The following is a 72,089-nucleotide window of genomic DNA, read 5'->3' as shown; positions in this document are numbered from 1 at the left end:
CAATGGAGTAGGGAAGAAAATAAAGGACGGAGCTATGCAACTTGTCACTTGTAGCTTTAAATCACGACCTTCACATTCCAATATATATATATATTGATTAATACAAGTTATAATAATAAGCACAGGTTATTATAATAATCCCACCACAAAAGACAAAGAAAGAACAGTTAGGCAGAGGGGGGAAATTAAATAAACAATTGTTTAAGGTCACCATCGACTTTTTATTGGAAAAAAAGATACACTTTACATTGTAGGCAGCCATCTCTCTCAACAAGTTAAGGTCAATTTTGCCCCTCCAGGCCCCTCGGATTTAGGTAGACCTAGGCCTAGCCATGTTTGCCAAAACTCCACTATTTTCTTTAAGAAAGTTAAATAAATAGTTCCATATGATCTCTAGGAAAATATTTGTTCAATTGTGTATTATTGTTCTGACTTTATTTTGATTTTTAGACATGATAATAAATGTGCACACTCTTCTTAAATGAAATAGACAAATGGGATTGTCAAATCATTGCCAAAATCAAAAGGCTTTGATAATAAATCAACAAATCTCATTATTATTGTTAAATAGTTGTGCTTGAATCATTGTTAATATATATGTAGCATTTAATAAATCTAATGAAATAATGTGAAGCAAAATAAAATATACATAAGTATATATGTGTTGTGATGTGTTGTCAAAAGCAGATAAGAGAAAAGAAAAAGAACGAAATGAACCAATGGCAGAAAAAAGAAAACATCATTAAAAGGATTAAAAACCAATCATTGGATTGAATCAATCTAAAATAATAATGTTACATTCTTTTGCATCTTCGTTATATTATTTGTTGATAAATAAAATGCTCCTCATTTTTGCAGGTAACAATAGAGCACACGAGATAGAAAAATTCAAATACAAAAATTGAAAAATTGAAAGAGAAAAAGGCATTCATCAACAAATACATATATATTATTGATCATCAAATACAATAAGATGATGACTTGATCAAAAAATTAATTTAGCGCACAACATTAATTTGTAAACATGGTTATGTATGTGTTATATAAGTGATTTTTATAGAGAAGATTAAAACTCACCTCATCACCTCTGTTTGTCAAGCGTTGAGAATCATAAGGAAGGACCTCTTCTGTATTAGAGTGCGGCAGAAACAATAACGTTAATAATAAACCTGAAATTAAAGAAGAAAAGAAAGAAGAAGAGAAGATGGTGATGAGAATCGACAGGTAAAATAAACAACTTGATATACAGGATACAGCTATTATTATAATTTGTAAAATTTGTTAGGACAAAAAAATAAAAAAGGTAAAACAAAAACCACCTTCGAAAAAAAAGAAGACCACTGGTGAGAGGCTTTAAGTATTTATATGTTCCAGCATAAGAAGTCATGCCTATTAAGATAGTTTAATATTCACATTATAATCTCTTATACCATGATTCTCATATAATAATTTATTCTACTATTAAATTATATTCATTAGGTATCTTTTCTTTCTATTATTATTTACAAAAGTCCAATATAATTATGAATTTTGAGACAATTATGATTTATGATATTCCAAAATATTATATTTACAACAAAATGACTAAATTAATTAGTATGTATTTATATATATATACGTTAATTAATTTATTTTTAATATATATTTATATTGTAATATATATTTTATACAAATAATTAATTTAATAATTATTTTTTTATATTTACATAATATTATTAGTATTTTGTCTCCGAATATTTTTTTTATTTTTTATTTTTTATTGATAACATTATAATGTCTTTTCTTTCTTACCACTAAATGTCATGATTATTAGTTATGTATATGTAATAAGATAATTATTAATTATTAATTTATATAAAAAACATCAGTAATGAATTTTTATCATGTAATAACTATATTTTATTTTTAAGCTGAAAAAAAAAATACTAATGAATATCAGACACACATTTTTATCATTATTTTAGAAAACAAGGAACTAGACCACGTGATTAGAATTAACATAATATAAATTACATAAATAAACTTATGAGCGGTTAAAATATTTTTACAAAAAAGTTTAAAGTTTAAACTATTTTTTTTTTTAAATGGTGCACGTTGCATAGAATGATAGGGATGGAAGATATGAAATTAAATATGTAGGTACATTTAATGAATTTGAGCTACTTGAGTAGTAAGTTAATTTGTTTATTTAAATAGGAATTAAAAATTTAAATTTTATTTTATACATACAATAATTTATTAATTAATAACGGATTTTTAAATAAAATTTAAATATATATGACAAATTAATCATTCATTTGTTAGAGGGAGATGAAAAAAAATGCAAGTATATTTGAAAGGAATATATAGTTTTGACGTAAGAAAATAAAATAAAATGGCGATGATGAGACGAAAAAGAAGAGGTAGTATGATAACACGTGTAATGAGAGTTACGAAGAGGGTGATGTGTCAGAATGAGCCCAGAAGGAGCAACACATATTGGGCTAGAGTCACTTTCTATAAGAGCTGGCATTCGTCGGTGCCCAACCAAATTGTCTCTGCTCTCTGCCTCTCTGCCCCTGTTTTGTTCATCGCTTTGCACACACTGACACGGATCCATCATGCTATGGCCGAACCATACATACACACACAAATTCTTTGTATCTCCGATCATTATTGAGTTTACTCATGTAAACTTGTCTTTATATGGAAAAAAATAAATAAAAACTATTAAATAAATATGTCAAATTATTTATCTAATTATTTTTATTTATCATTTTTTATATACAAACACAATTTTATATAAGTGATTGCCTTCGTTTAATTTGCTTTTTCTCTTGAGTTTAGTTGATATATATGTGCTTTAATTTTAAGATACATGATAAATTTATTATTAATAAAAAATTTAAAATTTTTATTTAATAAATATAAAATAAATATATTAAAATTTAAATTTTTATATTTTTAATAAAAATTTTCTCAATTTATAATCTTAATCTATATCTATGGAGTACATGATAGATAAATTCTTCTCTTAGTTATTCTTACCTTAGTATCTCTTTGTTTTTCCTTCATTATGTGCCTATCCATCACTTCTTTCTTTCAAATGTTGCTGTCTCTTGAAAGAAATTATGGTAATAAACGAAAACAAAGAATTCGATTAGCTCGTCTAGCTGATTTTAGTATATATAAAATAATTTTGAAAAAGAAAATTGTATTAGCCAAAATCGTGATAATCTACCAACATGTCAGAGAATTATTTATCTAGATAAATTTATATAAATAATTACATTTAACAAAGTAGAAACATTTAAGTGTAAAATTATATATAATTATTTTTATATAAAATTAATAATTTTATATAAAAATCAATGCAATTGAGTTACTCAACATTTTTATTTATTCTGTATGTCAAGAATCCCTTAACAAATTATGAACAATAGAAGTCTAGAACTCCGAGGATCTCCTGCGTGGTGTCACGTGGCCTATCATTCCAGCTGACAAAGGAATGGGCCTCACGAGCATGAGTTTGGAATAGAGGTGGCAAAATTTTTCGAGACGCGAGAATTTCTACGAGGACTGTTTCGAATGGAAATTCGATTGTGGAGAATTTTTTTCGTGAGGATGGAGATGTGGGATAAAATTCTCCCGAGACAAGCGCGGGAACCCGAGTGGAGATCCCCGCCCCATCCCCGCTAATCTCCGAAATTCATAAATTTATTGAATTGTCTTTAATAGTTTATTTCTCGTATATGATTTTTAGTCATTTCACACACACACACATATATATATATAGAAACCCAAAACTCCTAATCCTCATTTGCATAACCCTTCTTCAATTTAGAAATCCCTAACGCTATCCATACTCCATCCAACCTCTTTGCAGCCACCCTCTCGCCACTCTCCCTTCTCACCGCATCGTCACATCTCACCGTGCCATGATCCTCACTGCGTCGTGCTCTCTATTTGCGGCATTCCTTTCCGTAACTCTGTCGTCGTGTCCATTCTCCTCTCTGTTGCTGCGTCTCCCACCTTGTCCACTTCTCTGTCTTCTGGCTCGCCGTTGACTGTGTCATTTCGAAAGAAGTCACCATCTTGTCGTTTAGATTTTTTGTATAAAATCTTGTTGGTTTTGTATAGAATGAATGATTACACCTCTATTCATATGGAAATTAACAATTAGTTAGAACTATTAGATAGATGGAGAATAGGGTCCCTGCGAAAAAATGGGGTCCTGTGGAGAATGGAGATGGAGAACAATATTCTCTCATGACAAAAAACGAGGACGGAAAATAAATCTGGAGGTGAAGATGAGGATTGAGGAGTAAGGAGGTATTTTCCGCCCCCGCCTACTCCATTGACATTCCTAGTTTGGAATAGAAAAAAATATGATTATTTTATATTTAATTTAATATGAAATATCAGTTAGATAATTAGATTAATGACTATATACGAAAAATATTGAAAAAGTAATAGATGTTTTGATGGTCTAGTACAGAAAAATCTAGAATTAGATCTAAGATTTTATTTTGGAACATTTCTCATATAGAGATTTTTAGTATATTAACTGATAATGAATAAAGAATTTTTTTATTCCGTTTAATTTATATTTAATTTCTTCTGAATTTTTTAGCCTCATTTCAATAAAAAAAATTGTACGTACAGACATTTTAGTTGAGTAGTTGTATTTTGGATTTTTTTACTTATATAAATAAAAAATTATTATTTAAAAAATTAAAAAACATTATTTATTAAAATATATTTTTGGTAATTCGTTAAATGAATAGATAAACCGTGTTAGTTTGGTTCCTCAATCATGTTGTTTGCCGAGTACGCACTTAATTATTACGCAAATTATATGATTAAGGAACGAATCACTTAATCATAGTATGAATGTCTATTCTTTTGATGGGTTATTATATGTAATGTCCCAAAAAAATTATATCTTAATAAATAATATTTTTTATTTATATAAAAAAATCATTGCATTTAGGTATATTTCAAATACTATACTCATCAAATAAGTATGTTTTTTTGTTTAATTATATTTTAATAAAAATAATATTTTTAGATATATTTAGACAAACCTAAATATAATTACGCATTTGTGTCTATATTTTTTTTCTTAAATTATATGTGTTGGTATACTATAAAAGCACTTGTTCACCAAATATTTTTGTTTTCGGCTTTCACTAATAGTAAATTGAGTTAAATAGTTTCATAAGAAATAAACTTTTAAGTCAAATTAATTGCTCAATAGACTAAATGGAATAAAATGAAAAAATTAGTACCTAATAAGCTAATATAATCAGTCAATATTTAAAATTTTGTGAATGCTATATGATCCGTTACCCAAATTTTGTCCCACAAATAACAATTTTGGAACCCAGTATAGCTAACAAAGATAACGCCTCTGAGTTAACTGCTCCACTCAAGCTACCACTATCCCAATAAACTCGGATAGCAGTCGGCATGGACTCCGTCAAACCAATAACAAACTTGATACGAATAACAGAATAAGCAACAAACAATCAAATATATATACTAGCACGTAACTAGTAAAAAGGTACGCTATTCACTCTAATCTTATTCTGAACTCTCTCACACTCATACTCACTTGAGCGTTGGAGTCCCTTTTCAGGTACCCAACGCCGCCTCTCCAGAAGAAGACGACGTTCCACTTCCCCCGCTCCAAGGAAAGCCAGTTCGAGCACTAGCAGACCGAGTTATACCTCGGAGCTCACTTTCACACAGGAATATTTAGCGCCCACCGTGCGGCCCGAAATTAATCTAACCCACCTTTTCTTTATTTTGTATATCTCTCTATTTCCTTTTGTAGGACATAAGAGATGGCAGACGAGCACAGTCACGCTCCCTCCATCAATCAGGCGGAGATTTTGGCAATCAATGAGGCCCTCAGGACCGAGAATCAAAGAATGGCTGAGCTTCTGCGACAGATGGGGCACGACCGAAGTAAAGGAGAACACAAAAGTGCCGAAAACAAGGACAATGATGATGAGCACAGCTCAGAAACCAAACACACCATCCCCAAAACCACCAAAACGAATACCAAAAAAAAAAAACCAACCCCTTCGCCAAAGAAGTCATGAGTTTCGAAATGCCCCAAAATTTCACCCTACCATCAACCTTAAAACCTTACAATGGAATAGGAGATCCCAATGTCCACGTCACCAAATTCTAGGCTATGATGTTCATGAATAAGGACTCCGACCCGATCTTATGCCGCACTTTCCCAACTTTCCTAGATGGAGTTGCCCTGATTTGGTTTTCCAACCTCTCTGAAGGATCCATTTCTAACTTCGACGAACTAGCAGACCAGTTCGTCAACCACTTCGCCGCATCCAAAATATACGTCCATAACTCTGATTACCTAAGTACCATCAAACAGGGACCGAACGAAAGCCTAAAAGACTACATGACCAGGTTTGCCGAAGTAACCAACGAAATACCTAATCTAAACCCCGAAGTCCATCTCCATGCCATGAAGAGCGGCCTCCGACCAGGGAAATTCCAAGAATCCATAGTCATTGCAAAACCGAAAACCCTGGCCAAGTTCCGCAAAAAAGCAACTACCCAGATCCAGGTGGAAGAATTTCGGGCATTACGAAGAGCAGATAAACCTACCCTAAGCAGAGATGAGGAAAGGCAAAACAGACAATCAAACAACAGAATGGATACGAGAACGTTCAGGCTAACACCCAAATTCGACAACTACACCCCTTCAATGCAAAAAGGGAGGACATCATAAAGGATATATTGCACTCAAAACTTATCAAACCCCCAAACAGGGCCGGTACATATCAAGACCATCGCCATGTGGACAGATCAAAGTATTGTGCCTTCTACCAGAAGTACGGCCACACCACCGACCACTGCGTAATAGCCAAGGACGTCCTCGAAAAGCTCGCCCGCCAAGGACTACTGGACAAATATATTGACAGCCAAGGAAGGAAGCGAAGCACAGATGATCTCGGCCAACAATCCAAACCGACCGACAACTCCCGAGATAAAGGGAAAAAGGTAGATAACGATATCAATCCACCGCGCAGAATAATAAACTGCATTTCTGGTGGTTTTGCAGGTGGCGGATGTACAAATTCGACACGAAAAAGGTCGTACCGAGCTATGATGACGATGACAGAATCCACCACATCCCAACCGGTCGATAAGGACAGATTGGAAATCTCATTCATCCCCAAAGACTATAAAGCAAATGATCGAAACTAGGTGTGCACATGACCCGGTCCGGCCCGAAGGTCCGGTCCGGTCCCGAACACTTTAGGGGCAAATTTGGTGTGATTTCATCGGGTTTAGGGTCGGGTAAGGGTCTCAAAAATAGACCCGATCATTATTTCGGGTCGGGTCCGGGCCATAGCTCGGGTCACCCGAAGTCAACCCGGTGGTTCGGTCATCATACACAATTAATATTTTGTGTTATTAGTGATGGATCATGACTATTCTTATGTGGAATTTAAGTATTGTAAACCTTAATATTTTGTGTTATTAGTCATTATAAGACTATAAGTTAATGTTTTATGTTTAGAATGCATAAGACTTTAGACTAATACATAATATTGTGTTATTTGTATTGATTTAAATATTTGGTATTATTATACAATATTAGTATTGATTGTGGTTATGCTTTAGTATTGATTGTGGTTATGCTTTAATTTTGAAAAAGGGTTGGTTCTTGTTATATTTTTCTAAGTGAATTTTACCATGTTAAATAATGGTTGGAGTCTTGGAAATTTGGATATTTTTACATGCTAGTTTACAAGAAGGTATCAACGTAATGTAATGTTAACGGCCCGGTTTTCACCCAGTATAATTGTGGTCCGAAAGTGTATTGATTTCATCGGGTCTAGGGCCGGGTTCGGGTCTAATAAATAGACCCGGTGTATATTTCGGGCTGGGTCTGGGTCACATTAAACCTGGCTTCACCCGGCCCATGTGCACCCCTAATCACAGCACAAGTCGGGGAACCATTAGTAAAGAAGATCCTGATGGACCCAGGAAGCAGCGCCGATGTACTTTTCTACTCAACTTTCCAAAAGATGAAACTCAGCGACAAGAATCTCCAACCATCTTCCGGAGAACTGGTAGGTTTCTCATGTGAGCGTGTCTCCATCGGAGGTTATATTTGGTTACAAACCACCTTTGGGGAATATCCCAACAGTAAGACAATAGATATACAGTATCTTGTTGTAGACTGCAGAAGTCCATATAACATCTTTTTAGGCAGACCATCCTTGAACGCATTCAATGCTATTGTTTCTACTATGCATTTGTATGTTAAGTTTCTTTCACAGGACAACAAAGTCATCACTATCCATGGAGACCAGAAAGAGGTCAGACAGTGCTATAACGCCAGTTTGAAAGACGAACTGCCAAAACAATCCGAACAGCAATACGTTCAAGCAGTATATAACTCGGATCAACTGCCTGCCCTGGCCGACCTGGACCCCAGAACCAACCATCAAGAGCGGCCAATGCCAACAGACGATCTAACCAAGATCCAATTAACCAAGAACGATGACTCCAAGTATACATACCTCGGCAACGCACTTAAGGAAGAAGAACGGGACCAGCTAACCGAGCTATTGAGACGCAATGTTGACCTATTTGCATGGACCCCGACAGACATGCCAGGAATAGATCCTAACGTCATTTGTCATAAGTTGGCCATCAATCCAACAGTCTGACCTATAGCCCAAAAGAAACGACACCTCGGCACTAACAAGAGAGCAGCCTCCTTGGAAGAGACTCAAAAACTACTCAACGCCGGCTTCATCAAAGAACTCAGATATTCCACTTGGTTAGCCAATGTGGTAATGGTAAAAAAGAACAACGGTAAGTGGAGGATGTGTGTGGACTATACAGACCTTAACAAGGCCTGTCCAAAGGACGCATACCCCCTCTCGTGCATTGATAAACTTGTTGATAATTCTTCTGGTTTCCAATGCTTAAGTTTCATGGATGCCTATTATGGCTATAATCAAATCCTTATGCATAAAGCTGACCAGGATAAAACTGCCTTTATTACTGACAATGAAAATTTCTGTTATAAGGTTATGCCATTTGGGCTAAAAAATGCAGGTGCTACCTACCAACGACTCATGGAAAAAATTTTCACAAGCCAAATCGGACGAAACATAGAAGTCTTTGTCGATGATATGGTGGCAAAATCAACACAAACGGCAAACCATGTTAAAGACCTAACAAAGATATTCCAACAACTCCGAAGGTACAATATGAAGCTTAATCTTGAAAAATGTGCTTTCGGAGTACAAAGCGGCAAATTCCTCGGCTTCATGCTCACTTGCCAAGGTATTGAAGCAAATCCAGAAAAGTGCCAGGCAATCTTAAACATGCGAAGTCCAAAGACAGTCAAGGAGGTCCAACAACTAACCGGCCGACTCGCAGCCTTAGCCAGGTTTCTGCCTCGAGTAGCCCACAGATCACACCATTTTTTCAAAAATCTACGGAAACAAGAGGAGTTTCACTGGACCGAGGAATGCGAAACAGCTTTCACCGAGCTAAAGGCCATACTTCCCCTGAAACCATGCAGAGCCCTCTGACTATCAGCAAAACGCTTCACCTGTTCTAAATCGACGACTTTCTCACCAAGGACATCCTCGGTCCCATCAGTTTCTTTCTCTTTCTTCTCCACCTTTTTCCTCTTGCAGTTAACCTTCTTCACCGGGGAACCCTGGTTCACCTCGGCCCCCACTTCAACAGCAACCTGACTACTTGAGCCCTGCCTCTCAACATTCTTCGACCGAAAGAGTGCACGCAAACTCGTAGAGGTAACCTTAGGTGCCTTTTCCACTGCAACAATACAAAAAATCAAGAAACCAGGAAACAACAAAATAACAACACAGACAAGAAAACAAACAATTATTTACGTATATACTCAGACAAAGCATCCCTATCAAACTCAAGATCAAGCATATCCACAACAGAGAGCAGAGAAGAGGACGATACATGATTCACTAAAAACTCAACGAACATCTCATTTTCATACTCCATCACCTCCATACCTAGAATCTGCCTAGGCCTCGGAACCCAGAACAAGGGAAATTTGTCTAACAAGCAGTGATCAATATACCAGGGAAAGTCATTTTCAACCACACCAATTTTCAAAAACAAGGATTTGAAACCCTTATATGAGGAACGATAGAGGCTAAAAATTGCCCGTCCGGGAGCACTAGCAAGATTTAACCAACACCCCCTCTTTACACCTTTGCATTGAAACAGAGCAAAAAACACTTCCAAGGATGGTTCCATCTCCAAAATGCCCATCAAAATCTCAAAAGCCCTAACAAACGCCCAGGAGTTTGGGTGCAATTGTGATGGAGCACACTTCAACTGCATTAAAACTCCACACTCAAACTCAGAAAATGGAAACCTAACCCCTAACTCCACAAACACAGCACTATACATATAAAAGTATTCAAAACCCTCCCCCGATGAAAAACCCGATCACCGGCACTGCATGGCATAAACCTAAGGTTTATTTCACTACCCTCCCTTACCCAGGACGACGGAGAACCTAACTGAGACACGCTAAACTCATTATCAAAACTCGAAGCCCAACCCTTCACTGAGTCCGCAACCCACCCGTATGGATTCGCAGGATCGCAAACAAAAACCTCTTCCACAATTTTATCAACAGTTTCGACAAGCTCCTTTTTTCTCTTACCCTTAACCCTCTTATCAACCATTACACCATTTCCCTTATCCATCAGTAAGTTCAGGACAGAATTCGAAGAAGAGAAACGTAAACGAAAAGCAAACAGTAACTAACCTTTTTTGCTCATTCCGAAAACCACGCAGAGAAGACATAGATGAAAACTAGCAAGCCAAAAGTCCAAAAATTTTACCAGCCTACTAAGCCACACCTCCAGATAAAAAATCCAAACCCCAAACAAATTCCAACCATTGATCACGATTACCAACTCCAATACCAACGGCCATGATACGTAACCTTTCCCATTCCCAACACACAATTATAACGCACGTCCCCCAACAATCCCTCTCCTGTAAAAATTAATCAATTTACCGCCCAAAATTTCAATCTTACCAAGTTTTTCAAAAAACCTCATGCGAGCAAACAAGTCGACCTTGGAGGCTACCACTATACTCGGTTCCGAGCTATAAGTAAGCTCGACCTGTTATAGCTCAGCCTCAAAAAACAGGTCAAGATTGGGGGCTATGATCCGTTACCCAAACCCTGACCCACAAATAACAATCTCGGAACCCAATATAGCTAACAAAGATAACACCTCTGAGTTAACCGCTCCACTTAAGCTACCACTATCCCAATAAACTCGGATAGCAGTCAGCATGGACTTCGTCAAACCAATAACAAACTTGATACGAATAACAGAATAAGCAACAAACAATCAAATATATATACTAGCACGTAACTAGTAAAAAGGTACGCTATTCACTCCAATCTTATTCTGAACTCTCTCACACTCATACTCACTTGAGCGTTGGAGTCCCTTTTCAGGTACCCAACGTCGCCTCTCCAAAAGAAGACAACGTTCCGCTTCCCCCGCTCCAAGAAAAGCCAGTTCGAGCGCTAGCAGACCGAATTATACCTCGGAGCTCACTTTCGCACAGGAACACTATAAATTTTCAGTAGACGTGTAGCATGCAAAAGCTTGCAACGAGTTGGGATTTTGAAAGCTGCTTTTAAAAGTATTATTCTTATAGCCGATCAATTTTGTCTTTTATGTTTACTAGGTCGGTAGTATTGCAATTTATAGTATATTTAATTTAATTTGCATTTCTATTTTCTTTCTTTATTTTTAATATTTTTTTATTTTTTAAATTTTATAAAAAGTAAAAATAATAAAAACAATAAATTAATTCTATTTTTTTTATTTTCATCTCCTAACTATTTTTTTAATTTAAAAAATAAAAAATACTAAAAATAAAAATAAAAAATAAAAATACAAATCAAACGCATTCTACCTTAAAAAATTTTTAGTCAAGTTTATTGTTTAATATACAATTGGCCAATCCGAGACTTGGAGAAATTCATCAAGTTTTCAGGTTATTTTTGGTTCCTGAAGAATCAAGTTTATGGCCTTTAATTTGTTGACATACTCATCATTTTCACGTGCTAGCCTTTGTGCTACATGTATAATCTCTTGAGGATCGTGCTCACTTGTACCTGATCTGAACACACGTTGGGATTTCTCTTTCAATTAAGGAATATAATAATTTTTTTTACTAACACAAAGTAAACAGGAAACAAACGCCAACGTACGCCTGCCATATCTTCGGGGTGTAAAATAATCTAGAATCCAATATATCATTTCATGGAGAGAGGTTAATAACTATAAATGGAAAGGGCCATAAAGATACCTAGATATACGATGATGGCGTACAAAACCACCCAACAAGTAAACATATATGTTATAACTGAATTTATAAACGTGGTGTCATTCTCTTGTATGCAGGGATTAAAATAGTAAAATATATTTGATCATATTTAATCTATAACTATTAATTTATTATCATATAAAATAATGTTGCTACATGTGTATAACCAGAAAATAACTAATAATGGATAAAACATCAAAAGCATATTCCAAGATATTCACGCCGGAAGAGAGGAGGTAGGAGATTGATGTGAAAACTCATGCTCTGAGTGTAGAATTTGTGAAGGTGAGTGAAAAGAATTGAGAGAGAGTATTTAGAACATACAGAATAAAAAATGAGAAAATAAAATTAATGTGAATCATGTCCAATTCAATTGGACAATGGAGTTTATATACATAACTAAAAATGTAACTAACTTTTAACTATAGCTAATAAATTCAGATTAATATCTAACTCTAGTTAAGTTATTCAGTACTTAAATAGCAGTTACAACATAACTGTTTCTGTATATGTACATCAGTGAATTATGTAGTGTATTATTCTATCTCTTCTATTGCTGGTGAATGAGTTCTATTGTCCACAATTGAAATGAGAGTTACTACTGCAAAGTTGTTGCAGCAAAAGTTTGAGTCGCCCCAATCTCCGAACGAAGTAGATAAGGATGAGAGAGGGTGGATTCATCTTTATGGTCTGGTCACAGATTAAGAGGAGACATAGGAATTCAAAGAACGGGTCTACTACTGAGAGGAGGAAATGGGTGGAATCTTACTGGAGTGCGATGAGTGTGGAAATGAAGAAAGAGTTGCTTAGGGTTAGGATTTCGGATCTTAGGTCGCACTTTGGGTCTTATTGTCCAGCGTGGCAAAAAGATGGCTACATCAGCATTACGGTAGTTGATTCAGCGCTGAAAATGACAAAGGGACTATTATGGTGTCCGAAGCTCTATCTGGAGGATCATTATAGGGAGATTTGGATCTCGGAGAGCATTTCAGGTAATTGCGTGAATCTCAAGGACCATTATAAAAATTTGCTCGCTATATGCTTCTAATCTACTTCCTCAACTTGAAGACTCCGCCGCCTCCCACTGCTGCTTTCTGCTCATCGTAATGGAGAATGAAGAATTGCGCCATGCCATTCGCTGCCGTAGCATGTCTCGCTGCCGCTTGTTGAACGACTCTCGTTGATCCCCCTGTTACGCGCTCGATAGTCCTATTTTCTAGGAGTGGCAATGGGGTGGGTTTTTGCCCTACTTGACCCCGGCCTACAATAATCCGTATAAAACCCGCCCTGCTCTTACCGCGAGTAGTAAAAAGTTAAACCCTAACCTACCCCTGCGGGTACCTGTCCCGCCTCTATAATTATTAAAATCCAATAAATAAAATTAAATCTTAAAATTTATATCACCATAATCACATATTTAACATAAATTAAAGTAAAAAATTAAATATGATACAATATTATTAATCATTTTACTAATTATTTTATATATATACAATTCCGCTAAGTAACCAACAAGGGGTCTAGCCAACTCCTGCCAACTCCCATTGGACGAGATCCCCCAATTACCCTCATTTACCCTAATTACATTTTACATATCCCAATTTACCTTAATTACATTACCACCACCATTCTTCGCTTCTCCATCTCTATCCCGTCGCTCAAACTGCAGCAAACAGCGGCGCGTTGTCATCTTCGTCTCCCAACTAGACAATGGCACCACCTCATTTGAGGACGCCATCGTGGTCAACAATGCTTCTCATCCCTTCCGCCATTGGTTTGGACTTGGGTCAACCTTGCCGGCGCAGACTCATCATCTTTCTAAGCTTGCAACGTTGTGAACACCCACCTCCAAGCTTCGACTGGCTGCATCCGCCACTGCCTCCACGCAACGCTGCCACATCTACTCCTCCACCGTTGCACACTGCTACTCGTCATTCACCCCATTGGTCTCCAACAGGTTAGTATATGGTTAGAGTTTTATTAAAGAGAGGATGTATCTGATCTTTTCTAGGGTTCAGATACTAGGATTGGTGTTCATATGAAATGTTCTTTGATTTTTCTGAATTATTGGATGTTTTTGTTAAGTAATTTTAGACGTTTGAGTGTATGATTTGAACTTAATTTTTTATGTTATTGGTTCTGTGTGCTTTGCTGGATTTGTCTTGTATACGCTACCAAATGTTCTTCTTTGTGGATTGGGAGTTTCAAAAAAAAAAGTTAGTTATAAATAAGTTTATTTCTTTTCAAATTGAACTTGGGTTCGAAAATTGAAGATGAGCGGTGGAGTGAGCAGGGAAGAGACTTTGACGGTGAAACACGGTGAGGCAGCCGATAATGTCGACGGAAGAGATAAGGGGGAGAGCGGGGGAGGGATTGCATCAGGGGAAAATGAGGATCATATTTCGGGAGGGGTTTCAAAGCCTTTGAAGGTTTCTTTCAGGGACAAAGTTGTGGGTTCCAAGATTGCTAAAGCTTTTTCACTTGTTGAAATTTTATCGGGAGATAACATTGCGGTAGTTTCTAGGAAGCAAGGAGATCTCTTGCCACCGAGTGTCACGTTTACCCAAGAAGCTAAGAATTACTTGGCAGAACCTTATAAGGATGCTATAGTGATTAAGGTGCTAGGTAAACATTATAGCTACACTGCATTGTCTCATAAACTCCGAATGGTGTGGAGGATTAAGAGAGGTTTTGATTTATATGACATGGGATTTGACTACTTTCTTGTGAAGTTTGATATAGCTGAGGAGTGAGAAAAGGTTTTCTTAGGAGGTCCATGGATGATCGAGGGAAATTATGTGGTTGTGAAACCTTAGGATCAAGAGTTTAGATCAAGTGAAAACTGTTTTGGAGCAACTTTAGTGTGGATTAGAATTTCCGGATTACCAATTTGGTGCTACCAAGAAGATGCAATGCTCCGTGTTGCGGCTGCAGTTGGCATTCCTGTTAAGGTTGATTTGGCAACAAAATTAGCTGAAAGAGGACGATATGCTCGAGCCTGTGTTCAGATAGATTTAGGATTGCCAGTGACTAAGAAGATTCTTGTTGAAGGTGTTAAATATGAGGTTGAATATGAAAGTCTTCACCTTATTTGTGGCTCCTGTCTCAAGTTTGGTCATGATATGAAGGTGTGCAAGACTGACAGCAATGCGGGAGGAGGAACTAATGCCAAGGTGGTCAGTGATGTAGCAAAGCAGCCAGAAAGCTCAAATTCAAAAAATCCAGTACATGTGGAAAAGGCAAGTTTTCATTTTGGCAAGAATCTTGGAGATGAGACTGTAAATGTTACTGTCCCGGATTTGGTGGAGAGTGATTTGCATGCTGTTCATGTAGACCATGCACAACATGAGAATTTGGAAGGCTGGACTCAAGTGATTAGGAAAGGAAAGTATAAAATGGGTCAAAAACCTTTTCCTAGCACCCATCAGGTCCAACCAAAAGTAAAGAAGACTCCTAACAAGGCTACCAATACTTGGACAAGGCCTAATCACCAACGTACAACACATGATACTGGATCCAAAGTAAAATTAAGCAGGGGCATCAATATTGGAAAACCGGTTAGTGTGGCTTCTTCGGGGACCCAGCACAATGTTCATTATCAGCAGCAAGGTGAGACAACAAATGGCACTGTGCGAAAGCGTCCTCACCCAAACTCTTTGCAGAATTCACCAGTAGATAAGGATGGAGCATCGACGGCAGGTATGGTGCAAGTTTCGACGGAGAAAATTGGGCTGCAACTTGAGAGTCCATTAAAGGTAGGATAGTCGAAGACAGGGACATCATGTTGAGTCTCAGGTTTGTTATTGGAGCTCCCTTTTTACTGTTTTTATGGATAGTTTCAATATCATAGCCTGGAATGTGAGGGGTGCGTCTAACAAGATGGCCCGTGTGCATTGCAAAAATTTGGTGAGAATATATAAACCATCTTTCTTCTTTCTCTTTAAGACACATACCATGTTTAATAATTTGAAGAATTTTTGGGATAAGTTGGATTTTCATTGTGTTGGTATTGAGGAAGCAGTAGGACACAGGGGTGGCATTTGGTTTCTATCTTCTATTGCTAATGCTTCTTGTGTGGTTATTGATCAAATTGACCAATGTATCACAGTGAAAGTGAGTGTGGGTAACTTAGTTTGGCTTTGTAGTGCAGTATATGGGAATCCTCAATTCGAAAAAAGATGTATGCTTTGGGATCATTTGCGTTCTATTAATTCAGGCCATAATAGACCGTGGATGGCCGTTGGTGATTTTAATGAGATTGTGGCACCAGATGAGAGTACATGTGCTTATTTTTCTTCTCACAGAGCTAGTCTATTAGCTACTACTCTAGATGACTGTGAGCTCTTTGATCTCAAAGTGACTGGTAGGAGATATACTTGGTATAGAGCAGTTCAGGCTGGCAGGAACTTGGCTAAAGGGTTGGAAAGAGCTCTAGTTAATGAGGCGTGGATGACAATGTTTCCTGAGGGTTATTCTGAAATTCTTAGCAGGCTTCATTCTGATCATTGTCCTATTTTAGTTCGTTGTCATGGTAGCCCCAGAGTGAAAGGTTCTTGTCCTTCTAGGTTCCAAGCTGCATGGACAACACATCCTTCTTATAAACATGTTATTAGTAAGGCTTAGAATCAAGAGTTTGGAGGCGTTACTGAAAGGCTTAAGATGGTTCAACAGGCTTCTTTGGACTTCAACTCAAAGATTTTTGGAAATATTTTTATGCGAAAAAATAAGTTGGAATATCAGATTGATCAGATTCAACGACGTTTGGAGGTTACTGATGTGTTATCTCTAAGAATTAAAGAAGCTGAATTGAGGGAAGATTACAATAGGCTTTTATTGCAAGAGGAACTTTTTTAGTACCAGAAATCTAGAGAGCAGTGGGTCAAGTATGGGGATAGAAACACTAAATTCTTTCATCTTCAGACTTTGGTGCGTAGAAACCATAATATAGTACATGGATTATATGTTAGAGATGGGTCTTGGTCTACTGATCCAGATATTCTCCAGGAAGAAGCCCTCTCTTTTTACAAGAATCTCTTTGGTATAACGGAAGAGGTTGAGGTTGATTGTTTAGGGGATGTTCCGATGCCCACTCTAAGCACTGAGGCTTGTGCTAGGTTAATTGACCCTGTCTCTTTTGCGGAAGTCAAGTCAGCAGTATTCAGTATGAGCCCTTCTAAGGCTCCTGGTCCAGATGGCTTTCAAGCTTATTTTTTTAAAGAATATTGGGAGATAGTAGGCACTGAGATTTGGAATATTGTCCGGAGCACTTTTTTGGGAGAGTTCTAAAATCCTAGCATCATGGAAACTCTGATTGTGCTTATTCCTAAAATTGATAACCCTACCTTTATGAAGGATTTCAGGCCTATTAGCTTGTGTAATGTTGTTTATAAAATTATCACCAAAGTATTGACTAACCGACTTCGGCCTTTTCTTCCAGATATTGTTAGTCCTTTACAAGGAGGTTTTATTCCGGGTCGTGGTGCTCCTGATAATATTATTGTAGCCCAAAAAATTCTGAATTTCATGAAGCACACAAAATCCAAGAAAGGTACTCTTGCTTTTAAAATTGATCTTGAAAAAGCTTATGATAGGGTGGATTGGAGATTTTTGGAGAGTACTCTCATTGCTTTTGGTTTTCCTATCATCACTGTTAATTTGATTATGAATTGTGTCCATGCATCATCTCTTTCTATTATGTGGAATGGGAATAGATTGGATAGTTTTGCTCCTAGAAGGGGGCTTAGACAAGGCGATCCAATGTCTCCTTACTTATTTGTACTTTGTACGGAAAGACTTGCTTGCTATATATCTCATAAGGTGGTCGAGGGTGTGTGGAAACCATTTTCTGTCACTAGGGGTGACCCAAAATTTTCTCATTTGATGTTTGCAGATGATCTCTTACTCTTCTGTCAGGCTACAAAGAGTCAGGTCCAAATGGTCATGCATTCTCTTAACATTTTTTGCAAGGCATCTGACATGAAAGTGAATCTTGAAAAGTCTAAAGCTTTTTATTCTAAAAATGTGACTGCTCGTAGAAGAGATATTTTTACTAATGTTTCTTCAATACATTTTGCTTTGGACTTAGGAAGATATCTTGGAGTTAACCTTAATCATTCCCGTACCAGTAGGGCTTCTTTTTATTCGGTGATTGAAAAAGTGAGGGAAATATTGGCTAATTGGAAAGGAAGGCTTCTAAATAAAGCAGGGAGACTTTGCCTGATCAATTCTGTTGCAGCATCCATTCCTGTCTATCATATGCAGGTATCTTTTTTTCCAAATTGGGTTTGAGATAAATTGTCTTCTATGATGAGACAGTTCCTTTAGAAGGGTCAAGTTGATGGTAGAGGTCTTTCTCTTGTTAATTGGAGGACCGTGATCACTCCAAAGAAATTTGGTGGCCTAGGTGTTAGAGATCCTGCGTGTGTTAATATATCTTTACTTGGTAAATTGGTGTGGCAACTTTTTCATTTTCAAGACAAGCCTTGGGTTGCTCTATTGAGGGCGAAGTATCTGAGGAATGGGGGAGTTTTAGATGGCCCTGTCCCTTGCAATGCTTCTCATGTTTGGAAGAGTATCTCAAAGGCTTTTGGTGCTCTTAAGGATGCCTTCTCTTGGTGCGTTGGGTCACTTGATCAATCTTTTTGGTTTGACAATTGGAGTATTGAGGGTCCAATTACTCAAGATGTTACTTTTGTACATATATCTGACTCGTTTGGAAAGATGGTCAATGGAATCTCCATGATATTTTCTCTATCATTCCAGAAGATGTCAAACAGCGTTTGAATGCTTATAATCCGGATTTGAATGCCGGAGAGAGTTCGAGTTGGTCGTGGGGTGTGACATCTTCTAGACTATACTCAGCTAGGAGTGGGTACAGTTGGCTAGCCAAAAGAAAGTTTGACTGGAATGAGCATGATAATTGGTTGTGGGTATGGCGACTGCATATTCCTGAGAAGTACAAGTTCTTGATTTGGCTCAGTCTTCATAATGCTATTCCTACGACAGAGTTTTGTTTGAGTCGTGGTTTAGCTTTATCTAGTACCTGTCATCGGTATCAGAATGGTTCTGAATCCATTTTTCATTGTCTTCGGGAGTGCCCTAGTGCCAAGGAGGTCTGGAACCTTTTAGGCTTGTATTCAGATAACTCGAATTTACATGATTGGCTCTACAGAGGTGCAAGGAATGGAGATATTTTTCTTTTCTTTTCGAGCATCTGGTGGATTTGGAGAAGCAGGAATCATGACTTATTTAATATAGATGATTCATGGAGTGTTAGTAAAGTGGTGAGTTTGATTCGTAATTCAGTAAGGGAGTTTCACACTATTTTTGCTATGCATCAATCTCTGTCTCCTCCTTCACTTTGTTTGCATTGGGTTCCACCTCCAGTTCATTCTGTTAAATTGAATTGTGATGCTAGTTGGTTTGCTCCTTTTGGCTATGCTGGTTTTGGTTGTATCATTCGCAATCCTGATGGATGTTGGTTGAAAGGTTGCATTGGGAAAGTCGAAGTGTGCAGTGTTCTTTTTGCTGAATTGTATGTAATTTGGAGAGGTTTATTTCTTTCTTGGGAGAGTGGATTTCATGAGGTTATTTGTGAAACAGACTATTTAGAAGCTCTTTTCTTGGTAAACCAAAGAATGCTTGGTAAGGATATTCCGGAATGGGATTTGGCAAAGCATATACAGGAGGTTATGAATTGGAATTGGAGAGTCTCTATTCTTTTAATTCAGAGGACTGCAAATAGTGTTGCAGACTGTATGGCTAAAGCAGTTGCTTCTGTCGTGGACATTCACTCGAATTGGAGCCAACCATGGAGTGAGCTTCAACATCTAATAGATTTAGATATGACCCTAGCCAATTAATTTGGTTTTGTCTCTTTTTTTTTTCTTTTCTATTTAGTCACCAAAAAAAAAATTGAACTTGGGTTTGAATGTGGTCATTTAAAATTGTAGCATCAAAAAGTGATTTTTTAGACAGATTTATTGGAGTTTTGACTCAATCTATTGGTAACTATGAGATGATTATCTAGTTGGACAATTGTATGGTTCTTTCATTAGAGATTGGATATTTTTTTATTATAGATTGAATGATTTTTTCAGTTATATGATAAATCTCTCCCATTCAAAAAGTTTATATTATTGGTCTTTTGTTTGATTTGCTGAATTCTACTTGCACATGCTACATTAGTTTCTTTTTTACGTGGTTTGAGAGTTAAGAAAAAATTAGATTAAATATAGTTTAATTTTATTTGAATTGAAATTGGTATTGAGTTAAATTATTTAAACATGATGCACAAGTGAAATTTTTCTATATATCATGTGAAATCAGGGACTAATGAAAAACCATGAATTTTTCTAAGGATACATATGATTATATAGTTTAAGATGCTCTTCTTGCATTTGTTACAAAAGCATTGAAAAATTCATGATTATATCCTAACATCTAGTTTGGTTTTCTGATTTTATTTGATGTGCTTTTCTTTTTGGTTCAAGGATTCTTTTTACTGGATGTTTTTGATAGTTTTTCGGATTTATATTTTGTTAAAAAAAATTGTTTGACTTATGTGAGTGAATTAATAATAACTAATTTAGTGAAATCAATGAATGAATAAAAAAAAAAAACTAGAAAGAAAGTTTTGGTTGTTTATATTAGATTTTCATGTTAAATGCTTTTACAACTAGAAGCTTTAACTGATTTTTTGAATGTTTTTGAATAATTTTTTATTGATTTTTTTGGATGTTTCTTTTAGAATAAATGTTAGGTGTTGATTACTCTATCTATGGAGACCACTAGCAATAAGTAAACTGAAGAAACAATGTACAACTGCAGAAGTAGCTCTTCTCACAATCTACAGTAATAGCTCATGCTTGAATGAGAAAACTTAACTCTTAATTTGTAACTTGCTTGATCTGTGGAAAATTTTAATAAGAATCTCCTCCTAATTGTGTAATAGAGTTAATAGCTTTTTTTTCCTAATAAATTAAATATCTGATTTCACAACTATTCGAATCTTACATACCATTTATTTTAGTCTTTTCTATGAAACTAAATGTTTTTTTTATTGGAATTCATGATTTCATGTGCATATTGGGTATGTTAAATATCCTTTGAAATATGCAGCGTAATGAATTATTTACATATTTTTTTTAAACACAAAGTAGGAGCTATTTTATTTTTTGTTTATTTACACACTTTTTCAAAGTGTTATACGAAAAAAAAAATACTAATTATTGATTAGATAATTCTACAAGAGAATAAGAGATACCTTTTAACAAATTACAAACCTATAAACAAGAATTAGAATTTTGAAAACCTACTATATACATAAATAATATACTTTCAAGATGCAGCATTTGAAGTCTCTGCATACACTAAAAATAAGTTGACACTTTCCAAAAATTCCATTACTTCCCGTGACTATTTGTTGGATTTTTTATTTAAATTAAATAAATATATAAATTACCAAAATGTATAAATGATGAGATATTTATAAAAATGTATTATGGGACACATCTTGGATGCTGAGGAGTTAACCCAAAATTGATTATATCTCGAGATCTGAGACCTCGTGCTGTTATTGGGCGACACTGAGACATAACCTAAGTGCACCCGAGATATGTGTTAGGGGAGAGATCGGGTACTGAGTACCTGAGATATGCGAAAAATCAGAATGGGGTCTCAATACCCGAAATAAACACAATTTCAGCATCCAAGATATAGTCAAGGCTGTAATTTAGGTCTCAACACATGAGATATGTGTATTCTAGTTTAGGTGTCTCTACACCCAAGATATGTTGGAGAATAACTCTATCTATAGAGCCCATCCCACAACCACCCCTCACAATTCACAAACCAATCTTTTTTTCTCTTCTTTCTGTTTTGGTCTAATGGAGAATAATCAATTTTTTGTTGTTGTGGTTTATCCCAATGAGATAGTCAAACATGGTGATGAAAGAGTAATTTTTAAGTCTGATAAGACTGTCATGTTGTGCACTAATCAGATTGATACCTTACATGCACTAAAGACGGTTATGCTGAGCAATATGGGGGAATAGGTACCAAGGAAGTTGGGCAGGTTGCATATAGATTTTTGCATGCGCTTCCGAATGGTGGATTTACCAACCGGTTATTTTGGATTGAAAAGGATCAGTATGTCAGAGTAATGTTCGACGTACATGCACGGCTAATGCCACAATATGTAATGGAGTTGTATGCTGCGGTCTGTGACTTGGTTGTTGGTGGTGGACTATCTCGTTCGAGTCCTGAAGTTGTCCCGCTCGAGGCCACACTGATCCACTACTCCTAGCCTCATGATAGTACTAACGAGAACGACAGTGAGGGAGATTCAACTTATGTTGCTGGGTCCGGGTCTTCTAACGATATAGCTTCTGTTGATGAGTATGTGCCAGAGACTCCCACCGATGTTGGTAGGTTTCTTTTGCCTCTCCTTTTGGCCATTCTTCGATTGTCGGATGTTCCTAGTCATTATCAGACTTTGAATTTGGACCAAATGTAGCCGGACGATCTCTTGAATGCCAGTGACGGGGATGATTACAATACGGATGGTGGGGTAGAATTCCAAGTTGGCTATAGGTTCAGAAATCGTAAAGCAGTTCTAATGACAGTGAAGAAATACAGTATTCGATGGAATGCAAAGTACAAAGTTTTGGAGTCTGATAGGCTTAAATACCACTGTCATTGCAAGCAATTTACCAATGGTTGTCCATGGAGTCTTCGTGTGGCACTACGCTAGAACTTGAATTACTGGTAGCAGACTTGTTCGTGAACAGAACCCTCCCAATAAGCATCATCAAGTAGCACCGGGTGTACTGACAGAGTGTATCCAGAGCTGTCCTTGCTGGAATGTGTGCAACCCTGTCCCTCAGCCAGGTCATCCTCACCCCAAAAACTTGCTTCCCTCCCTCTGGCTGTGGAGGTGGCTTGGCGCCAAGTAAATTCTCAGTCCACTCCCACGTGGAGGGTCCATGCCATTGCTGAAAGTCTCAGGTACAACTCCCGATCGGCTCTCCATCAGTGCGCTTACCAATGTGGTAGGCAACATCCTGGAGCATATGCTGACCTCACCCCATGGAAGGTGGAACGTGTGGGTTTCGAGCCTCCACCGCTCGATAAATACAGAGATCAAAGAATTGTCAAATATGAAATCTCTCAACTCTACTGCATGCCCAAATCCAGCTTCCCTTATATAAGGCAATAGGATGTCCAGCGAGGGGAGCTCAGGATCACACGGCATAGTAACAGTAATCGTGGTTTGTACAATTCCCATAACATTTACTCTCGCATATTAATTCTATTTAAACCATTAATTGTGTTTAACCATTACTAAAAATTATAAACCAAGTAGATAAACGTATATATTAAATACAACAGATATAATACAAACATAATTTCTATTGCTAATATTCATAGTACTGACTAAAGATAAATAATAGGGATGTTGCAATAAAGATAAATCATACAAGACTATCAAGTAATACGTAAAAAAATATATCATACAGAATTATCAAGCAATATGTAAAAAAAAAATAAATTCATTCATGTTGAACTATTCTAACCTCACTATCACATTGGGCATGACTTCAATTAGTTACCTATTAATTAGACTAACATCTTAATTGACAGTTACTTATTTTATTTATTTAACTTAACTTATAATTAGTTACCTATTTTATTTATTTAACTTAAGTAACAATTACTTACAATCAATTATAAAAAATAGGGTTAATTATCAAAAACGTCTTCGAATTATTCAAACGCTGACAAAAATGCATCCGAATTTTACTATCGACAAAAATACCTTTAAATAATTTAAAAATACAACAACAATACCCAACAGTAAATATATATTTTCAAAAAATACCTTAGAGATTGAATTTTGATGTGATTATTTACAAGAATAATTAAAAAAATGAGATATTATTATTCTTAAAAGTGGTAATGACCAAATCAGTACCCGAAAGATTGAAACGCTGACATTGCGGTACCTGACTATTGTAATCGACAAAATGGTACCTGGTTAATTTTAAAAACTGACAAACGTATCCATAACCTTGTCGGACCAAAGCTCCGGTGAGGACAATGCTTACCTGGACACCGGATTATGCTGACAAATCATGTTTTAATTGAGTTATAATTTCTAATTAATTAATTTGCTAGCCTAGGTAGAAATTAGATCAATTGGAATTCAATTTGCCCCCAAATCATAACTCTTTGCCCTAATCCCAAATCAACAAGTGTTGTTACTGCTGGGTGACTTACTGTGACTTAGTGTTTCACTAAGAGTAAAACTGAAAGGTCACGTAAAGAGGGAGAGACGTTGCCCTGGTTACTTGGCGCGAAGAAGAACGAAGAGGAGTTGAGAGACATTGTCGAAGTCGTAGCGTCAACAGCGAGGGGTTGGTAGTGGCATCATCGCAACCCCAGTCTTCGCTAGGAAGAACGCTACGAAGAGGTAAGTTCGCCTTCACTCCATCCTCTCATTTACGTGTCTTCTGTCGACAGCATTATGATCATTTTGATTGTTTTATTCATTGTATCTTCCCTTTACAATTTTTTAGATGGATTGTCTAGTTACCTTTGTTTATCATCACATGGGTGCCTTGAAAAGGGGTGTTGACGGTAATGTGATATACGACGGGGGTTTAGTAACTGAGATACACAGGGTGAATATGGAGACATGTAATTTATTCTTTGTTGAGGGTTTATTTCTAGACTTGGGTTACCCTAGATACAATGAGGTGTACTGGCTAGAACCTGGTTTAGACTTAGGTAAGGGTCTTAGAGTGCTTAGGACAGATGCTGAAGTCATGAGAATGTGTGAGAGTGCGATGAAGAATGACAACACTGTCCACCTATATTTTGATCACCCCATTGATGCAAACCCTGAAATCATTGATGAAGAATTTGTGTCTGATGGTAGTAGTGATAGTGTGGTTGAAGTCAATCCAGGTGGTGATAATATCAACGAGGTTGAAGTTACTAATAAGGTTGACGGTCAGGCTAATGAAAAGGAGAATGAAGGTGTGAATGAGACCAGTGGTGAGGTTAATGAATTGGATATGGTGTTGAGTGTGGTTGTGAAGGAGAATGTGAATGAGGTTGTAAATGAGGCCACTGTTGATGTTAACGAGTCGAACAAAGGTGAGAGTGGTGCAGGGGAAAAAGCTGCGAATGACAGGAATGAGGAGAAAGACACTGAAGGAGCATCAGCTCCGGAGAAATCTGCTAAGAAGGTTAGAAAGAGACATCCAAGACCAGCCCCTAGTGGTTTACCCCGAGAAAGAAGAGCTGCCGAGAATGAGGTTCCTGAGAGTAACCCTCGAGAAGCTGAAGCTGGGAATGAACCCACAGAGGAGATCAATGCTGATGATGTTGCTGATCTGAATGAAGGTTCTGAATTTCGAGAACCTTTCGTGGATGAGCAAAGGGCAGAGGACCCTGTTACAGAAAACCCAATAGGTAAATTAGATTTTTTTTTTTTTTAGTTAGAGGATATGTGAATAAAAATTGCATCAATTCTCATGTATCTCAAATAACTCTGCAACAGATAATATAACACAAACAAGTGAGAGGAACAATGCAAGGAGAAATCATCCAAGGCCTCAACCGTCTGGGCAAAGAATTGTACCTGGAAAGGAGGATGAAGCACCAAGGGTAGAGGTGCCTAACCCGAATAGAGAAGATGGTGATAGTGAACCTGAGATGTACCAATATGAATCTGAAGAACTCTGTAGTCCGCCTGCATCTGATGACGAAGACGAACCTGTATTTCCTCAATATAATCCCAACACGCCATATGGAAAAATAACTCTGGAGTTGAATATGGAGTTCGAGACCATGGACCAGTTCAAAGCAGCAGTACAGAAGTACAACATACAAATTGGGAGACAGGTATTCTACTTTAGGAATGAGAAGAAGAGGTGTAGGGTGATCTGCTATGATCCAGACCGCCCTTGGTTGTGCTACTGTGCCAGGACCAACTACCCAGCATCCTTTCAGATAAAGACATTTGTGGATGAGCATACGTGCCCCAGGAGCAACAAGAGTAAATCAATTCCATGTGCTTGGGTTGCTGAGGAACTGGTCCCAAAGCTGAGGATCCATCCCAACATGCTGCAGAGAGAGGCACATGAGTGGTTTAAAGTGGAGTATGACATCTCAGTCAACGAGAGGATGATGTATAGGGCTATGGACAAAGCCAAAGAAGTTATTGAGGGAACAGAGAAAGATCAATACCTAAGGCTTAGAGACTACCTTAACGAAATCATGAAGGCTAATCCTGGTTCAAGAGCCAACATGGAGACTACTTCACAGCCAGAGGGGTTGCCTAGGTTTAGAAACTTGTACATCTATTTGGCTGCTTGCAAAAATGGCTTTAAAGCAGGGTGTATGCCATTTATTGTTTTGGATGAAACGTTTCTGAAAGGGTACTTTGGAGGGCAATTACTAACAGCAGTTGGTCAGGACGCGAACAATCAGCTGTTTCCAATAGCCTATGGGGTTGTTGATGCAAAAACAAGAGAAAATTGGAGATTCTTTCTGGAGGAGTTGCACACTGACATTGGGGACTTCAATGAGAATGGTTGGGTTTTTATGTCAGACCAGCAAAAGGTGATGTGGATTATGTTCATGTTTTTTGAGTTCTTGTATGTTTATATAAATTAGTTTTCAAATGTCTCCTAATTAATTGTGGTTACCATTCAATGCAGGGACTAATCCCAGCATTACAGGACGTGATGCCAGGGGTGAAGCACAGATTCTGTTGTATGCATATGTGGAGAAATCTGAACAAGAGATGGAAGGATAAGGAACTTAAGGCAACATTTTGGCAATGTGCAAAAGCAACTACTGATCAAGAATTTAATGATGCAATGGGAGCTATGAAACGGATCAACAAACAGGCCTGGGAGTATTTGTCAAAATTTGAACAAGAACAGTGGTCGAGATCAAGGTTTTTAGACTGGCCAAAGGTAGACAGTTTGACAAGCAACGACTGTGAGTCATTTAACTCAACAATCGTGGGTCTTCGGGGGAAGAGCATATTGACAATGCTTGAGGAGCTTAGGTTCTACATCATAAAGACAATGGCAACTCACAAAGACTCACTGATAGCTTATACTGGACAAATAGCCCCTGTACAAGTTAGCAGGTTAGAGAAAGAAAAAAGACAAGCCAATTACTGGGAAGCACAATGGTGTGGTGATGATGAGCACAACCAGTTTGAAGTAACAAAGTGGCAACATAGAATGAGAGTCAATACACGAGAGAGGACATGCTCATATAGAAAATGGCAGCTCACTGGACTACCATGCTGTCATGGGATTGTAGCAATCCAAAGAAAGAATGAGAAGCCTGAAGACTATGTCCATCACAAGCTCACCATTGAGGCTTATAATAGGACTTATATGTTTCACATTAACAGCATACCGAGTCAGGAGTACTGGGAGCATCACGAAGGGCTGCCATGTCTGCTCCCTCCATACAAGAGGCCTATTGGCAGACCTACAAAGAAGAGGAGAAAGGATAGCACTGAGCAAAATTCTGGCAGCCAATACAAGGCCAAGAGAAGATACGGACAGATAACATGCCAAACCTGCAAAAGGGTGAGCAAAACTAAAACCATTAGTAATATGTATTTACTTTACCTTTTATGTCCTATCTGCAACTTTATTAATGCTGATTTTTCTTACTCATGTACTTTTTGTAAGGCTGGACATAATAGCAGAACTTGTCCTGACAAAGGAACTGGAACAGCAGCTGAAGAACCAGATCTTGATGAGGATGAAGCTAGGGAGCAAGAAGCTAACTGGGAGGAGACTATGGAGGCTGCACACGCTGCACATGTTGCAGATGAGGAAGACCTCACTCAAAACCATCCACAAAGTCAGCCTGATCAGGTAAAGAATGTGATTTATTTTACCTTCTTGTTCTAAACTGTTGGATCTGTCTCCATAGAAGATTTATTTTCATGAATGCACAAACTGATGCAGAATAACATCAATGATGGCAACACTACAACAAATACTTCAACAGCTAGTTCAGAACCATCACCAGCACCAAAGAGGAGAGGCAGACCATCTTTTGAAAGGGACAACCCAGTTCCACCAAGGGAAAGAGGCAGCACCACTCGAAGAGGACTGGCAGCCACTACAACACCTCCAACTCCAGCACAAAATGCAGCAGCTGCACCACCACCCCCTGCTCAACCTAGTCTTGTCAGCCCTGATGTTAGGTCTAGATCCCAAATTCCTACATCTCCATCCAATGTTGGGCCTAAGCCTCAAGGTCCATTACTTAGGCCCACTCTTCAGGCCCAACCTACAGCACCATTTAGGCCCCAACTGTGACTAGGAAGACCATGGCAGTAGCAAGCCCAGCCACACAGAGTAGGTTCACAGGCTTCATGCCCACCCCATCCTTGAAGAAGAAAAAGCCATCCGGACCACCACCATCAAAGCCATCAACAAATGACAAGAAATGAGCTTAGATTGTTGGGTTTTTTAGTTTGTTGTTATTTGCATTTTGGACATGATTTACTTAAAATGCACCCAACTGCCATTATGGCATGTAAATGCTAACCTAGTGTTTCTGTGTTTTGTTACTGTCATATTGGGTCTGTAGCAGTTACTATGAACATGTGTCATTTTGGTAATCTTATTTGGGGCCTGAACTTTGTTATTCTGAATAGTTAATGGTTATAACTTGATGTTATTTTGGTGTTTTATTCAGATTCTGTTCACAAAACTATTTGACATGGCTTACATATACTCCCTATATCTTGCTCAAATAACAACAACAACAACTCAATCAAAGCACAAGAAGAACACAGCATACATTAATTCATCTCAATTACATTGAGGACAAGATTACAAAATTTCAATTTCTCACTGTTATACTATTATAATGTACAATGTCTACCTACTTAGCCACCCTAAACATAATCAAAGCCACATTTAACCCAATCAAAATACACATAAAAATTAGGCACAACTCAACCCTCTTCAGATTCTCCTTCATGTCATTCACCACAGATAGTACCATCATCATCCTTTGAATTTCCTGGCCATCCCCACAGTCGACATTGATTCTGCCTTTCTTTTTGGGTTCTGATTTGCCCAGCATATTACTGTTCTCTGAAGAAACTTCTCCTTCCACACATTCCGCTTGTATTTCATCCAACCATTGGAAATACCCGCAACGCATTTGTGTGTTCTGGCACAACACGAAGAGTTCAAAGATCAGAGAACAATCGAAAACTAAAACTGAATAAGAACAGACGATAAACCAAGAAGGGATATTATTCTACTTCCTCACATATTCATCACAATTCCAATCTTACCTTCCACATAGGGTAGCGTAGAAACCATCTATCAGGGTTGCTACTTGTCTTCGACTTCAACGGAACCACTGGAAAGGGACAAAAGCAACAGCCATCATAACTTTTACTTACAATGCCCGAAGCACCATCCACGTCGCAGGCTTGCATCGAGGACTGCCTTCTCAGCGTTGTAGCTTTTCCATGAGCCCTTGCAGTATGCATCTTCCAATCTTGGATCCCTACTGCGAATGAACGAACAGAGAGCGTTGTTGATTTGGGATTAGGGCAAAGAGTTATGATTTGGGGGCAAATTGAATTCCAATTGATCTAATTTCCACCTAGGCTAGCAAATTAATTAATTATAAATTACAACTCAATTAAAACATGATTTGTCAGCATAATCCGGTGTCCAGGTAAGCATTGTCCTCACCGGAGCTTTGGTCCGGCAAGGTTATGGATACGTTTGTCAGTTTTTAAAATTAACCAGGTACCATTTTGTCGATTACAATAGTCAGATACCGCAATGTCAGCGTTTCAATCTTTCGGGTTCTGATTTGGTCATTACCTCTTCTTAAAATTTAGTAATTTTTTTCTAAGTATATTTTTTTAATGATTTTTTAAAAGTATTATTAGTTGTTAACAAAAAATTACAAAAAAATATATAATCAACGAAAAATAACCAAATTTTAAGGATAATAATATCTTATTTTTTTAATTATGTTTGCAAAAAATTATATCAAAATTCAATCTCTAATGTATTTTTTGAAAAATACATATTTAATGTTAGATAATCTTGCAAAAAAACTAACATTAAATATGTATTTCTCAAAAAATACATTAGAGATTGAATTTTGATGTAATTTTTTGCAAACATGATTATAAAAATGAGATATTATTATTCTTAAAATTTAGTAATTTTTTGTTATGTATATATTGTTTTGTGATTTTTTAAAAGTATTATTGGTTGTTAACAAAAAAAATTATAAAAAAATATATACTTACCGAAAATCACCAATTTTTATTTATAATAATATCTTATTTTTATAATCATACTCGCAAAAAATTACATCAAAATTCAATCTCTAAGATATTTTTTGAAAATATATATTTACTGTTAGGTATTGTTGTTGTGTTTTTAAATTATTTGAAGGCATTTTTGTCGATAGTAAAATTTGGGTGCATTTTTGTCAGTGTTTGAATAATTCGGGGACATTTTTGGTGGTTAACCCTAAAAAATATGAAACCATATTGGGTATACTAAGGAAATTAATATAGATCTTTTAACTTAGTCTACTCACTATACCTACTCCATTAACTAAGTTGCTAAAGACTAAACATCTAAATTTAGTATTCACTAAAAATAAAACAAGAAAAAACTACTAACCTCAAAATCTAAAGCTCCACCTACGTGCCAAGTAGCATTCAGTCTGTTGATATCTCCATCACAGACATATTCTCGGAGGGCCATATTTCGTGAAAGAATTCAACCTTAACCGTTTAGAAGGTCACAAAGTTTAAAAAATGATGGTTATGCACAACAATCTCAAATGTTGTGACCTTATATATGCATCCGAGTGTATCTCGGATGCTGAGACTCCAATTGCGGTTCTTGTATATATCTCGGGTACTGAGACTCCATTCTGATTTTTCGCATATCTCAGGTGCTCAGTACCCGATCTCTCCTCTAACACATATCCTAGGTGCACCCAGGATATGTTTCGGCGTCGTTCGATCACAGTACGGGATCTCAAACACCGAGATATATTCAATTTTGGGTTAACCTTTCAACATCCAAAATGTGTCATATAATGCATTTTTGTAAATACTTCACCATTTATATATTTTAGTAATTTATATATTTATTTAATTTAAATTTAAAAAAGCCCTATTTATTTCTTCAATTTATTTGTTGTTAGTGGCTTTTATAGATAAAGTAAACAATATAAACAGTAACATATATGATTGGTTAGTTAAAATTTTCTTTGAAAAAAGAAGAGTAAACAATATAGGCAGCAACATATATCATTGGTTAGTTGGAATTTCTTTGGAAAAAGAAGAATAAACAACATTTCATTAATTGATTTCTAAAAGTTAATACAATTTCGCTAGGTAACATAAAAATCTAATAAAATGTACCAACACATTTATCTACAATACAAAGAAATATCTATCTAATAAAAAGAAACATTCATCAAACGTAAAGAAACATTTGTAAAATTTAAACTAAGAAACATCTATGTACAACAAAAAAATATCCACCTATAGATTCCAGACAAGATTTCTATTTCACATCACCAAAATCCTATATTTCATAACGTATATAATTGTCCTTAAGAAATTGAAAGTTGGAGTAAGATAGAAATACATAATAATAATAATAATAATAATAATAATAATAATAATAATAATAATAATAATAATAATAATAATAATACATGCCACTATTATTGGAATCAGTAGTATAGTTTTAAGCAGCTGAATATCCTAATAATAATACCCTCTCAAAATATTATTAAACTCTTTAATTATAATCATATATAAATTTTGGAATTATTAAGATCAATGGCAAAGTTAACCACAGATCTAAGATCATCCCAATTCTCATTTGCAAACAAGTAATATTCTGCATGGTGCTGATTCTATGATTAGTTGGAATCCTTTTAAATATTCTGCATAATATCCATATTTACTGTAAAATCCGCCTAAATAAAGAACATATAAGTGGTTGCTAAAAAATTTTACTAATAACAAAATTTTGTATTCATGTTAAATTTTTGTAAATATAATCTACAATATAAAAAAACATCCATCTAATAAACATCCACATAAGAGCAAAAAAATATCCATAATCTTATTATAATCATAGTATAATTCACAATTTAATCTTGTAGGGGCACATATAAGTAGACATTAAACTTCACAAGAATAGAAAATAATTCTGCAACTAAGTTCATCATGCTGTAAAAGTCAATCATATATCATTCTACAACAATCTTTTTTTTTCAATAGCTCAAAAATTGTATAAGTCACATGCAAATTATAAACATAAAAGAGAAACAGTGCAAATCAATAACAGAAAAACTAATGGGGCAAATAAAAAAAACCCAACCTTTTCAAACTCATCTCATTCCCAAGATTATCAAAAAGCAACACCAATAATCAAAAGTAAACCTTTTCCTTTCCCTGGACTTGAATATATTCTTTAACAGGAAAGATTTGCACAAAATATCCATCTTTATGAAGAATTCGAACGTGAAGCAGCAAAACACAAAAGATTTACAAGAACAAAAAACAGAAGGAAAACCACCCTCATCATTACTAAAACTTGCAACAAAATTCTATAGAAATTGAAATTTCTTTGTCCACAAAGCCAAAAGGTCTTAGTGGTGGGTTCCTCCATCACTCATTGAGTTTCCTTCCTCAATTCCATCTACATAATCTGCATAATATTGGTTGTTTTCTACTTTTGTTTCACTATCTTGATTATTTAAAAAGGGAAAAGAAAAAAAATAATTATTTAAAACAAATGATCAAAAAATCCATTCTACTAGTTCTAGATGGAAGTAAAGATCTTAATCATTCACAAAAACATCAATTTAACTATTGAAACAAACATCCAATTTCATAAAATTCAAAAAGGGGGGGGGGGGAGAAACAACCACCTTGTTTCGTTTGAACACAGTGGTGATCGACGAAGATGCAATTGCAAAGGGAGGAGGGTTGCGGCAGTGATCTGTGTATTGTTAGGGGAGGAGGGGCTTCGGCGGTATTATGCGAATTGCGAGGAGAATGGTTACGGCGGTGGTGACGGTGCTGCGAATCGCGACGAGAACGGTGATGCAGTGGTGGCAGGGCTACGAATCGCGACGAGGAGGGTGCTGTGGTGGTCCGCGATGGCTTGACGTCTTCCTCCGCTTGCGATGCATGCTTGGATGCAGTTGGAGATGCGGATGGCGGTACACACTGCGACGTGGCTGGTCTTCGCGCAGACACGATGGTGCCGATAGCAACCAGATGGACGACGACGGCGTCCACAGCTCGAGGGATGACAACAGAGATAAATGTGGAGGTCACCTTGCTTTTCTCATCTTTTCAGTCCCATTCTTCTCTTCGTTTCTTGTTTTTCCAACTGAACTGAACGAAACTAGTGTGCTAAGCTTGCTTTGGATATTTATTATCTACAGGTTGCTAGATTCACTAAACTTCATCCTAATCATGCCTCTCACCGTTACTGCAACTTATCCCATTTCAACCCCTCACAATCACAGGTACTCTTCTCGCTCATCAACAATTTGTTCCCTAACTCTTAAATACTTGTACAAAATAATGCATTTTTCGTAGGCTATTTCTAATCCCCCTCCCCAACAAAAACCTACACATACAGATGCACCAAATCATTATATTGGCCACAACATTTTTAAGAAGGATAAGAACAAGTATCTTCTCTCTACTATAAGTATCTATCATCATGCCCAGTCAAGTTCGTCTTTTTCGTTTCTCGAATTGCTTGTTTAAATACCAAATAATGCGATGCGACACAGCTTCTTGATCTGAACGACACGAAGGAAGCGACTTATGGTGCCCTTAATACATGGCTTGCGTGGGAGTAGAACTTCCCTATTGCCTCTTTGAAACTCATATTGAACGCTCTCAAGAAGCAACAGAAATGACATAGGATTGTTCAGGTATCCTATTAGGCGATCACTGGTTGCTTTCTTTCTCATCTCTGTTAACTTCAACTAGATAGATAGGGGAATCTAGGAATTTCAATATTCCAAAATGACTAGCTATTCTTTTTATTTATTAAAGTTCCTCATACTTTAGATTTATATGTAAAAGCTTATCAATCTTGTAGTGTTCCTTCTTTTGCTTATTAAATTACATGATATCATGATTTGTTGCCAGTTTTGAGCAACTAAGATATTCGTAATTAAATGGAATTTAGCTTAACCTCACTTTTATTTAATAAATTACTCGGTTTCTTTAGGTGATTAAATGGATGATGAGCAAGGGGCAGGGGAACACAATGGAAACATATGGTCAATTGATTCGAGCTTTAGATATGGACCATAGAGTGGAAGAAGCGCACAAATTCTGGCAGACCAAAATTGCCACTAATTTGCATTCAGTTCCCTGGCAGTTGTGTCATCTCATGATAGCTGTATATTATCGAAACAAAATGCTGGATGATCTTGTTCAGGTATATTTTCCAAACTAACCATATACTATAGTTTTATTGTCTTCTACTGATGCTCATTTGATCGTTATGGACAATTTGCACAAATATTCGATTACAATGTGTTGATCAAAAATATTTTATTTTGAGAAATACCGAGCTCAAAATGTAATGGATTTCTATTTCGAAGAATGAAGGTTGTATCGTGAAAGATTTGTTGAGGAACGAGAAATAGGATCCAGTCGATGTACTCAATCGAGGAATGAAGGTTATTTGAAGTTATTTTTTGCGGTTACACACGATTGTATAGAAAGAGCGGGAACGATTACTCGAAGACTAGTACGCATGGAAGTTATTCTTGAATCTGATTAGTCAAAGACTTTTATAAATAGATAAAAGATTGATGAAGAAAAGGTTAGAACTTTGCTTTAGAAAATACTCAAGTACACTCATATCCTTACAACTTTCTGAGTCTGCGTTCGAGTTACTTTTCGTAGGGTTCCTTCCACATCTTTAAATTCCATTTATGTTTCTTGTAATCTTTATTTTTTCTGCAAATTTACTTTTCAACCAAACTTTTATCTTTCTTGTTTAATTTTAAGTTTCAGTATCTTACTTTCAACTTCAAAAGTCCTGTAATCTAATCGAAGGCATTTTACCGTTTCATTTAAATTCAATTCAATTCATTTCAATTCCAGTCAATTTATTTTCAAAGTTTATTTTGTTTATCTTTCCTATTTCTTTTATTTTTTTCGATCGAAAGAACCTTTGATGCACTTTAGAAAACTAGTACTCACAGAGGAGTATGTTTCGCTCCCAGACTATTAGATATCGGATCACCCTCAATTTGCTAAAAATTGATAAAATAAATTGGCACGCACGGTGGGACAGTTTGAAAGGTTAAGTGTGTCAAATGATTGTGTGTTGCCATAGTGTATGCAATTAAGAAGTGGAAGAATTTTACACATGGCAGACAAAGTTTTGAATGTGAATGGTGGTTCATCTGCAAGTGACAGTGTGCCTGTAGTTGCACAATCCTCGGTGGATGTGACTTCACGTCCGAAAGGAAGTGTGTTGAACAAAAGTGTGGTGGTTACTATTTCTCAAACAAGGAATAATGGGCGTAGTATCCTCCCACGTGGTAATACATCATAAACTCAACCCCCAGTGACCGTCGGTTGGCCACCTTATGGCCTTCCTCCAGGTTACACACCGCCAATAGGTAGTTTTTTTTCCTCTAATTTGATTTGGAAGTACAATCAGGGAAAATAATGTTCAGCCATTGCAACAACATCCTGAGTATTCTCGAGATTATTATGTGGGTTCTACATCGAATGCTTCTAATTCGATGGCAGCTTTTCGACAAAACGTCGATGAAAGTCATCATGATTTGGTTAACTTGTTAACCCAACAAATTACTACAATTTTGAACCCTATGATGACAGATCATGAGACCAAGTTTAGACGTCTTGCTAAGAAAGTAGAGCAAATCGCTCGAATTGTTGATTATGATGAGGGTGATAGGCAAATTATGGAAGGAAACTATGGAGGCATTGAAAATTTGGTTAAAAATGAAAATGATGATGCACTCCTAGGCAGAGAAAATTCTCGAACGGTTCGTCGTGGCCAAAATGCTGATGATATTTTGGCTCAATTGAGAGTCAATCAAGGTGGTGAACGTTATCAAATCACGAGAATTGTTGAGGATGTGCTCAAAAGGGTTGGATTCAATGTGGGTTTTATGAGTCGACCTTATTTCATCTCTGCTTTTCCAGCTGTTGTTCAAATGGCAGAGGTGCCTTGGAGAGTAAAAAATCCTAAAATAGTTATAAAATTTGCTGGAGAGGTTGGTGAATTGACTATTGTTATTGCTCGATATTTGGTTGAGATAGGCAATTTGGCCAATGATGAGAATTTAAAAATGAAATTTTTCCTTGTTCATTGACGAAGAATGCATTTACTTGATTTTCAAATCTTAAGCCTAATTCGATGGTGACTTGGGCACAGTTGGAGAGTGCTTTCCACTCACAATTTTATAGAGGGGAGTTGAACATAACAGTTACCGACCTGGTGGCTTTAAAAAGTGATTTAGGGTTTAGGGTTTAGGGTTTAGGGTTTAGGTTGGTGAATTGACTATTGTTATTGCTCGATATTTGGTTGAGATAGGCAATTTGGCCAATGATGAGAATTTAAAAATGAAATTTTTCCTTGTTCATTGACGAAGAATGCATTTACTTGATTTTCAAATCTTAAGCCTAATTCGATGGTGACTTGGGCACAGTTGGAGAGTGCTTTCCACTCACAATTTTATAGAGGGGAGTTGAACATAACAGTTACCGACCTGGTGGCTTTAAAAAGTGATAATGGAGAAACAATTGACGATTATATGATCCATTTCAAAAATGCTCGGAGTCGATGTTATGTATCTCTCCCAAAGAGTGAGGTGGTAAAAATAGCAATTATGGGGCTAGGTTTTTACATGCATCGAAAGTTGCTTCATGTTCATATACCTGATTTGGCCCATTTGGCTGAAAGGCTGCGCTAGGTTGAAATTCTCCAAAAAGAAAAAGAGAAGTATAAAAATGAGAGAAAACTGAAAAATAAATCTTTTTCTCAAAAGGAGAAAGTATCATATGTTGCAATGAATTCTTCGAGTGAAGAATCTGATTTTGAAACAGAGGTTGATTTGGCTAAATTAAAGAAATGGTCATCTTATGTTTGTTCTTTACTTAAGAAAATCTCGAATGTTGATAAATTAAGTGATTCGAAACATAAGAGTGAGAAAAAATATAGTTTTGATATTTCGAAATCTGATCAAATATTTGATGTGTTGCTTAAAGATAAACAATTAATCTTGCTAGAGGATAAGACACTGATTTCCATAAAAGATTTAAAGGGAAAATCCTATTGTAAGTTTCATCAAGCAACTAGCCATTCGACTAATAATTGTATCCATTTCAAGGACTTGATACAAGAAGCAATCATGGAAGGGAGGTTAAAATTTGATGATGGTAAGAAAGAAATGAAGGTTGATTTCGATCCATTCGATGCTGGAGCTAGTTTTGCAGAACCATGTTTCAGTGTTAATATGGTTGGCTTCTCTTATGACTTCGATACTGCTCTAGGAGACTTCGAGACCAATGTTTGAGCGGTATATCCCAGAGTTGGTGATGGGATCTTGGAGTTTTTTAATGCAACAAAAGTTGAAAGATCGGGATGTATCTCTGTGTCCTTGATGTAATGCAGTTTTTGATGCTGAAGCTGCAGCAATTTTTGAGAAAGAAAGAATGAAGAAAGATTTTGCTCATAAAAAAGAACAAGTTCGACAGAGGCAACCAACTCGAAGAATGGAGGGACAGAGTTCTGGTGTCCCTCAAAGGAATCTTTCTTCCTCACTGAGATGTTCGCAGGCTTTAGGTGCACAATGGATACAAAATTGCCAAGAATTTCGTAATAGAGATGCTCAATACAGGCGTAACCCACAATGGGGCCATCAAGGTTTCCATCGTGGCCGTTATCCTTATTTTTGGGGTCGAGCCAGGGGAAGCCAAAGAGGAAGAGGTGCACGTCAGATACCAAGGCCATCTTTGAATGATAAAGCCAAATGGACAACCCCTTCTATTCATTCTCGAGTGGTATTCCCAGCTGATCGGGAAACGGTCCGGAAAGAGATTCCATCTCCTACTAAATTTGAAAAAGGGAAGAAATATTTCAAGGAATGTAATGATGAGATGGTAAGTACCATTTCGATTATTCCTATTGAGTACCTCGGAGAGTATGAAGGAAATCCACATGAGGATTATGATGTAAAAGACGAGGAAGTATTCTCATTCATTTGAACTGAGGATGAAGTGGGTTACTTCCAAAGGCCTACTAAGAAACAGAAGTCCCATCTTCGCGCACTGCATATTATAGCCTATATGAGTAGGATTAGTGTGAACAAAGTTCTAACCGATGGGGGTGCAACAATCAGTTTGTTGCCAGAGAGAATGCTAATGAAAGTGGGGAAGCATCCTAGTGGTCTGATTCCCACTAATATTTCTGTAACTGATCACAGTGGAGTATCTACTCCTGCAAAAGGATTGGTAACTCTTGGTATGCAAGTTGGATCTTCTGATCGAAATAATGTCTTCGTGGTCATATCTTCGAAGGCCAGTTACAATGTGTTATTGGGATGCGATTGGATTCATGGTGTTGGGGCTGTACCTTTGACTGTGTATCGAAGTGTCCTTTTGTGGAGAGATGAAGGAAAACATGAAATGATCAAGGCAGATTTGAATTTATATGTTGAACAGCTGCATGCCGATTTCAGAGTGTATAATGGTAAGCTGAAGCCTTTAAATGTCGACAGGGTGCTCAACTCCTTCAACTGCGAAGATTGTTTCTTGACTTCAAAAGGTTTAAACGTGAAACTCTGTAATCCAGAGCTTGAGGCCCCTCCAACTGGTTGGGAGTGATAGTTTGCATAGGTGGTGGTTCGAAGACATCTCTCCATGGCTACTGAACAAGATGTCTCGAATTACCTAGTAACTTTAAATAATTATATAGGTAATTTCCATTCTGTTGAAAATAAAGATGATTCCACATATGAAGTCGAATCATGTAGGAATTTCAATTTAGATATTTCAGTAAGTAGGACAGATTCGATTCCTTTAATCGAATTTAGGCATGGTTTGGGTTCTTATTATTTTTCTGTTTCTCGTAATGTTATCAGTCAGGCTTCTATTGATATAGCTAAAGCTCATTGTACTGAAAATGATTCAATTGATGATCTGGTTGATAATAAAGTTTGTTTCATTTTAAATGAGCCTATTGATTTATCTTTTGATTGCATTTATGATTTGGAGCCTTTGGGTTTCAAGAAATATTTAGTAAATGATGATGACGTGATGAGAGATTTCGAGTCACAAGATCCTCTCAAAGAAGTTAATTTGGAAACTAATGATGATGTTCTAATTACTTATGTTTGTAAGAATCTTGATGAGCCGTTTCAAACAAAGTTGTTGAGTCTTTTACTTGAATACAAAGACTATTTTGCTTAGGATTATCCTAAGATGCCGGGTCTCAATCGCTCCCTTGTGAAACATCGATTAGCATTGAAACCATTTGCTAGGCTAGTAAAGTAAACACCATGACGTTTTGTTCCTGAGATCAATCAGAAAATTAAAGAAGAGATTGAACGATTGATTAAAGCAAAATTTATTCGAACCGCTAGTAATAAAAAAGAATGGAAAGCTGTGAGTATGTATTAATTCTCGAGATTTAAACAATGCTACTAAAAAAGATGAATGCTTTATGCCCATAGCAGATATGTTGATCGATTCTACAGCAGGCAATGAAATCTTAAGTTTTATGGACGGTTATTCGGGATATAACCAAATCTTTATCATTGAAGACGATGTATCAAAAACTGCCTTTCGATGTCGTGGGCACTAGGGACATATGAATGGATAGTAACTCCTTTTGGTTTAAAAAATGCTGGTGGAACATACCAACGCGCCATGAATACCATATTTCATGAATTTATCGGGTTGTTCATGGAAGTTTATATTGATGATGTTATAGTCAAATCGAATTCGATAAACCAACATCTCAATCATTTAAGGCAGGCATTTAATACAATGCGTAAAAAAGGGTTAAAGATTAATCCTTTGAAGTGTGCATTTGGTGTGTTTGAAAGAAATTTCTTGGGATTTATTGTTCATAAGAAAGGAATTGCTATTGATCAAAATAAAGCTAAAGCAATTCTAGATTTGCCTCCTCCTAAGTCAAAAAAGGAAGTACAATCTTACCTTCGGAACGTTAATTACCTTCGACAATTCATATCGAACCTTTCTGGCCAAACTCAAATCTTTGCATCTTTAGTTAAGCTTAATGATGAATCACAATATGAATGGACAGAAGAACATCAAAAAGCGTTTGAATAAGTCAAAGCTTACTTGTCTAAAGCACCAGTGATGGCGACGGTCCATTCCTATGAGCCTTTGAAATTGTATATTGCAACATCTATGAATACTATTGGATGCATGTTAGCTTAGGATGATGAAGAAGGACATGAGAGAGCCATTTATTATCTAAGTAGAGTGCTAACCGATATCGAGACAAGATATTCTCCTATCGAAAAGTTGTGTTTGTCTTTGTACTATGCTTGTACAAATTTGAAATGTTATATGGTTGCAAAAACTGTGAAAGTAATTGCACAGACAGATTTGATAAAAATACATGTTATCTTATCATATGTTAAGAGGTCGGTTAGGGAATTGGATGCTTGCCTTAACGGAACAATCTCAATGACCAAGGGGCAAATATAGTTGATATAGTTTTCGATTATTGAAAAATGTATTTTGACGGTTCGAAACACAAATATGGTGCTGGAGTTGGGATTTTGATCATTTCTCCGGAAGGCGCTCCATTAGAAAATTTTTTTTTGAGTTAAAATACCGTTGTTTGAATAATGTCGCTGGGTATGAAGCCTTGATATTAGGATTGGAAATTTTGATTGGTAAAGGGGCATTAGATGTTCAAATCCTTGGGGATTCTCAATTGGTATTGAAACAGTTATCGAAAGTGTTTAAGTGTAATAACGAGTAGTTACAAAAGTATTTATCGTTAGCATGGGTGTTGTTAGTGTCTTTTCGAATAGTATCTTTGGTTCATATTCCAAGGATTCATAATGAGATTACTAATGAGTTGGCCCAAATTGCATCGAGATATAGAATACTCCCTGAAACTTTGGAGAAATTGGTACCTATTGAAGAAAGAGAGGCTTTGATTCTGGATGAATGGGATGATGATGATTGGAGAAAAATAATTGCAGAATATTTAAAAAATCAGAATATTCAGGTGGATCGAAAAGTTAAGTTAAAAGCAATGAATTTTATATTGATGGCTGATGAATTGTACAAAAAAGGCGTCGATGGTAGCCTTTTCAGGTGTTTGGGTCAATCGTATAAAGATATTGCCCTTGGAAAAGTTCATAAAGGTATATGTAGTGCTCATCAAGCCGGAATGAAAATGAAATGGGTACTTCGAAGAGATCGAGTGTATTGGCCTTCTATGATTAAAGACTGCATCGATTATGCAAAAGCATGTCAGGAGTGTCGACGACACGGAGTGATACAATAGATTCCAGCCTCCGAATTACATTCAATTATTAAACCATGGTCATTTCGAGGATGGGCTTTGGATTTGATTGGAATAATACACTCACCTTCATCGAAGAATCATAAATTTATCCTAGTGGCAATCGATTATTTTACAAAGTGGGTTGATGCCGTTCCTTTAATAGAGGCCGGTCAAAATGAAATTATTGACTTCATAGAGGAATATATAATTCATTGATTTGGGATTCCTCAAACTTTGAGTACTGATCAGGGGACTATGTTTACTGGTTAACGCATTAAAAATTTTGCAGCCTCGAGGAACATTACTATGGTACCTTCGACTCCATATTATGCACAAGCAAATGGTCAAGTTGAGGCAACAAATAAAATTTTGATCAATTTGATTAAGAAACAAATCAGTCGTAAACCTCAAACTTGGCATGAGACTTTAAGCCAAGTGTTGTAGACTTATCGAAATTCACCTAGAGGATCAACAAATACATCTTCTTATAAATTGGTGTATGGCCATGATACGGTGCTGCCATTAGAAATTAATCTTAATACTTTAAGAGTGATGAAGCAAGATGATTTACCGATTGAAGATTATTAGAACGCAATGGATGATGAATTGAATGATTTAGATAAGGAATTCATTTTAGCACTCGAAAATTTAATTCATCAAAAGAATAGTATTGCTCGGAGTTATAACCGTCAAATGAAAGGGAAGTGCTTTAGCGTGGGAGAGTTGGATTTAAAAGTTATTTTACCAACGGAAAAGAAATCGAAAATTTTTGGTAAATTATCCCATAATTGGCAAGGACCTTTTCAGGTAATCGATTTGTATTCTGGGAACGCATATCTCATTAAAGATATTGATTCTGGCAATATAGTCAAGTCGATAAATGGAAAGTACTTGAAGCAATATCGATATATAGAAAGTAGTGTTTGAATAAAAAGAGTGAAAATGAAATAAAAAAGGGATTTCAGAGCAAACAATACATAAGATTTTGGGCAAGTGAGGGGCTAAAAGTTCCTCGAGTTCCATACGAAGTTGAGCTCTATCGCTGTTGTGGGTGTAACAATCTGAATTTTTGTAAAATTAAATAATGAATTATTTATGATTTATTATATTTGTTGAAGATTTTATTTTAAGAAAATTATTTTACTAAAAATAATTAAATAGAATAAGAGATAAGTTAATTTTAAATTAATTAAGATTCTTATGTAATTTTATTATAATTGAATATTTTGCATAACACAGATTAAAATTTAGTAATAGAAGAATTATATAATTTAATTTAAGTAACTTCTATTATGAATAAATTATTATTTAATTTGAATTTTTTATTTTTAGAAAATAATCTATTAAGAATGATTAAGTTGATTTTATAAATATTTAGAATTTAAGTTAATTAATATTCTTGTAAAATTTTATTGAAATTGGTTATTTTATATAATTTGAAATTAAGTTTTGGTAATAAAAAAATAATGAAGAGTTAAATGATTTAATTTAGATAATTCACATTTTGGGTTTAAATTATATTTTATAAAGTATAATTAACCTGTTCATTTTATAATTTAAATTAAAAATAATTGTTTTTACTCAGTAATATGTTGATGAATAGTATTCTTAAATAGAGGTAAATACTAAATCGGTACCTGAAAGATTTTGACGCTGACAAAATGGTATCTGATCTTTGTTATTGACAAAATGATCTCTAAAAGATTTTAAAATTTGACAAAAGTGACTAACTTTCAATTGAGTGACTTGGAGTTAAAGCTGAAAGGTGACGTATCAATTAACAATTTTTATAATTACAAAATTTACCACTTTTAACTTTTATAATTTTAAAAATACCCCAATTTTAATTTTAAAAAACCCTAATCCCTTTTCTCTGAAACTCTCATCTCTTGTTCTAAATCATCATCATTTTCAAAAAATCCTAATATCTTTTTTTCTTCTCCTTTTTATTGGAGAGACCTCAAGTAAGGCAGCTAAGAAGGATACATCAAATATTTTAGGCAAGATGCCTATGAAAATTGAGAGTGGGGGCAAGTTGACAGTAAAAATCTTATTTCTTTTGGGGCGGATCAAGAGATTGAACGTGAGTTGAACCACGCTATCAAGGCGTCAGTTTCCTTGTATGATAATGGTAATGAAAATGCGAACATTCTGAGTGAAAAATTGTTAGGGTTTTGTTAGTTTTTCTGCTATTATTTTTGCTAAAAATCTCTTACTGGACATATGTGAAACTGTCTTGATTGAAAAAGAAGAAGAAGAAGAAGAAGAAGAAAAAGAAGAAGAAGAAGCGTTAAAGTGTTGGGGCTGAGTCTGAGAGAGATGCCACTTTTTGGACGGCGTTCTCTTCAGCCTTGGAAGTGGCGAAGCTGCTGCTGCTGTTGTTGTTTCTATAACCACCCATCATGAGCTCAACAGCCATAGTAGCATCACAACCACTGGGTCAAGAAAAAAAGAGAAATGAAAAAGGGGTTGAGTCTCAAATAAGCATCTTGGGTTAGAAGAGAGAGGAGAAGGGGGAAGGAGGAGGGCGGCGCTGTTGTAATAAGCCAGAGCCGGAGGTTGGTCAGAGGAAGAAGGAGAAGGAAGGTAGAGGCGGCGATGAACGAAAATGAAAATGATTTTATTGGGGAAGAAGAAGAAAATTGGAGGAGGATGCTGAGGAAGAGGAAGAGACGAGTGTTCCATAAGAAAGGGGATTAGGGTTTTAAAAAATTGAAATTGGGGTGTTTTTAAAATTATAAAAGTTAAAAGTGATAAATTTTGTAATTATGAAAATGGTCAACTGACACGTCATCCTTAAACTTTAACTTTAGGTAACTCAATTGAAGGTTAATCACTTTTGTCAAATTTTAAAATCCTTCGGGGATTATTTTGTCAATAACAAAGATCAGTTACCATTTTATCAGCGTCAGAATTTTTCGGAAACCGATTTGGTATTTACCTCTTCTTAAATATTTTTAAATGGAGTACATTTGATTTTAAAATTATTATTTTACTCACCAATTTTATCAAAATATCTATTTTATCCATATTCTTTTATAAAAACCTAACCCTAACCCTAAATTCCCAAATCAAACTCACAAACCCTAATTCCTAAATTGAGAAACCCTAACCCTAATTCCTTATCCTAGCCACCCACACCAACAAAAGAGGGAAAGAAACGCAGAACAGAGAGGGAAAGAAAAGAGTGAGGGCCACGACGGGGGAAGAGGGAAAAAGAGAGGGAGAGCCGCGCTAGGATAAGAGAAGAGAGAAAGGGGGGTTGTCCGCCATCGCTGCTATCGACCCACGCCTCATCGCTGCCGTCCATACTCGTTATCTCCCCTAGAGTCGTCGCCGTCGAGGGGCCAGCAGAGAGAGAGAGAACGAACGCAAGAGTCAGGGTCGCCATCGAGAAGAGGAGGAGCTGTGTTCCACGCCACCGTTGCCACTGATCCACGACCACCGATGTGAGGGTTCCATCGCCGTTGTTCCAGTGCCACTGTTCGTACCCTTAGTCACTGTCGCCGTTCTGCTCGGCGTCGCTAGCACTGAAGTTAGCCGCTACCACCGTCAAGCTTTGTTGGAGTTGGTGCTGCTTTTGGAGGGGAGGCTTACTCAGTTATACCTCTGTTCCTGGTTCTCGTAGCTGTCGGAGCCTCTACCGCTATCAGAGCCACTAGCATCACCATCTTTCTTGTCTTGGTCTCAATTCTGTAATTCCTGAATCTACCATGCTTTTACCTTTGTTTTATTCCAATTTTGTTTATCTCTACCAAGTTCTAATTTCATCAGTAAATATATCTCTATTTTAGTATTGCCGTTGTGTTTCTGCTTTTTCTGGCTGGTTCTCATGCCATTGCCGCTGTTGCTGTTAATTTGGAATAAGTGGGTTTGTCGTGTTTGATTTCTGAGTTCGGTTAATCGAGGTAGGGGTGCTTTCCTTAGACTCATTTTATTTTCGAGAATTGTTATAAATCGATCTTGATGCAAAAATATATTTTGGTGATTATAAGAGTCTTATGGATTGAACTGAGTTGCTCTGGATAATTGTGATTGTTTGACTAGTTGGGTTATTGACTGTTTGATAAAGTTGAATATTCTGAGTTATTGATTTTGTTAAATTGGCAGTTGCCGAATTGGTTTTCTTGAGATTTGGAAAGGTTTTGTTATTGAAAATGAATTGACTTTTGAAAAGATTTAATATTAAAATTTAGTTTAATTCTGAAAATAATTTGGTATTAGAAAAAAATTTATATTGAAATTTGGTTTAAATCAAATTTGAAAAGAATTTAATATTGGAAACAGTTTGATTACTAGAAATGATTTACTGTTTGGAAATGGTTGAGAAGGGTTTGAATAATGTTTGGATGGAACCCGAGAAGGGTGGCAGAATCCGAGTTTTAGAGGAGATGCTGCAAAAAATTTTATGAAAATCTGAAAGATTCGTTTTAATTGATTATTTAGAAAGATTTGGTTTTAAAGATTATATGTTTTAAGTTTGATTTATTTAGAAAAGAATGAATTATATTTTACGTTTAAATTATTGATGAACCAAATGGTAGGTGTGATAATGAGGAATGATGAATTTGATATTTCAATGAGATATGAATTGATGATGAAAATAGACTAAAAGTAAATGAGACTTGCAAAATTGAGACTAATTGTTGACTCTCTGTCGCAAGATGTAATCGGACACTTTAACTCCCTGGGTTCCCCCATGGGAATGTATATATATATTAAGCTTGGGATTTTTCTCATGGAATATTATATTTGAGTTTGGAGTTTGATTCCATGGAATATTATATTATTGAGCTTGGAGTTTGACTCCATGGATATTATTTTTGAGTTTGGGGATGCGCGCACAGAGGGATTGTCCAATGGTTAGCTACTAGGACATGTTGGGTTGGCTGTATAACCGACAAATGAGCTCATTAGCCATAAGACAGGCATACATCATATGCATTTGTATGTTTTGTTTAGGTGTGCATTGTTTTGGTTTGCCTATCTGTTTAACTATGCTTATCTGCTATTTGACCTACTTCCTGTATTAGCATCCTATCTATGTTTTTCTTGTTTGTATTGTATGTGTGTGCAACTGAGAGATCCCTCATGCTGGTGGTGGTGAAGCTGAGGGTTATTTTCCTGATGTGATGATTTGATTGCTGATTTGGTTGAGTTGCTTGAGGTGGGGGCTGTGATTGGTTTAGTAAAATATGAAAAATCAAGCTAGTTTAGCATAGACTTAATGAACCTATGCTTGGAGCAGGTTGGTCATTCATACAGTTTAGGAAACTAATTAAGATTTTTCTTATAAGAAAAGAAAGGTTTTAGATTTCTAAAAAAAATTAAATATTATTTCTTTAAAAAGGTTTTGGATGGTTAGTCGTTGGTTTTTAAAAGATTCATAGGACAAACAATAATCACTGCCTTGGAATTAATTCTTCTCTTTAAACGTATCTTCTTATAAAAATTCTTAAACCCTCTACTGAGAACTCTTTTGAGGACGAAGTTCTCACTCCCCTTCAGAATTTCTTTTCAGTGACAGGTTCATCAGGAAGTTTTGGCACGAAGCCATGATTGAACTACGGAGCTTTATGTATATATATGTTTTCATTCTCTATATTTGATTTAGTTTTAGATTTTATTTTACCCCTCGTCATTTGTCATTTTAAATTTTAGAGGGGCAGGACCTGTATATTAAGAAGTTTTGGATAAGTCTATGTATTTATTATTATGTGAATATGTATCTATGTGACTATGTGATTTTAAAGTAAAGAATTTTTGCTTTCATAATTAAAGATTTGGTTCATATTCGCGAAGGCTCAATATTAAATAAATATAGTATCAAATTAAAGAATTAGAGGTAAGTAACGCCTGAACTTTTAGTACGATCATGAGGTGTTAGAAGCAAGGATGTTATAGTGGGCATAATAAATTTCAACTTCGCCGTGTTCTTTGTTTTGCGCTCTGTCATATCTTCTTCTGATTTCTTCTTGTTTGTTTTCCACCTTGCAAAGGTCTATGAAAAGTTTGTGTTTCTTTTGCTGTGCCATAGCATAAGGCTCTGCTAACTCAGCTTTCCTTTGTTGAATTCTTGCAAGTTCTTTTTTGAGTTCTTCTCGATTGTCAAAATAAGTTTGGGTGCTGGCAGCTTGGGCAACCCTCAGATCGAATTCTTTGTATGATTTTTGTATTGACTGGTGGACAACACCAACTTTTTTAGGCTCCATTTCGATTTTGATCACTCTTTCTTTTGCTTTGTTTAATCTGTCTTGAGAGATGGAGAGATTTTTGGAAACCCTCATGAATATTCTCACTATCGAGGAGAATTGAGGTGGAACCTGGAATTAAAGGGAAGAACTTAGAATGTTAAATAAAAGGCTATTTAAATCGGATTGTGCAACCCACTCATTAACAGTATGGGTTAGTAGCCTAAGAACAGAGATTATTTGTTCGAGAGTGTAGAGATAAGATTTGCAGGGAGAGTTGGAGCTGCCAAATTCTCTTTGATCGGACTTGAAATAGGAATTTCTTCTTCTTGGGTGATTTTGGTCAAAACAACTACAAGTTTAGCCAATTTAGTATCTGGAAGATCAGATTTAGTGGCTGGAATTTCTTTAAAGTTTAGGGACTTGTGAAGAAGATGGTTTGGTTGGTTCTCTTGGACTTGAAGGATGTTGAGGAGAAGGTATGGCTTCTCTAGTTTCTCGAATAGGTGAGTTGAGGGTTTGTGAAATCGAGAAGTTGATAATAAGGTTAGCATTAATGGGAGAAGAAGGAGTGGAATTGTTCACAACTTGAGGAGATTTTTCTTGGCTCATATCCACCAGGTTTTGTTTTTCAATGATCAATGGTGGAATAATTTGGATAGGGTTGGCCATAATAATGATTGCTTGAACCAAGGAGTGAGGTTCTTGAGATCTTGATCCGTGTTGATGTCCTTTTTTTTATCGATTTGTGAAATCGGTGAGGAAGGAATGGATTGAGCATCCCTCCCAGCTTTTGTCATGATAGAAGTATTTGTAAGTAAAAGAATTCAAAATCGATTAGAACAAGTTTAAATTGGTGAATAGTTTTACCTGGGCAGATTTTCTAGGTTGGAGATGTGGGAATGAAGAAGTCTCTGAGAAGTCATCTGAATCAGAACTATCGGAGGATGAGAAAAAAATATTCGATTGGGATGGTTGTTAACTCTCATTAGAAGTGCTTTCACTTGATGATTGCTTCTGAATTAAAGATTGAACAATTGAATACAAAGTTTGTTAAGATATATATGATGATAAAAGTTTGATAGGAAGAGTCAACTAAGTGTTTACCTTTACAGGTTTGGAGGTTTTGGTCGAAGTTTTTTGAATCTTTTGTCGTGGTTGTTTGGGTTGTACAGAAGCTTTGATTTTCCTTTTCGGAGCTTTTTTGGGTGAGGCCTCAGCCACTTGGAGAGTTTTAATCGCAAATTCTTTGATTTTATCCAAGGTACGATTGTATCGAGAATAATAATTGTTCCACCACTCAATGAAAGATTTAGTGACGAAGGCACTACAAACATAAGACAAATGAGAATAGTTGCCTCGATGTGTATGGTTGACATCGAGACATTTTTTGATATCTTTCCTCGATTTGAATTCGAAATGACAAAGAGCACTGTCTTTCCGAGGAACAGGTGATGCAAGAGCTTGGGAGAAACCCATTTGTCTTGCGACATAACGAGGAGCATGGAGGGTTACTTTAAATTGCTCTTTCTTGTATTGAGATATTCCTATTGGAAATACCTGAATAGCAAGGAAATTTGCTCAAGTCGCATTGGCTACATCGTTGTCTTCATCGTTAGTAGGAAAAAGGAGACGTTCGAACCAAGCCAGTTTACAACCTCAACGTAAGAAGGGGTTAAATGTCAGTTCTTCATTCTGAAAGCTTTTGCATGAATGGAGTAGTGAGAATACAACCCAAAAAAAGGTCTTTGGTCGAAGTGGCATCCTTAAAGTTTGGCTGAAATGGGACTAATCAAAAGTCTTTGATGTGCTATTTTTTCGAAGTGTTGCCCCCATCTTGTTTTATAAATTTTTCAAAAACGGCATTTAGCCAGATTTGTAAAAGCCAGAGGGGATCACCTAGACTGATCGAAGATCTATTTCGGAGATAGTCAACCAAGTGCCCCAGTTCATCAAACAAATTTTCCAAAACTAACTTGGCCAAGTTAAATTTGTGATCTTCATCGAGTAAGGCAGCCAATGGGAGGAATAATTTTTGCATTTGAATACTCCTCGAACAAAAAATAATAGCATTTAACCAGTAGTATAAAAAAGCTACACTTTCCTCATCAGTCACAGGATCATTTCCATAACCCATGTGGTAATTAATAAAATCACTGTAAGAGTTCTTTTGAACTATCTTATAGGATTTAGTTGGTTTTGTGTAGAATGTTGCCTCGGGATAGTTTACCGGGAGACCAGTAATGGCGGCAACATCAAACAGTGTGGGCTCCACCATTCTACAAAGGAGGTGAAAATTGTTGGTGGTCTTGTTCCAGAAACACAGTGCAGTCCCAATCATCCAGCGATGTGTGGTGGGTGTGATGTGAGAGAGACGAAGAAGGTCATGGATGCCCTGTGCTCTCTAAACATTACCTTTTGCTGATTCAAGGTGTTGATACCAGGCAAGAAAGTTGGCATTTCGGGAAATGATTTTAAGGTTGTTTCTGAAGGATTTCTTGTGATCGATGAAGAGAGCAATGAAAAGGTCCTATTTGATGAGCAAATCTTCTTCTTTGGCATTTGGAAAGAAATGGACATTCTTTTTGGTGTGCTCCAGAGTCTGTAAGGGGCCAACAAAATAGCAAGTCTTATCTTCGGCAGTGAAAGAGATGAGAATCCTTTTGTCAGTAGACAAACTCTTGGGATCTTCAATGATAATATCATTGAATCGATTTAATATCTGCAAGTCAGGTTGTTCAAAGGCTTCGGTTGCGGTGTGTTTGCCTTTGTCTTTAGTAGATAAAGTTTTTGGAACAGAAGAAGAAGCCATTGATGGGAGTGTAAAAAAATTTCTAATGATTGATTTGATTATAAAGGGAGAATTTGCACAGAATAATTCAGAAACAGGTGGTAAAAAGTTTTTGAAAAGAAAGGTGACATTTAAGGAGATGAAAGGTTGACGTTGAGTAACGGTGAAATTTTATTAAGTGAAAATAAAGGAGGGGCATTGTTGTTTCGTATTTCGTTTTTCAAAATTTGAAATTAGAAACTTCTTTGAGAAGGTGAAGTGGGAGAGAGAAAAACGATGTGTAGTGGGGAACGTGCCGTAGTGGACACAAATAAATGAAAATTAGTAGGTTTCATTTAAAACGAATTTATTAATTATAGTGGCGAAGTTAAATTAGATAGGATTAAGTGTTTCATTCTTTAAAGATATTGAAAAAACACATTAATTCTAAGGGGCAGTTTATTGATCGAAAATATTTTGTTTCGAAACATACCAAATTCGAAATGTAATGGATTTCTATTTCAAAGAATGAAGGTTGTATTGAGAAAGATTAGTCGAAGAACGAAAAACAGGAGCCAGTCGATGTACTCAGTTGAGGAATGAAGGTTATTTGAAGCTGATTTTTTGCGGTTACACACGATTGTACAGAAAGAGCGGGAACGGTTACTCGAAAACTAATACGCATGGAAGTTACTCTTGAATCTGATTGGTCAAAGACTTTTATAAATAGATAAAAGATAGATGAAAAAAGGGTTGAAACTTTGCTTCAGAAAACACTCAAGCACACTCATATTCCTGCGACTTTCTAAGTTTACGTTCGAGTTACTTTTCTGTAGAGTTCCTTCCACATCTTTAAATTCCATTTATGTTTCTTGTAATCTTTATTTTATCTGCAAATTTACTTTTCAGGAAAACTTTTATCTTTCTTGTTTAATTTTAAGTTTCAGTATCTTACTTTCAAATTTAAAAGTCCTTTGATCTAATCGAAGGCATTTTATACCGTTTTATTTAAATTCAATGCAATTCATTTCAATTCCAGTCAATTTATTTTCAAAGGTTATTTTGTTTGATCGAAAGAACCTTTGATGCACTTTAAAAAACTGGTACTCACAAAGGAGTAGGTTTCAATTCTAAACCATTAGATATCGAACTACTCTCGATTTGCTAAAAATCGATAAAACACAGTGTCATTGGACCGTCATTGATATTTTATTTCGGATTGACGCATTAACATTTGCATTATAATTTTGTGTTCTTTCATCAAGAGTTTTTCAAGGGATTTGAAGTTTTTGATCGTAAACCTCGAGATAAAACCATTATTCAGAAAGTAGCAAATGTATACGAGATGTTGGACTTACATCAAAGAGAAAGAGAGGATACTGGAGAAATATAGCAGTCTCTACACAAAAGAAGGATCAATTAAGAAAGCTAGGAGGAACTCATATGAGAAAAATTGAAAAGGAAGTCTTATTTGTTGTCTTCGCACAACAGTATTTTTTGTAGTTGATTGGTTTTGAATTTGGACCGGTATGGCTCCAAAGTACAATAACTAAATTATTTAGAGCTAATACATCCATATATAACTGGAGTGTTAAATTTAGGGTTGACAAAAACCCTGTACTTGTTTCAACGAATTCAGTCGTGATTGAAGCACTGCCAAGTGCCAAAGCGAATTACCATCAACTGAAAAGAAAACATTTATAGAAACAAGTAATCTGAACATAATCAATTTTATTAGTGAATGAAACAACTATTTATTTTTTCGTGTATGACTAACTTATTACTTTCAAGTGCTAATTTACTCAACTTTGTTGTAATTGTATAACTCGGCATTGAGATCAGAGCAGATGGCAATATAGCTGAGCTTGAGACTTCTCAGTTGACTTGTCATTCAGTTCAAATACTTAGAAAAATCTCGTTGAGCTTCCAGAACCAATTCATCATCATCCCATTCGTCACGGTATGACTCAGGTCGCAGCCTCTTGTTCTTAGATGCAAACTTGTACATTTCCACCCTCCATTCTTCAATACCAGGAATCCCACACTGATCAGCAATCCAGTTATCGTAGTCCCACTGTCATCACCATATATAATCCCAAACACACAATATAAGTATTGTTGATATATATTCTTTCTGGTTCAGAATATTTTCGTTTCGATGTATTTAATCATTATCATTAAAATAGAACTGGATACGAGTGCAGCAGAAAGTAAAACAAACAACAGTTACTATGAATTGGGGAAGGGAGTATATGATTTTAGATAACCACAGTCATAAGACAAGCTAAAAAAGATTCATCACTTTTAAGTTTTAACTTTAGGAAGCACCTGGTAATTGGCCATATTATGAGTGTAACGCTTAGGAGTGCCAGAAGCTTCAAGTGAAGAGTAGAATGCTTCAGTATCTTGAGTCATTTCTTCTTTGGAAGGAAGTGCAAGGCGATTTGACAAAGCTCCTGCTATCCATTTGGTCTGCAGTTCGAACATGGGGAAGGGAACAACCTTCCAAGGCAACCCAACAAATGAAAGCCATGGGGCCAATGCCGGTGGAAAAACATGCTTGTACAATGGTCCTACACGGTTTTCATCTACACTCACTTCCCCGTTTGTTTCAAGGAATGGGAAATCATACTTGTACCTGATAAACGAACAAAAATAGTCATCAATCATCAACAATTATTCAGTTCTCTTCAATTGTATTTGTAGGGTCTTGAATAAAACTGAATGGAGTACGCTGAGAATACCCTGTGCAATGTACTATGATTTCCGCACCGACTGTGTCTCCATCTTTGAAAATCACACGGCCATCTTGATGAACACTGTCAATCTGCATACCAGCGCGTAAGATAAACCATTCAAGAGAAAAGTTGTCAAATAAAATGATGGATACTAGTAATCATAATAGCCATCCAATTCTCACCATGGATGATAAGTTTTACCATAGAATGAAGCCACATGTTATCATGGCCGGGTAGCTTGCCAATTGCATTTTCGTTGAGTGACCTATCTACAATGTGAACTTCTTTAGCAACGGTAGCGATGTCTCGAGAGATATCGACAGCACTTGCTGCACCACCTATTAGAACAATCACCTGCCCGAGTTGAAATGGAAAAACCAGATACGCTAAAAAATATCAAACGTAGAGCAACAACATATGATATTTTAATGGAGCTAGAGAGTATTAGCAGTATAATACAGGCCAAAAAATGCTTTTGCAGGCACATACTTGATCTTGAAAAGGCTCAGGTGTCCTATAATTGTGGCTGTGCATTTGCTTCCCTCGCCATGCAGTAATCCCTGCAAAGATTTTAAATTAAAACATGGAACGAAACAAAACACGAGCATAAATAATGAATTTCATCTCATTCTCTTGTTAATTATCAATTACTGGGATTGACGTTTCCGCCCTCAAGATTTTCGCGGTAGCTTGAATAGCTAAAGGAGATATAATTTTCCTTCACAAATTAACGTGTATGTATGAAATTTGTTTTTTCTTTAAAAAGAGTCCAAAAGAGGGGCAATCTAAGAATATTTTGTTTTTGGTAATGACCTGAACCGGAGCAATCTAATAACTATTTTGTCACAGTTTGGTTTTGGGCCAACTCTTGGAGTATAGCCCGTACTTTCCCAGGGCAGATTTGACATTAGCCATTACAAATCATGTAGGCCCTAGAAAAAGCATTATTATTTCGCGAATTCGAGAAAAGAAATAAATAATAATGTACCAAAGAAAAAAGAAATAATAGACAAATCCCTCCTAAGTTCTAAACTTGACACAAATCATAAATCAAGAAATAAAATTATTAAAATTTAAAATTGTTTTAAATAAATACTTTAATAATTATTGAAAAGTGAAAGGCGCATATAAAAACAAGGAAAGAAGGTGGGGACAGTAACTAAAAACAGAAAACAAACCAGGGATATTGTCAGCGATGCGAGGCTGAACGTAGTGGCCATTGCAAACAACAACGGCGTCGTAAATCTCATCCACACAATCGCAATCATCAGATCTCATTCTGTTGTGATTGGACGGCCTGGATCTCACCCTCCACTTCCCTTCCTCTCCCAACCCAGCGATCACCACCTCCGTCTGCAGCCTCACAACTTCTCCGATCCCGAAATCGGCAGCGAAATCCTGCAGGTACATCAGCACCTCCCTGTGACCCGGGAACCTTCTCGGGTCCCTGTCTTTCCCCTCTCTCCTCTCGAACGGGTAATCCCGAACCCCCATGCACTCCCGAGGCAGGTTCGTTCGGAGCGAATCGTACAGGCTCGAGTGCACCACCCTGCGCTTCGGGTCCACGCCTAGCGGGTCCGATTCGCTCTCCGGAGTGTACACCCAGGTCCCGCCAACTTGCTCGCCTAGCTCGAACACCACCACGTGGTGCCCTTCTCGTCGGAGCTCGCGAGCGGCAATTAGGCCGGCGGCACCAGCTCCGATGACTGCCACGTGGCGCGTCGTGAGAGACGACATGAGTGGGAGTGGCGGAGGTGGTTGACGGAGGATGGAATTGATTGGCGGTGGCATGGGCTATCCTTCTTTTTCTATTAACCATTTAAGCAATAAATATGGGCTGTTAGCTAGCTTAAGACGACATTCGCCTTATTATTATTTTATTATTTATTTCTCTACTATTTATTTTAAAAATGCTCTGCCACTGCCGCTTTTCCTTTTATTTTTTTAGGTATTGGTATAATTTTGGTGTAATAATTAACTATTAGATTTTATGGTATTTTTTAAAATTGTGAGAACAGTATAATACGTTTTTTTTGTATTGACAATACGTCTTCTTGTATTGTATATTATATACAATACATACAATACAAGAAGGTGTACTATACTATTTCTATAATTTTAAAAAATAACATAAAATCTAATAATTGAGTATTACACCAAATTTTTTTTAATATATAAAAAAATTAATCCGCTTTTTTTCTTCTTTCTTTTTCCAGTAAAATTAGTACTTAAACAAAATAGTTATTTTTATTTTCTAAAAAAAACTCATTTTATCCTTTATTTATGATCTACTTATTATAAAAAATAATTTTATATTAATTTTTTAATTATAAATAAATAAAATTTTAAAATATTTTTGTATTAAAATAAATTAAACTTAGTTTTTATTATGATCTTATTTAATTAATTAATAAAAATAATTAAAATTAATATAAATATTATTTTTATAATAATATTATTAAAATTTATAAATTAAAAAATAATTTATTATTATAAAAATATTAATTTATTAATAATAACAATGATATAATAACAATCATATATTTTTATTAATATATGTATTATATATAATACATATGCAACGGTCCTTTCCATTTTTATTAATATATATGTAAAGTATAATATATATCATCAACGTTAATATATATATGTAACGTATAACTTATTTTTTTTATTTTATGGGAACGTCTAACTTATTAATATATACATAATATATATTTTTATTTTTTTAAAATTTGCCACATGTTGAAATTTTATTAGACGAGTAAAGTCCCTCCTCACATGGACTGTCTTTCTTGAAGTAACAGAAGGGACTACAATTTTAGTGTTCCTCCGTATTGGATTTCGCGTTGAGATTCTAATTACACTAATTTGACCCCTTATATTAAATTTTGAACTAGATATAAATTTTTTAGTTTATTTTTTACGTGAGTTAGTAAACAAATTGCTGATATTGCACAATCATTGTCATGTTGTCAATTATAACAGCTAGCTGATATTTTGTAGTGACCGAAATAAACTAAAAAAATTAAATAAAAGATCTTTTTAAACAGAAAAATAATTCCTTTTAAGATTATTCTTAAACTCCTCTCAAGATGAAAGAAGTTTCGCATGAGAAAGTTGTATTTCATCGCCATCGAGTTAAATTTCAATTTGGCCTTTAAAATTTGGCCTGATTCTCAGAATGACCCCCACAATTTCGTTGGCCCCAATTAGACTCTCAAATTTATAATTGTGGCTCCAACTTGCCCCTGCGATCATCTCCGTCACCGAAATGCTGATCTAGCGCAATTGCATGACATGATGGACACTACTTAAACGACGGCGCATTGATTTCACGCGCAAACCCTTTGAAAACCACGTAGTGTAAGAGTTTTCTTGATATTTGGCAACTTATGATCATTGTAGTGGAAAGAAAGAGTTTTAACCCACAAAAAACTGAAACGACGTGGTTTCCAAAGGGTTTGGGCGCGAAACCAATGCGACGTCGTTTAAGTAGTGTCCACTGTGTCATGCAATTGCATCAAATCAGCATTCTGGTGACGGATATGATCGCAGGGGCAAGTTGGAGCCACAATTACAAATTTGGGGTTCTAATTAGGGCCAACGAAATTGTGGGGGTCATTCTGAGCATCGGGCTAAATTTCAGGGGCCAAATTGAGATTTAACTCATCGCCATCTTTGCCATAGTATCTGCCACCGTATTTGCATCTCTCATAATCAAACGAAAGTCAACACACTAATTCCAATGCATGATATCTCTTATTTTGAGCACCAATGGATCAATAAACCCAAAACTATCTTGGTGATAAGTAACAAGATTAAATGCTTCTACACAATCCATCTCACAAATAACATCTCCTTGACCCACATCCCAAACTAAGAGATATCCTCTCTAAATAGCAAACAATTCCCCTTGAAGAATACTATTACTCTCAATCATTCCTAAACACCCCCTTTGCCAACTCCCATTACAATCTCTAATAACACAAGCAAAACCAACACTATCACCCGAACCAAGATAACTAGCATCACAATTAATCTTGAAAGTACCAATGGATGGAGGATTCCAAAAACCATTTAGAGTAGAGAGAAGGGATATACGTTGTAATTCAAAAATATTCCTAAGCTCCTTTTCTGAAGTTAATGCCAGACAAATCACTTTTTTCCGAAGGCCAAGTTTCATGAGGATTAAAGATGTCATTATTCCTTACTCTCCATATCCACCAAAGTCTCGAAAAGAACTTGAACGGATGCTCTCTGCTATGATACAAGAACCAGTTCTTCAAATCCAATGGATGACAGGAAATATCCAACCTGTGTCATACAAGCTGAGCTTTTGGGCAATCCCGAATACAATGTAAAACCGATTCCTGGTTAGAAAGACATCTTGGGCACCTATCTGATGACAACATCCCTCTTCTAAAGCGAAAATTTGCAGTAGGAAGAGCCTCCTTAAGACACAACCAAACCAAAAACTTATGCTTTTCCGGAACAAGCTGACGCTAAAGCCAAAACCAATTCTCCCGCTCCTTCTAACCAAAAAGCTTCTTACACAACCACAAGTAACCATTGCGTGAGTCATAGACTTTTGCAGCAGACCCAAACCAATACCAACCCACTTCCGGACCTGCTTACACATCTGGATTGTAAGAGAGAATATTACCTTTCAGATTTTGAGATAAAGGAGAATAAAGAGTATCCAAATGCCACCTACCAACCGACCAAATATCCTGTATCTGGAGATTCGACTCAGAAATGTGAACATAATCCATCTCATTAGATAACCGTCCTTCTCTCCTCCAGTTAGAAAACCAAAAATTCTGGTTCAAATCCCCAATACACCAAGCAAACCCATCCTTCAACACTTCTCAAGCCTTGCAGAGACTCCTCCAAATGGGAGAGCCCTTGTTTTTAGGACAACTAAAACAGTTATATAGAGATGATCGGTATTTGACATCCAACAATTGGACCCATAACTTGTTTGGCTGCTGAAAAAAAGTCCAAATTAGCTTCCCAAGAAGAACAATATTCACACAATAAGGATCTCTAATCTCCAACTCTCCATAATTTTTTTTTGGAGTAACCAGTACCTTCCAACTAACAAGATTCAATCATCTTCTATCAACTTGTCCTTTCCAAAGAAAATTCCTCATCATAGACTCCAATTTACTAATGATTCCTTTGGAAAAAATAGAGACCTGCATCTAGTATGTGGGAATCGCAGCTGCAACAGAATTAACCAAGCAGAGTCTACCAGCCCGATTAAGTAAACTCTCTTTCCAGCTTGCTAGTCTACTTCGAATCTTATCCAAGACACCATTGAAAGTTGAACGGGTCACCCTAGAATGGCTAAGGGTAACCCCAAGATACTTGCCCAAGTCCTAGACAAATCTGATAGAGGATACCCCAGTGAAAACCTCTTTCCTTGTTGCATAGACATTCTTGGAGCAAAGCGCTTTAGACTTCTCCACATTAATCTTCATCCCAGATGCTTTGCAAAAAGTCTCTAAAACCAACATCACATTTTGCACTTGTTTCTTTGTAGCTTTACAGAATAGAAGCAAGTCATCCGCAAACATTAAGTGGGATATCCTTGGTCCCCCTCTAGAAACAGCAACCGGCTCCCACAAGCCCAAATCAACCTGATGACTAATAAAGCATGCCAATCGCTCCATACACAACACAAAAAGATAGGGTGACATAGGGTCTCCTTGTCTAAGACCCCGGCTATGAGTAAAGCCATTCAGACGATTCCCATTCCAAAGAATAGATAAGGAGGAAGCAGTGACACAATTCATAATCAAATTAATTGTAGGAATAGGAAAACCAAAGCTCTTAAGGGTATGAGCTAAAAACCTCCAGTCAACTCTGTCATAAGCTTTCTCTAGATCAATCTTAAACGCCAGTGTGCCTTTCTTTGATTTAGTCTTCTTCATAAAGTGGAGGACTTCTTGAGCAATAATGATGTTGTCAGGGGTTCTTCGTCCCGGAATAAATCCTCCTTGAAGCGGGCCAACAATCTTCGCAAGATGAGGACGGAGCCTATTAACAAGGACCTTCGTGATGATCTTGTAAACTATATTACAAAGACTAATTAGCCTGAAATCTTTCATAGATACTGGTGATTCAACCTTTAGAATAAGAACCAGTAAAGTCTCCATCATTCTCGGATCAAGAGTAACACCAGAGAATGCCTGCTTCACCATCTTCCAAACATCAAGACCAATGAAAAAGGAGTTCATGTGAAAAACAGCTGTTCTGACTTCCTCCATAGTAACTGGTACTGTAAGATTATTGCAAGCTTCCTCATTCAGAGAAGGAAGAGGCACATCACCAAGGCAACCCAAATCAACATCATCCAAATGACAGAATAAGCTTTTATAGAAAGACTCTGCTTCTTGACTCAGAACCTCTTGATCAGTTTCCACACTCCATCCTTGGGAAAAAGGCCATAAATTTTATTATGCTTCCTTCGCACAAGAGTTTGAATATGAAAGAATCTTGTATTTCTATCCCCGAACCTTACCCATTGCTCTCTGGACTTTTGGAACCATAGGAGCTCTTCTTGCACTAGAGTATTATTATAATCATCAAGCAACTGTTGCTCTTTCTGACGCAAATAAATGCTATCCACCACTTCCAAACGTTTTTGTAAATAATTAATCTGCTGCTGTAATTCACATTTCTTAACAAAAATATTACCAAATACCTTCGAGTTAAACTCTAGTGAATTCTTTTGTACTTCCGAAAGCTTGCCATGAATCTCTTTATTACCAGACCACCATGACTGATTCACAATATCCCTATACCCTGGATGAGTAGCCCAAGCAGCAACAAAATGGAAAGGTCGATTCCCTTTAGGCTGAGGACGACCTTTACAACGCACCAGAATAGGGCAATGATCAGACTGAAGCCTATTCAAAACTTTTGCATAAGCTTCTGGAAAGATAGATATAGTTAGCAGTGTATAATTCTCATGGTTTTAAAAACTGGATTGAATCGGCTAACCAGATCAGTCCAACTATGAACCAATGATATTAACGGTCTAATTAGGCATATAAAATTGTTGATAAAAAAATTGGTAGAAAACTGCTGGATCGGCTAAGAACCGACCGGTTAGACCAAACTAAGAACCGGCCAGTTTGAAGAAACGACGTCATTTTAGTTTGTTTCATTTTACTTCACTCTCACTCACTCGACCAGAAGTCCAGAGCTTTGAAGTCTGAATCACTCCCCCTTTTTCAACTCTAGCTTCTCTTCGAGCTACTACCGCCGTTTGTCTGTCGAGCCATTGTCGCCGTCTGTCTGTCGAGCCATTGCCGCTGTCCGTCTGTGTAGCCACTGCCCCTAAGTCTCCAACCCCTACTCTCTTCTTCCGCGAGCTCAGCCCATCTGTTGTATTCATCGTCTGGTCAATAGGGGTGTTTGCGGTGCGGTTTGGTTCGGTTTGGTTTGTTTTTTTTTATCGAAACCATCCGAATCAAATCTAACCAATTGAAATCAGTTTTATTTGGTTCGGTTGTTCAGTTTTTTTAATCAATTTAAATAAAAATTTGTCATACTATTTTACAAAGTCATAACATTGAAATCATATAACACAAATACGACAATTAAAGAAGTTTAAAAGTTTAATAGTCAACACAACAAAAAAAAAATTTCCAACGACACAGAACAGGTCAATACAAGACAAGACACGGAGAGCAAGACATAAAAGACAGAGACACAAAATTTAGTATTTTTATATTTTGTTTAGTGATAAAATATAACAAATGATGAAAATATAATTTATTTTCATTTTTTTTATTCATAAAACTTGAGGAAAAAAATATAATAATAAAAAATATAATTATAAAAAATTAATAAAAATAATAAAAAAATAAAAAATAAGTTGTGTCTCTTATTAGTGTCTTCTGTTAGAATGGATATAAAATACACTAATTTAATATTTTTGAACACAATATTTCTATCTATATCTCATCTGTCAAATACAATTTTATATCTCAGTATTCTTATCGAAATGTCCTATCCAATAAACAAATACAGCTTTATTGGACAAATGCTTATTGGGATGAAATTGGCTAAAATTTTACTTCGAATTAGGCCGACAACTACCAATCGGCCACCATTCACCACTCGATATCCACATATCCTCCACTATATTATTATATGCAGTTGCTGGAGGAGTTAAAAAAAAAAAACGAGACTGCTAAAAAAATATAAAAATAAAAACAGTTTTTTTTTTCTTTGTATGAGTAGAAATCCAATAATGTGTATTTAGACATATTTATATTATAAATATTCTCCACATATATATAAGTCATTATTCTATATAAGTGCATACAAGTCTCTTTAACCTAATTCACCTCATGCGTCACTATCTAACTAATTTTTCAATTAACACGCAAATATATAATTGCCTTTTTCAAAAGGATTTCGTTTTCGTTTTTAAATTTTTTCAACGTTTTCGATTTACGTTCTTTTCTATTTCTGCATTCTCTATGTTTCTCTTCGTTCGTTCTCCACGTTTTTGAAGTCAAGCTCTAAAATCAGTTTTGAACAGTTATCTCGTTGTTGAAGATAATGAATAATTCAAGTTCAGATTGTCAATTATATTGAATCAAAACAAAGTTGATTATTGTTTTGAATCCAATCAAGTGATTGAGGTGTGATTCGATTTTAGTTAATATTTTCGTTAGTAGCTTATGATTCTGTAGGTGAATAATGTTGTTTTTGTTTGTGAAATTGTTGTTCATCGTTGATGGTTTGAATTGAATGTAATGTAAGAGTTATGCATTAAAGAAAATATTTTTCTGTATTTGTAGTAAATTTTGGTGTAACACGAGAATATTTAAGTGTATTGTTTAAGAATTTTGAATGTATGTGTGCTGATAAGTTCTGCATAATTCAAACTCTTATTCTCCCTTCTCCTCATCTTATGCTGCTTCTTCTTCTTTTTCATCATCATCATCATCTTCTTCTTTTTCTTATTCATCTTTTTTTTCTTGTTTTATCTTCTCAAGTTTTTTCTTGTTTTACTCTCTTAACAATAATAAAAACAAAAAAATCAAACAAAGAAGAAGAAGAAACACATAATGCTACAAAATTATTTGGAAGAGAATGAACTTACATTCATTCAACTAAAAGAAAGAAAGAAATAAGAAAAAAAGAAGAAGAAGGAAAAAAATGCAGTATTAGAAGAAACATTTTTCTATATTTGCAGCAAATTTTGGTGTAACACGAAGATATTTAAGTATGTTGTTTAAGAATTTTTGGTGTTTTTGTACTGATAAGTTCTGCATAATTCAAAACTCTTTCTCTTCCTCCTCATCTTCTGTTGCTTCTTCTTCTTTTTTCATCATCATCACCATCTTCTTCTTCTTTTTTTTCTTATTCATCTTTTTCTTTTTGTTTTACCTTCTCAAGTTTCTTCTTGTTTTACTCTTTTAACAAGAAAAAAATTCAAACAAAAAAGAAGAAGAAACACATAATGCTACAAAATTATTTGAAAGATGATGAAATTACATTCATTCAACTAAAGAAGAAGAAGAAGAAGAAGAAGAAGAAGAAAATTTCGGTGTAATACAAAGATATTTAAGTGTATTGTTTAAGAATTTTTGGTGTATGTATGCTGATAAGTTCTACATAATTCAAAATTCTTCCTCTTCTTTCTCTTCATTTCTGCTGCTTCTTCTTCTTCATATTCTCATTTCATTTTCTCATAATTCTTTTCGAATTTAGCTTCATAACTTCCTTCACTTTTCGCGACGATTTTAAGAGATTTTGATATTTGTTTGAATTTTGAGCGTTGCGGTTTTGATTGAGGAAAAAAAACCGTTTACGCTATTTAAGAGTTAAGGACGTGTGTGTTTACACGCAATCTAAATTAAAAATTATTTTTATTGGATTTGAGCTAACTTATATGAAATTATATACCAAAAATACTTGTATGTGTAGCAGCCCTCTTTATATTAAACGCGATTTTTTAAAACATGTATATTAAAAGTGAAATTGACTTTATTTAGAGTAAATTTATTTGCTTGTTCATTTATCAAATATTTTTATGAGTATCTAAATAAAAAGTCAACTATATTATATGTATAAAAAAAAGTCAATCAGCTAACAGTTTATATAGAATACAATTAAAATATATAACATAAAATTATTAAATATATATAAACATATGATAACTAATTATAAATATACACAAATATATGATGAAATTGATTTATTGGTTGATTTAAAATATTATATAAAATTTTTGGTAAAATAAATATTAAAATTATTTTGGTTAAAAAAATTTCAAAAGAAGTAATCAAATATAATTAAAAGGAACTATATTTGAAATTCTAAAAAATGTTATTTATATATTTAAAAAATGATTGCTTATGAATACTCAATCTAATTTAATTTAATTAAGAATATCAAATAATTTTTACTTTTTAGATCATTAGTGTTCTTATTTTTTTTTTTTATAACCTGGCTTAATATATATAATTTTAATGTATAAATAATATTTTTCATATATATATATATATATATATATTGTTTAACTTATTTTTAATATGTATTTTGGAGTTAATATTCAATTTGATCCTTAAAATTTGTGGTAAAAAAATGTTAGAAGACTATTAGAATTATTTTTTTGGCCATCATTTAGCCATTAATTCAATTCTTTTAGTCTAATTTTTTTAGTTTAGTAATTCAACAACATATTTTATCTCATACTTTTAAACAATGATAGCTAACTGATGGCCAAAAACAATGAATCCTAATAGTCCTCTAACATTCTTCTTTAAAGTTGGACTCAAAGTAACTCTTAAAATTATAATTAACTTAATTTGGATGCCAAATATAGTAACTCGGCACTGAATTCGATGGTCTCAAAACATTTGAACCATTAAATAGTCTCATAATAAAACATGTTTTTTAAGTTTTTTAATAACTGTTAAATAGTCCGTTTCTAATTTTAATTACAAGTTAACCCCATATATTTTATCTAATTATAAAAATTATTTTTTATTTTATAAATTATTATTTTATCATTCATTTATTATGTTTATTAATAATAAAAAACAAAAACAATAATGAATTAGATCTTCCATTTGATCGTAATAATTTAATCACCATTGATCGAAGCAGATTGTTTCAATTTTGAATGCAATAGTTGATAATAGTTATTCATGGTGGTGTTTAATGTTAATTAGATTGATGGCCAGTGATGCATGCTCCTCAAACACGAGACGAGGCAGAGGCGAAGCTAGCGGACAATAGGAACTGATAGCTGGATATGCAAGTTCAAGTTCACTGCAACCTGCGGATGTAACAGATGGTGTTGCCCCAAAATGCTTCTGCGGAAAATATGCTATCTGTTACATGTCAAAGACAGACAGCAACCCGAATAGGCTAATTTTTGGATGCCCATTGTTAAAGGTAAGCACCCAATTCTTCATGTATGATCACTAAGTTTATGCTAAAATTGGCTAAATTTTGAATTTTTTGAATGGAGGTTTAGAATATAGAATTTGGTTATTTTTTCCTAGCTCAAGTTGTTGTAGATGTGATTTTTAGTTGTTTAGAATGGCATGCCTATTGGTTATGAAAATGATTTGATTTTGCAAGCGATATGCTGTTAAATTGGGTTGATATTGTATATGATTTGATATCGGTGCTGGTTAATTATGAAGAATGATTGAGAACTGGGAAAAAGTTGATTTCTTGAAAATAGATGTACCTAGATTAAAAATGTTGATTTTGACATGAATTCACATGGAACCTGATCTGATATAAAAATGGCTTTAAAATTTGAAAGAATTTTTAATATTTAGCCTTTAGGAATTAATTACATTCACATATGTGTATTAGATTGAATTGGAGTGTTTTGTACCACCATACATTCATTGTGTTCTATTTGATATAGGTGACAGAAGCACACTGCAAATTCTTTCTCTGGGTTGATGACCACATTGTAAGGGTCAGAGCGGGGGAGGCTACAAGGGGATCGGGTGATGGGAAGCAGAATCATGTTGAAGAACATTTGGGAATGGATAACTTGATAGCACATATAGAGGAAAGAATACTAAACCTAGAGAAGCTGCTGAACAAGAAAAGTATACAAGCAGAGTTGAGGAAGAAGACTAGAGAAGCAGCTGCAAGAGAGATGGAGGCTTCATCAACAAAGTCAAACGATTAGATGAAAACCAGAACCTGAAGCACCTCTATTAGGTTCAGAAACTTAAGAATAATTGCATTCTTTCTGAATTTTTATACTAGAATGTAGACACACAATTGCTTGAATCTTTTAAATGAAAAAGTGTCGATGACTTTTTTTTATATGGGCAACATGGTTGGAAGTTGATTATGTTTTACCTATACATACGTATATGTTTTATGGTATTTGTTTTTGTGAGTTAGTTATCAAATTTCCCTACTAAGTTCAGTAGCATATGAAGGCTAATATGTTGTAGTAAGTCAGTCCGAATACCAGAAAATAACAACCTTTTTATTAGTGACATGAATGCTTAAGATTGCAGTCATGTTATAACTAAATCTTCGGCAATTCTGTAAGAGTAGGAAGGAGAAGGGCATGACAATATAGACTGATGATTTGGTGACTTCCATGACAAATCATGCAGCTACCACAATAGATAATTGACAAGATCTGTTTTTCTTCTTATATACTAGTGTGCAGCATAAATTTCAACAAATGAGAGAATGAAGAAGCTGAACTCAAGTAGAATGTTATGTTAGGCTTGGAAAAATTAGTGAATTGCAACGTGTTAGTCAAGTTTAATTGCTTTCCTTTCAGAAATTTTCCTGCATAGGTTTTCAAATCACTATTCCATTGAACCTAAGTAAATCTTATCACTTGTAGTTTATCTGACCATGATGAAAGGCCACTACTTTGTTCTAATATACATCAATTGTTCAGCAAAAAGTGGAATGCTATTTTTTTATTAACTCTCAGGTTTTGTAACTTTGATGATTTTTTATTTTCCATTGTAGATTATCTTGTGTATGTCATAGACTGGGGTAAAGCAACGGAGACCAGCTATGATGCTTTAACTAAGCTAGCATGTCTGTAAACGTAATGGATTTCAAAGGCTTCAGCTCATCAGGTATTGAAGTTGTAGACTCATCATCTTTATCCCTTTGCAGATGATGTATAATGCTCCAAATGAAAGATCTGATTTTTCAAAAAATCGTAGCTTGCCATTACTGCTGAATCCTTTACAATTGTACTCCTGATAGGTCGTATTTTTGGTCAAATTATAGGTCAAATTTTGTATGCATGTGTCGATTAACGATCATCCCGGTTGAGTTCTGGTTAGGTATTAAGGTTTAACATAGTAGATGATCAAATGTCATCGATATTTTTTTCCGATGTTAGTTAGTTTAAATAACTGAATATTTAGTCTTTCTGACATACTTGGGATTGGGCTCGGTCAACTAACCTGGAAAAACTTTTATTTTTTCATAGTTCAAGTCTCTCTAAAAGTAAAGTGGACTAGCAATCAAATTGGGCCAGCCACAAAAATAATTAGTAGATAATTCAGCTGAGGATTAATGCAGCAAGTGGCTTGAAACCGATTAAGCCCAAGTTTCTCCGGAATTTTAAGGCAAAACAACTTTTTCCAGGTAACTATTTATTCCATTCATGTGTCTGTCTACCCTTACCTTGCTCAATCTTTTTTTGGAATAGGATATTTTGATTGAATATTCTCGTAAAATTGTTAGTAGGTTAACTGATTAGTCACATAATCTCTATACTAAGATGGTTAGAAATAGAATAACACCATTATAAATCTCCTATATATGAGGAACACTACATGACACATCGAATTAGATAGAATGAAGTTGTTATGCAACCATTTCTCTTAATTTTGGGCTTTTCAAACCAAAGTAAAACATACACAAGTAAGATAATCTGAAATAAAAAAATATTAGCATTAACCAACAGCATAACAATTAACTGGGGTTTTTTAAAACAAAAAAAAAAAACATAAAGAACATCAACCGAATACTAAACATAGATGTTCAACAAAGTTCCACATAACATTTAGTCGGAGTAGATCTAAATGTCAATTATTTCTAGACAGGAAACAACCCTGCAAAATACTTGAGTGTAGACCTAACTATGATCGGGTGTGGCATTCCTGGGTCTCGCCATGCTCTCCTCACCAATAGATTTCTAGTGCCATGTTCAATGTCATATTCCGTCAACAGAAGCTCTCTGTACCTATAACTGACGAGTAACTCTCTTTCCTTCAAATTGTTAACCAACAAAATTAGGTTATCGTCCATGAATAGTATTAGATTTTCTCTGATGCTTCGACTCGCAAACCTGCAATGTTGCTCTAATATTTTGTTTCCATCGGTGTCCTGATTCAAGTGCCAAATTGATGCGACATAACCAAATTCATTGTGTGTCTGAGCGAGGAGTGCAACCTTGTCCTTGTGGGTTACTAAATTGTGAACGGTATATATTGCACCTACTGGAATAGAAACCTCACTAAAAGATTCATCTTCAACAATGTAACATAAAACAGACTTGGGTGTAGCATAACTATCTCCTGTACCAGTAATCCAATATGCATGATCATTAAGAAAAATAGAATTAGGGTCAATTTTTTCCACACCAAGGAGATAATCAACACAGTGAAACCATGTAGAACGCCTTGAACAATATCTAGAGAAAAAAACGTAGGCATCAGCTATGTCCCTTTTGCACATATGTATGATGGTGTATGCATATGTGTTTGGGACATGACCGAAACCATATACTGGGAAATATGATCTACCGTGGTCCCTGTGGGGGTCGAAAATTTCTCTAGAGCGTTGTGTTGTTGGATTCCATACCAAAAGTCTTGTGTCGTCTTGTCCACGGGAGAACTTGAAACATATGTTCCCGTTTGACACTCCCACAATACAAAACCAACCATGAATGCTAACTCCGAAAGGTTGTTGAACATGCACTTCTTCTCCTGAAGCAGCATTCACTATATATAGTGAATCCGAACCCATTAACAGTAGTGAGTATCCAACATGAAATAAGACATGTTGATCTAACACTTTCTGCCTTCGTATGTGTTCTATGCATGTCTCCGGTTGGCGTAGGTGTCGGTTCCAGAATTTATTCAAGCACATACATCTCCCTACAACTTTGGCACTACTTCACAGAAAGATTTCTTGCAGAAGTTCATCAGGTATAACCGGCAACGGAAGATAAATTAGTTTGCATTTAGTCATTTTTCTAGAGGAACGTTTGGTAGTCTTGGTTTTGGGTAGGTTTATGCTGTAGTCTTTGTTTAGTTGAAGTCTCTTGTTTGCTTATCAAGTAATGAACTTATACTTTCTCTAACTTATTAATTGTGTGAGATGTTGCATCCAATGAGAATTGATATAACAGAATATTGTGTTTACCAGTGTTAATTGTAACCAGTTTGAACTAGGTATTGTGTACCATTAAACTTGTCTCGTCTACCAAAGTTTTGGCTATGCTTGCAAATAAATTATGTGAGAGTTCCAACATACTAGTTTAAGTTTTCTCTGACTTTTTGTTAATTTAGTTTGAAATTAGAAGCAGCCTCCAATTTTTCCTTCTAGAATGGAAATAGTTGCTAACCAAATCCATGTGTTCTACATGTGTATTTACATTATCTTTCTAAGTTTTATGTTTCTAAGAACACCATCTCACTCCCAATTTAATCATTTCCGCAGATTCTTCATAAAGTATTTTCAATCACTAATTAGGATGTTACCACTGCCACACCCTCATCTATGTAGCTACATAAAAACAACAATCTAAGTATTCCACATGAAAAATCTTTTGTTACCAAAATAATTACTGGAGTAAAAAAATTCTACAAGAGGTAGAATTGTGTGACAGTTAATAAAAAATAAAACCAATAAATTATGCAGTATATATGACCCACATATATATTGACAAAATAACAATTTCCAACAGGATAATTTACATTAAGAAAATCAAAGTTATTATACAGAATACTACTCGAAGATGTCCACAAAAGTAAATATGTACATATACACATGGCCACCGAAAAATATTACAAAAGATAAGTGCACCATAAAAGCAAAAACTAATAACGTTGCCATGTTCTGTCCTACGAGTATGGTGTTCTTTGGTTCACAGACGAGTCGGAAGAGTCAGACGACGCGGTTCTTCGATACCTCCTACTAGGTCTTGCCACTGCCCCTCCCCCCTGTTGATGGCGGTTGATCCTGTAATATTTTTGGAAAATTTATTATACAGAAATTAATATAAAAGACTGTGAATATAATTTCCTAACTAAACGAATTATTGTTATCTTGACTCCTGGGAACGCAGTGGTGAACCTTGTTGCCTCCGACGCTGCAGGCGTAATAACCTTTCGGTCTCGAACGCAGCCAGCTGTTCTTCCTTGTTGAAGTGTACCTTGCATCGGTCTGCCAGCCAATGAATGATTTGGTCAGGCAACATGGTGGCCGCGTATATGTTGTCAACCGCTCTGGGCTTTTCCTCCGCATGAGTATGGTCCCATGCAAGCATGTAGATGATCCCCCAACTTACGTAACTCAGTTCCACAATAAGCAACAGAGTTGGTCGATAGAGCGATCTTATCCTCCCTATGTCCGATGCTTTGATCGAGTACTTATCACCCTGTCTCTTTGGGTTGATATGGAGACAGTGTCTTGTCTGTCTATGAAGTAGAGATCAGTGGTTGTGAAGAAAGAGAAGTTCCATACAATGTGTGGTGGAAATTGTATATCTTCCTATAGTCACAGAAACAAAATTACATGTCACACTGATGTTGCAAAAAGTTTAGATACAGAAAAGAAAAAGAAGAAACGTCTGTGGCATTGGCCATAAACTTACATCTGCTGCAAATAGGTTTAACACGAAAGTCTGGTCAGGGCATCTTCTTACGTTCGTAAATGCATTCACGTAACTAGCCAACCCGAACCAAAAATTGAATAGGCAGCAACGTTAATAAGAACAAACCATGCAATCACACAACCAAAAAATTGTAAAATCATAAAAGTTGTAAAACACAATCCATGCAAAGACAGACGGTCATGTGTGTGGAAAGAAAACATGATGAAAAAGCAGATAACAGTTAGATGCTTACCGGAATTGTGGCTCCATCTTTGTTTGCTACAAGTTGTTAGTAGTTGCTGCAGGTAATAGGCGCGGTGAGTGATTTAGAAGAGAGTTTAAAATATTGTTATCAAATGAGTTTTAGAGGAACTCAAGATTAACTTTTAAAGGGAGTTAAACCAAACGTCGTACCGGTTGTATAGGAGGGTTAAATAAATATCTTGAAGCCATCCATTTGGATTCAAACGCCATTAGTTATCAAACCTTTTCGAAAATGAAAACTGAATAATAAATACATACACTAAACTCTCTTTGAACGGTATTCCTCTTTTTTGGAAAATGTAAATGAAGTTTAATAACCCTTCGTTGGTCTTCGTATCACTAAATGAATACACATATTAAAGATAACCAAAGTTACACAAAGGAGAATAAAAAAACATTATAATAAGTATAATCTTGTGTTTATAGTTAGTTAAGTTATTGAAATCATTTTTAGTTAATTGATTTACAAAATATCAGAAGTAATTCAAACGATTTTCTCATTAACATAGCAAGATGCGGTATTCCATTATAAAATGGACTAAAATATCCCATTAATTAATATATAAATATCATAATATCAGGTAAAAAATTTTTTGGTTTTTTTAAAAAGGGTTTGGGCAAACTAGTTCGATTTTATTATGACTCAGTAGTTTTTTCTCAATCAATATGCGCAATATAAAACCTAAATTCATAATTAGCGTAAAGTATGGCGAATAACATAATCATAATAAGTTGTTGCAAGCATTAAAGAATTAAAAGTCTAAGCAATTAACACAGTTATTTCAATGACTTGGGTATAAATAACTCAGAGCATATTTCCTATCCCCTGAATCAATCGCTCTTCCTTTTTATATATTTCATTGTAGTATGTTTTTGCTGCCTGAAGGACTTTCTGGTATTTCAAATTGAACGGATTCATGACCAGATCAATAGCCAGCCGCAATCTTTGCTTTCATTTACCTAAGCGCAAAAAAAAAAAAAAGTCAGAATGTCAGCATACATTAGATTAACATTTTAAGAGAATATAAGAAACCATGAAAGGAAACTTATTGTATAATTACCTTAATATTATAGTTATTCCTCCATTGGCACTCTCTCATCCAGGTTGTCACTCAAACTCCACAATCATTCCTTCCATATTAAAAAAAAGTTTGTTATAGTATATACCCAACTTAATTTCTTAGGGTACATGATCATAGCAGATGGAATGGTACT

At 35.6% G+C, this 72,089-nt stretch overlaps 3 protein-coding genes and 1 pseudogene across 3 annotated transcripts; 3 read left to right on the top strand and 1 right to left on the bottom strand.

The window, feature by feature from the left end:
• Positions 1-6,184: 6,184 nt before the first annotated feature.
• On the top strand, positions 6,185-7,227 carry LOC112747974 (uncharacterized). The gene is made up of 2 exons (XM_025796186.1): positions 6,185-6,684; positions 6,789-7,227. The coding sequence occupies exons 1-2, from the start codon at positions 6,185-6,187 to the stop codon at positions 7,225-7,227; spliced, it is 939 nt and encodes a 312-aa protein (XP_025651971.1).
• An 8,081-nt stretch (positions 7,228-15,308) lies between these two features.
• Positions 15,309-17,019, top strand: LOC114925327 (uncharacterized). The gene is made up of 4 exons (XM_029292898.1): positions 15,309-16,095; positions 16,247-16,302; positions 16,384-16,519; positions 16,613-17,019. Exons 1-4 carry the CDS (start codon positions 15,309-15,311, stop codon positions 17,017-17,019), a joined length of 1,386 nt encoding a protein of 461 aa, XP_029148731.1.
• Positions 17,020-33,505: 16,486 nt separating this feature from the next.
• LOC112747970 (pentatricopeptide repeat-containing protein At4g18975, chloroplastic-like) lies at positions 33,506-52,453 on the top strand (annotated as a pseudogene).
• On the bottom strand, positions 52,441-55,741 carry LOC112749606 (flavin-containing monooxygenase FMO GS-OX-like 4). Its single transcript, XM_025797899.3, has 6 exons — positions 54,913-55,741; positions 54,224-54,294; positions 53,936-54,088; positions 53,741-53,823; positions 53,325-53,634; positions 52,441-53,070 (listed from the first exon to the last, which is right to left on the bottom strand). Exons 1-6 carry the CDS (start codon positions 55,523-55,525, stop codon positions 52,888-52,890), a joined length of 1,413 nt encoding a protein of 470 aa, XP_025653684.1. The 5' UTR covers positions 55,526-55,741; the 3' UTR covers positions 52,441-52,887.
• Between the last annotated feature and the right edge of the window lie 16,348 nt (positions 55,742-72,089).

The sequence above is a fragment of the Arachis hypogaea genome, chromosome 15 (assembly GCF_003086295.3).
Source record: "Arachis hypogaea cultivar Tifrunner chromosome 15, arahy.Tifrunner.gnm2.J5K5, whole genome shotgun sequence".
In the NCBI taxonomy this organism is placed as follows: domain Eukaryota; kingdom Viridiplantae; phylum Streptophyta; class Magnoliopsida; order Fabales; family Fabaceae; genus Arachis; species Arachis hypogaea.
This window is presented reverse-complemented; position numbering and strand designations above follow the sequence as displayed.

What these genes read in the sequence shown, in the direction of transcription:
- LOC112749606 (XM_025797899.3), bottom strand. Translation starts at nt 55,525, where the DNA reads ATGCCACCGCCAATCAATTCCATCCTCCGTCAACCACCTCCGCCACTC. An exon ending in CTGAGCCTTTTCAAGATCAA is followed by an intron (nt 54,089 to 54,223) that starts GTATGTGCCTGC and finishes CAACTCGGGCAG; the next exon opens with GTGATTGTTCTAATAGGTGG. An exon ending in ATCATAGTACATTGCACAGG is followed by an intron (nt 53,635 to 53,740) that starts GTATTCTCAGCG and finishes TTCGTTTATCAG; the next exon opens with GTACAAGTATGATTTCCCAT.
- LOC112747974 (XM_025796186.1), top strand. Translation starts at nt 6,185, where the DNA reads ATGATGTTCATGAATAAGGACTCCGACCCGATCTTATGCCGCACTTTC. An exon ending in AACAGAATGGATACGAGAAC is followed by an intron (nt 6,685 to 6,788) that starts GTTCAGGCTAAC and finishes ACCCCCAAACAG; the next exon opens with GGCCGGTACATATCAAGACC.
- LOC114925327 (XM_029292898.1), top strand. Translation starts at nt 15,309, where the DNA reads ATGCTCCGTGTTGCGGCTGCAGTTGGCATTCCTGTTAAGGTTGATTTG. An exon ending in GGATGGAGCATCGACGGCAG is followed by an intron (nt 16,096 to 16,246) that starts GTATGGTGCAAG and finishes TCAATATCATAG; the next exon opens with CCTGGAATGTGAGGGGTGCG. An exon ending in GTGTGCATTGCAAAAATTTG is followed by an intron (nt 16,303 to 16,383) that starts GTGAGAATATAT and finishes TTTTGGGATAAG; the next exon opens with TTGGATTTTCATTGTGTTGG.